This window comes from Trachinotus anak, unplaced genomic scaffold (assembly GCF_046630095.1).
Source record: "Trachinotus anak isolate AG129_WGS33_773 ecotype Australia unplaced genomic scaffold, CSIRO_AGI_Tana_v1 ptg000010l, whole genome shotgun sequence".
NCBI classification, from domain to species: domain Eukaryota; kingdom Metazoa; phylum Chordata; class Actinopteri; order Carangiformes; family Carangidae; genus Trachinotus; species Trachinotus anak.
Window position 1 is genome coordinate 23,778,098 of NW_027273861.1, and position 72,089 is coordinate 23,850,186.

General features: G+C 39.3%; 3 protein-coding genes and 1 long non-coding RNA gene across 6 annotated transcripts; 1 reads left to right on the forward strand and 3 right to left on the reverse strand.

The window, feature by feature from the left end:
- Positions 1-10,409: 10,409 nt before the first annotated feature.
- LOC139626114 (regulator of G-protein signaling 21-like) lies at positions 10,410-13,613 on the reverse strand. 2 transcript variants are annotated; one of them, XM_071486334.1, is made up of 5 exons: positions 13,400-13,610; positions 12,972-13,031; positions 12,577-12,641; positions 12,263-12,429; positions 10,410-12,069 (listed from the first exon to the last, which is right to left on the reverse strand). In XM_071486334.1, exons 1-5 carry the CDS (start codon positions 13,477-13,479, stop codon positions 11,881-11,883), a joined length of 561 nt encoding a protein of 186 aa, XP_071342435.1. In that variant the 5' UTR covers positions 13,480-13,610; the 3' UTR covers positions 10,410-11,880. The 2 variants fall into 2 exon arrangements, with proteins under 2 accessions (XP_071342435.1, XP_071342436.1); XM_071486335.1 differs by having other exon boundaries at positions 11,734-12,069; positions 12,577-12,638; positions 13,400-13,613.
- A 3,668-nt stretch (positions 13,614-17,281) lies between these two features.
- Positions 17,282-21,171, reverse strand: LOC139626116 (regulator of G-protein signaling 21). The gene is made up of 5 exons (XM_071486336.1): positions 20,988-21,171; positions 20,789-20,884; positions 20,647-20,702; positions 20,334-20,500; positions 17,282-18,857 (listed from the first exon to the last, which is right to left on the reverse strand). Exons 1-5 carry the CDS (start codon positions 21,062-21,064, stop codon positions 18,672-18,674), a joined length of 582 nt encoding a protein of 193 aa, XP_071342437.1. The 5' UTR covers positions 21,065-21,171; the 3' UTR covers positions 17,282-18,671.
- Positions 21,172-36,861: 15,690 nt separating this feature from the next.
- On the reverse strand, positions 36,862-43,500 carry LOC139626117 (regulator of G-protein signaling 1-like). 2 transcript variants are annotated; one of them, XM_071486338.1, is made up of 5 exons: positions 43,343-43,500; positions 40,332-40,424; positions 40,034-40,092; positions 37,800-37,963; positions 36,862-37,495 (listed from the first exon to the last, which is right to left on the reverse strand). In XM_071486338.1, coding segments are annotated over exons 2-5 (402 nt in total). In that variant the 5' UTR covers positions 40,334-40,424; positions 43,343-43,500; the 3' UTR covers positions 36,862-37,318. The 2 variants fall into 2 exon arrangements, with proteins under 2 accessions (XP_071342439.1, XP_071342438.1); XM_071486337.1 differs by having other exon boundaries at positions 37,800-37,966.
- Positions 37,909-40,016, forward strand: LOC139626118 (uncharacterized). The gene is made up of 3 exons (XR_011692117.1): positions 37,909-38,033; positions 38,719-38,799; positions 39,513-40,016. It is a non-coding gene; the product is annotated as an uncharacterized lncRNA (long non-coding RNA).
- Positions 43,501-72,089: the final 28,589 nt, after the last annotated feature.

The following is a 72,089-nucleotide window of genomic DNA, read 5'->3' on the forward strand; positions in this document are numbered from 1 at the left end:
GCATGTCGAGGTGTAACAGGGTGGTTCAAATATGATGGTGCAATATCCTGTTACCTTTATAGGCTGTTTCAAAAAAGAATGTGGGCACTGCTGAGTGTATTTGTTAATTCCTTTTATATTAATTTCACTTTATAAAAGCAACTAATTTTGTCATTGGTAGTTACATCCAGAGGTGATTTGTAGGTCAAAAGATTTCCATGCACCTAGGTAAAAAACTTTTAGAAGCGTTTCAAAAGCATTAAAGGACCATATATCAGATTACAGTGAGGACCCGCTTCACTTGAAATGTGGTTCAGTCAGTCGGAGACACTTCAATTATGAAATTGACCATTTATAGCAAAGGTTTGTACAGTCAGATTTAACGGATACGGCTCTGCTTTTTTTGAGGGAGCTCTTGAAGAATCAGCAATGAGGTGCTGCTAGGAGAGCTGATCCCCCTTCAACAAACACATGCGCCATAAGATCTTATTAAAGTCAACAATACCAAATTGTATTTGGAGGAGGTTGGAGGAGGCTAATGTAGCAGCTGCACTGGCATGAGCACATCAGCAGTCAGTGTGCAAATTTTTCAGGTTATCAAGGCCGATTGCACCACTGAATGGACGTCACCGGTCAGCTTGTAGCCAAGCAGCCGATGACTGATAAATGAGGCTGTAATAAAGCAGCAGATGCTGATAAGCTGATGCAAGCAGAAGATCAGCGCTCTGCCTGAAATCTGCCAGTCACTGATGAGCTGTTGAAAATGCAGTTTTGTACCCTGCTGTCAACCAATCCTAACTCTCATGTCTACGTTTTTTAGCCAAGTAGCTTAAGCAGCATTGATGTTTTTGTCCACTTGAGGCCTGAAGAACGTACATATTATCACCAACGCTCTTTGTGCTAACAAAGACACTGTGCAACGTTATGTTAGCCTAATATCTATTTGCTTTTTTAGCTTTGTTCTCGGTCTCTATCAACTCTTGAGAAGAATATATAATTTTTAGCTGGTCATCATTTGGCAGCTTTTTCTTTTCTGTGTTGGCCACGCAATCAATCGTTTTATCTGACCACTTTTTTTTTTTCTAAAAATAGCTACCCGCTGCTGGAGATGGATTCGATAAGATCACAATGTGTGACCCAGAAAACCAAAACAATGTGTCATAAGATTTATTACTACATGTGACGCCTTCCACTTTACATTTGATCTATTTCTAATAGAAAAGTACGTATTAAAAATTAGTAATTAATCAACCGAAATATGGGTAAAAATATAGATCATGCAGCTTTAACATAGCCTAAATCTATATAATGCTATATAATTATATAATTGTTACTAGGACGTGGTCTTTGGCAGCAAGTGTTTGCTACCCCAATCTGTCAGGAGTAAACTACATGTCAGCTGTCTATGATAATACATATTAGACAATTTCACACTGATTAAAGCACAGGGGATCAGCCTAACTCCTGAAACATGCCAGATGTCATGTACAGAACTGGTTATCGCTGTGCATGCACCACACTCTGTTGCTTTCCATTCATTTTTTTTTGCAAATGTAGCAGGGTGTCAAATGAATCAAATACGTAATCACTGGGCTAAACCTGCGGGTCCGGTTTTCATGCTCAGCGTGGTTGAGTAACTCATGCCATCTTCACTTGGCACCATCCATGCCATGTTTCCATTCTGGCATTGTTTGCATGCAAAGCTGTGGACGTGACAATATTTGTCATTCCGTTATAGGTACAATCTGACTGCATGACACATCATTGGAAAAAGTCAAGACAAAAAATAAACAATCAAATAAAACGGAGGGTGGGAGGATGATGTTTACATAAGTTAACTGCACAATAATAGTTAAATTTAAAAAGGTTAAATGTAAATGCAAAAAATGCATGCAACACACTTTGAATGCATGCTTTCTCTGGTCGAAGAATCAGCTAAAAACTGGATAACACTGAAAACACTGCCATAGAAAGTTACCATACAAGTTCAAGCACAGTGAAGTCCTTATTCCAGTAACAATGTGGGTTGACATCATCATATCCCAGAAACTGTAAAAGGGCAGAGGACAGAACACACAGATGTAAAGAAAACTCACGTTATGTCCTCGATTATCTGTGCTATAATGCATCTGCGTCACCTGCTGTGTTGTGTTGTGATTATCACTGGCCTCCCTCCCTCTGTTGCACCAGTTTGGAGATCTGCTGGGTGAAAACATGGTGTTCACCTCATGTGTTTATTATGATGTGCAGACTGTGTGTAAGCAGCCGTCTGTTTAGAAGTGGATAGAGAGCAGAGCCAAGTTTCCACTAAGACACGAGGTCCGTCCAGAGGGCCTTACGCAGAAGGTGATTCCCAGCACTGGGTAGCAGAGTTTGTCTTCTTTGTGTTTGGAAGTTTCGGTCTTCATGAAACCCAGCTGCACTCTTAACCTGTCTATAGGAGCATGTTGCTTTTAGCTCAAAAAAACCAAACCCAGCATAAAGCTTTAAGTGCTGAAAAAAAAGGACATTCACAGCAGCATGACAGATGTTAAAAACAGCCACCAGCATATGTGAAAGGCAGTGGAGTGGATAACCACACAGCTATTGTGTGTGTGTGTGTGTGTGTATATATATATATACCTGTCGGTCACATCATTAACACTCACTGGTTTCAGTGTTGTGGCTGAAAGTAGTAAGTATACTACAGAGGAGGAAGTACCCACATAAACCATTGTGGCTCCTGCACATACGCACTCAGCTCCAAAACAGTCAGGAGGTGAGAAGAAATTCAAGATAGCAATGGATGGTAGCTTCTCTGGATGTAACTTTCCATTTTGGCAGCAAAGTCTGTAACTCACGATTAAAGTTCAACTAATAAACGTGGGATAAAAACCAAACAGGACAGCTGCACTGGATCTCTGCACACACAGTCTGCAGACCAACAGTACCTCTTACCTTGAATCCAGGTCAGAGCTGTGTGGGCAGCTCTGACACACCTGGTTTAACTTGACTTGATCTATTAAAATCAACAGGGCGACAAATGAAATAACTGTAACCTAATTGTTATTTAATGTCCACCACAAATAAGATGTGTTTTTATTATTTATTTATAGAATTATATATCATTATATTATCATTTATAATAAATCAATGCAATTTATTTTATTTTTTATTTATTCATTCATTGTGGTGCTTTACCCTGCACTGGACATGGGGATGCACACAGTCTTGTGCTACATCACACCTGTTAGAGAAGGAAATGAGTTTTCTCAGTAGATGTCTCCCAATTCCATAATGCAATTCTAAGCATCTTTTAGGTGTGTAGTGACAAATGAGGAGGAGGAGGAGGAGAGGAAAGTTCTGCCACCACTTCATTAGCATGATTGCTGTTGTGTGTCAACTGCTGGCTGTGTGTGTTTGTGTGTGTGTGTGTTTTGGACTGGTCATGTGAGTGCTGATACCTTAATGACCTAAATGCTATTTCTTCCTGGCCTCCTGCTGTGTACATATACACTGAGACCAGCAGCGAAAGGTTGTGTTGTGATTTGACTGTGACCTGTCTTTCCTGTATTTCACAGCGTCGGGCAGGTTGACACAGGAACAGTAGATTGCCCCAGGCAATGATAGGTCCCAGGATGGCAACAGCATCTCCATGGTGATGGATACATGTTGTGTTGGTGTCACAGCAGACAGTACAGGTATCTGTCTTTTGCCATATTTGCTGTGTCCCCGCCCAGAGGAAAATTTTGCTGTCTTTTCTTTGTCTCACAGACATAAATCCGCTCTTATTTGGAGATGACCGAATTCTGACCTGTTTCTCCTAAACCCCTTTTAGGAGAAATAAGAAGCAAAAGGATAGATAAGATCTAAGAAATCAGTCCCGTCCAGTTTGAGAATGGCAGGAGAAACGCACGAAAAGCAGCAAATCTTATGCTCTGCTAAAAGGCCTTCATTTGATCACAGTCACAATTTGTGTTGTGTTTGTGTTGTGCAGGCTCTGATAAAAGACAAAATATAAAAATCAACTTTTCTTTAAGAGTTTGCTGTTATCTTAAGAGGTGATTATGTCAGACAAATAAAGATCTGAGCAGTGAGAGAAAAAATATCTTAGTATCTTAAGTTGAACTTAATTTGGACTGAGACGCAAGGAAGGCAATTTCTTAGGAGTTGAGATTAAGAAATATGAAAAAATGGTCAAAATATTATATTGATGTTAAATTGAGCTCAATTATGTCTAGAAAAGAAATAGGCCAGACAAAGAAAAGATCTTATTGTGAAATTTCCTTTCCTCTGGGCCAATTCAGAGGCCGCATCCTTCAAAGGACGTGAAAGCCGAACCGAAATGAGACGGTCTGAGGATTTCCACTTTGCGTCACAAGCTCTCCTACCATAGTGCCGCTCCTGTTGCCAGGCAACCTTGACAACACAGAACTTTCTTTAACAAAAACTGGAGGTTTTAAAGGCCCTTGGTTTTTCCACAGTTTCACCGTGAGCTATTCAACTCAGCCAAAACCTAATGCTTACTTTGTGTGAATCCTCAAACTCTCTGTCGCTGTTGTTGGCTGCCATATCAATTTCTTCACTGGTGTCTGGTGAATCTTGGGATAGGTTGGCCTATGAAGGATCGACCCATCGGAGCCTTTGCTACCCAGGGAAAGAAGGCTGCATTTGTAGGCTGTATTTGATGCCGCCTTCGAAATAGGACAGCCTTGTGGTGCCACTGTGATGCAATTGATGTTCAAATGTATCCTCCAAAGGATCCGGCCCCTGAATTGGGACACAGCAGTTGTGACACTATTTTATTAGAAGTAGAGCCCTCTAACCTTGTCACCATACATGAAGGTCCGAGTAACTATTCAGTTAGGAAATATGATTATTGCTTTCTTGCCAGTGGTTAGATGAGAAGATTGATGCCTCTTCAATTCCATTTTATATCTCTATCCTAAGCTTAGCTAATCATCTCCTGGCTTCAGCTTCATATTTACAGCACAGTCAGCGTAAATCTTCTCATCTAGAAAGGAATAAAGCAAATGTTTCCCAAAAAAGCCCATGACCAAATATTAATGCCAATCCTCCGCAGCTTACACAACCGTTCTAAAATAGATTATCTAGGTGGCAAACCAATCCTTCAGCAGCGCCATGACTATGCTTGGTGTGTCTTTACACACCTACGACACTCAAGTGCTACTCATCTCATCACCATCCTTTATTATCCTCTGGCCTTTGTGCCACCAGGTGTGACCTTCAAATATTTTAATATGTACCAAAAATAGCAGCTCACCTTTCTACTCTTTTTGTCTGTGCCTTTTGTCTTCAGTATTAGTTGATTAATTATAGTGGACATTTTTCATGAGTTGAAATGAAAGATTAAAGATTTTTTTTTTCTACACGCACAGAGGGTTTATTTCTCTTCAATTTTCCTTTTCACAAATGTGTTCACATCCATGTTAGTGAGCATTTCTCCTTGGCCAAGACAATCCATGTCACCTGACAGGCGTGGCATATCAAGCTGCTGATTACACAGCATGATTATTGCACAAGTGTGCCTTGGGTTGGCCACCAAAGGCCACTCTGAAAATCTGCAGTTTTATCACACAAAACAATTCCACAAATGTTGCACGTTTTGAGGTAGTGTGTATTTGGTGTACTGAGTGTCCACCAGAGCTGTTGGCCATGAAATGAACGGTCATTTCACAACCATAAGACGCCTCCAAAGTTGTCTCAGAGAGTGTGGCAATATATCCAACAAACCTGTCACTCACCAGAAAAAAAAAAAAAACTACTCATTTTAGGGTGGCCTTTTCTTGTTACCAGCGCAAGGCACACCTGTGCAATAATCATGATGTGTAATCAGCATCTGGATATGCCACACCTGTCAGGTGAATGGCTGATCTTGGCAAAGAAATGCGCTCTCATTCCTCAGCCAAGAATCCAGCCTTCCTTTAGTCTATACAGGGGTGTATGAGGGGCAGAGAGACAGCAAGGCCAGGAGGACCAATGATAAATTAATACATTTTTATATTTTGGTCACTTCATCATGACTGACTTGGGCATCTTCCATTTACTTCTGGCTTCGTAGAGACATTTGAAGTAGATGTTTATATTGTCAATATCATAACTGCCTGCTGTCAGGCATCTGTGTGCTTTGGGAGTGACAAGCACACTTCAGCAGATTTAAATAGAGGCATGAAGGAGCAATCGTCATGTGCTAAAGACAGTTGCTCATTTAGCTGAAAACACTCCTGGAGCCACCAAGTCTTCGGCCCCTGTCCTGGTGGTGGTTTCAGCCAGAGTCAAGGCATCAATTAGCAAATTCCTTCACATACAAAAACCATCAGCTGGTACAGTCACATTTAAATGGATGAACATTTTGAAAATAATCTGCATTATCCATACCTTTGGCTTTCCTGTCCACATGGCTGGTAGATTGATAGAGGCCAGGGAAGTCGACCAGACAGCCAACAATGACAAACAATTTGTAGGTAATATGGCCACAGTGAAAACCGTTCATAAGCTGTGGTGTGTTCCTGAAATCTAATTGGGGAGAGGAGGGGACGTGCCAACTAAGCTATCGAATTATCCGTCAAATGTTTCGTGTTGTGGTTTCTCTGAAAAAAAAAAGTTTCATTCTAAAAATCACTGTCAACTCAGTGATGGTTCATTTTTTTAAAAAATGTACGAACTTAAAGGGAAAAAACTACTTTTCAAAGCCAGTATTGTAGTTTCGTTCGCTTTATTCTTTGCATGGAGAACTGCTGCCAACATCTACCAGTTGTAATTTGGGCACAAAATGGATGGTGGGGCCATAATCCCACAAACATTTAAATTCCAAACCTGGAAGGGTGTGTGCTTGTACTGTATGTGGAGGTCTGCACAGAGAGTACATGTACAAACTGCAGAGGAACCTCCCTTTTAACAGATGCTGACATAAAAAAAATCCACAGCTCATGTAACTGATGGAGAGTAAGATTAAAACATATGAGGACTGGTTTATCTGGAAAGATGGAGGCTACACCCCACAAACGTGGAGCTAGAAGCACATACCCTGCATAACAATGTTTTTGCAGCATATTGGCCCCTAACAGGTGAGGTGCCCTACTGTGTTGTCTAACTGAGCCCTGTCCAATAATATATTTATTTAAAGAAGCGAGTAATTAAGATGACAAAATGTTAATGGGGGAGTAATTAAATAAATTACAGATTGGAGTAAATTACCTGGGATGGGTAATTTAAATCACCCATCTGTTATGGGCGGCATGTCACAAGTGCTGACGTGCAGGCAAACCCTAGTGCATGTGTTTGTGCAGACACGTTTCAGAGGACAAAAAAAATGAAGCTGTAGCTGATACTGTTGCTTGACAGAGCCAGCTACCTGCATGCTTATCTGCTGTTGTTTATTTTTCCTTTCCAAGTGTTATGTATGAAAAGAAATAACTGTTAAGCTGTGCAATGGAAGAGTCTCCAAAAACATTTCCAATCAATAATATTTTATGAGCTATTTGCATGAAAAATGACCTCTGTTTATGAGTGGTGCATTGCAAATGCAAAAAGGTTTAACTTTCCATATAGGCATGGGCAGGTATCCCGATCATGGAGCACTATGCAGCTCTACCAAGTGACAATCTTTCAACATTTGAAAGGTGTGGATATAGATAAGGGTTGTTAAAAGGTTTCAGGTTGGCATTAGAGCTGTGCAACCTGGTATTGACCAATACTGTAGCTTTTATCCACATAAGCTAATGTTGAGACAGTATAGTTAATGTCAGCTCTCCAGTGCATTGCTGTCAGCCATATCCAACAGTATACTCTCAGTATAGTGTCTTTACTGCTTGCTGTTTATTAGTCTGTAAAGGAATGAAATACCTCACCTTTGTCAGTATGTACTGTACTTGATGCAGGATTGGCTCATTCTCAGTAAAGGTAAGCAACTGATGTACAAACCTGTGCTGTCCCAGTTACATAACAACTGTTAAGCGTGGAACTTGTCTCTAAAATGTCAATAGAGAATTTACTAAAAAGGGAGCAAGAGGAATAATGTGGGATCAAAGCAGAAAGCCTCATATGCGCATTTCAGACATGAATAGTTTATTTTGCTTCTGGAGAACACAGTGCAGTGCTTTTAATTCCAAAAATCTGATTAATGAATGGCTCGGGCTTGTTCAGTAGCGTTCGATGTATCTAAATCTGTTCCAGCAGGATATTACATAACATCTATTCTGGATTGTTTGTGTGGGACCAAAGTGTATTCAGGAAAAAAAAAAAAAGTATTTTAACACTTGCAGCAATGAGAGTTACATTAATAATAGGCTGTTCTGTTGGACAGCATTCCAGTAAGGAACTGATAAAGCACATAGTCAGGCTCAGGGACTGACACAGACAGATTTATGGAGAAGAATTGACACAGAGAATGAGACCAAGCAGCATTTAACAAGCTCTCTTCATTTTTGTCTTGTGTAAGTGTTTCAGAAAATGGAGTCTGTCTCTTCCTGCCAGTGACACCACTCCAGTGTGCTGTACTGTTCAGCATCAACAGAAACAATGGAAAAGCAGAGTAAGACACTAATTGTGGCTTTATCAACACCACAGCTTTGGGTCATGTGCATTTGACTGATCACAACTTCAACATCTGCTTTTTTTTGCTTCTAAAGGCAGAGTGAGTCATAATGTAATTGATGGCAACGATTAATGTGAACTTCTCCCCTAGACTAATCAATTAATTGAACGGCTGTAAACAAAAAAAACAAATAGCAAAAGCAAAGCTTATCTTTACTTCTGTCGAACAGTACAGCGTTTCATTTATGCCATTTCAGAGAAAATCTCATTTCTCACAATGACTGATTTCATAAGAAACTGGAAGTTCAGGCCTTCCTGTTTTTAAAGCAGCGCACATTGCTTATGCACTTTATTTTCAAGTCAACAGATGCCTTTCAGTGATAAAAAACAGGATAACAGGAAACTGCAAGCACCCAGTATCCTTTGTCGGATATTACACGGATTGTTGTTACTTTGATGCAGTTTCCCGTAAAGTTAGAAAACTGAAACTGAAACTCAAAGCCACCGAGTTAGAGCTACTTCTGGATTTCCTTTTTGGTTTATTATCAAAGGTGAATTTTTTTTTGTAATCTCATTTACTGTATATCTGTGCTCAGTTCCTCAGCTTGAGGATCCACTTTCTTAATAATGGAAACTCAAACTTTGCACTTAAAGGTCCCATTAATTTGAAGCGTTTATATTAATAAGAAGATATATATTTCTTGGCTTTAAGAACCAAAAAACATCTCAATGTATTTTTACAAATCCGCTCTTAGGCTTCTCTCTGGAGCTCCAGTAACAACTACTCTGTTTTCTGAGTGACTGAATAAAAATATAGCAGGTTTCAGTTAAACACTCAGAGAAACCAAATCCTGCAAAACTGGACGGTGGGTCCAGGTGGGCTGGGCTCGGGGCAGGCTGAGAGCGGTGACTGCTTTGTTGTGACGTCACAAAGTTATGGAAGTCCTGACGGCTCATTTTAAGGCTCCCAATCTGACAACCCTTTACTGCCCCGACAGCGGGAGGCGTACCAGACCTTGGTTGTCATGGTTACACTAATAACCACCTTGGCTTGCTCAGGTTAAGGTACTAAAACCACTTGGTTAGGTTTAAGAAAAGATCATGGTTTGGGTTAAAATAAGTATTTTGACGGTCTTTGTTGTCATGGATACAACAAAAACAACTTGGTTACGTCAAACGGTCATGGATAGAAACAACTTTCGCTCTATATACAACGTCACCGCATTTTTCCCTTTGCTCCTGTAATAATTAATGTAACCACGAGATGTTGCATAACAAAACGTAATGATGGTTCATAATAACTTGCTTTTTACACGAGGACAGTCTCGTTTCTGAATACAGACCGTGTGCATTTCTCTGTGGACTGAGCCCTCTGATACTTTCAGTGCTAATATAGAACCTAGACCTGCTTTATAATCAAAAAAGACATGGAAATCTCACTTTAAACAATATGGGACCTTTAAAATGAAAAAAAAATGTTTGAATATGAGACACCAGGAGCACTCTTTATGAAAAGAAAACAACAAAAATATTCTGTATATATTCTGTCACTTAGTAGGATGGAGTGAAAAGTCTGGCCAACAACTGCACTGTAGCTGCTTCAGTGAAGATAAGTTGTCAGCCCACTAGAACTTGGCACAGCCTTTATGTTTCCATCCTAATGTGGTGGAGTATTGCTTTAAACATATAACAGACAGTCATTATGCAAACATCCCATTAATTTTCTAATGCAATGTTTTAGGATCTATTTCACTGGAAGTGTGTTGTTGTCTTCTTTAAAACAGACCACAACACTGAAATCAGAGCGCAAAGTCACTAAAAAGCTGCAGCGTGAAACTAAACTCTAGTGTGGTGTGTGCTAAAAAAAAAAAAAAAAAAAAAGTTACTTCCACGTATGCAATTTAAATAATTTAATGTCATTCAAATCACTAACATTTTGAACAAGCACGTCAACACAGCAACAAACTTTGTACTCAAGTGGTGACAAGTAACAAATAATACAGTTACAGTAATAAATAATGCAATGTTTAACTTTTAAGTTAACTTAACTATTACCTCCCTAAGAATACATTCAAACAGCATGGTTCGGAAAAGCAGTAATAAGGCCTACTCTCAGGGTATACAAGGAGTTTTAACCTCCTCTCATGCAATGTGAAACATACTATTTCTATTACATTTCCACTCAAATAGTTTATTACATAAAATCAAAACTGTTGACACTTCAGTGCTGTAAGAGTTTGATTTAGGCTTTGGCCAGCAGTCGTGTGCTGGGGCATTAAAATTAGACATCACCGGCCCTTAAATGGATTGATGTTAGTTTCTCTAATGCAAAATTTGGGTCAGATTTCACACAAAAATGTACACAATTATGTCTTGTTAAAAAATATAATTATCCTACTGACTTTTACTGTAGTAGTTTGTAATCAACCTTAAAATTTAAATATTTGCGCAAAGCATCACCCACAGGGAGCCTAAATCTAAAAAAAAAAAAAAAAGTACCAGTATCAGTTTTTAAAACCCCACATCGGTCAAATCTAGGGTAAAACAAAAAAAAAAAAAAAAAAGAAAGAGAAAAATCTCCTTTTAAAGTGTCCCAGAACGCCTCTTGCAGAACTGAGTGGCCTTCTGTTACCCTTTACTAAGGATGGCATGTGACTATTGAGTCCTCTGTGTGCTATGGATCTTTTGTCTTCCTTAGTGCCGTCATTAGATAATTGGCCAGCTCTTTTTGTGACAGCTTATTATGTGTCAGTGGCAGTTAAAGGCTACTACTAAATACACACCCTCTCCCAGACACACACGCACACACACACACATACACACGTGTGCGCACACGCACGCACACACACACTTAATCAAGTGTGACAGTTGATTCTTACATCCTCTATCTCAATCTGCACAGGAAACACCTCCGCAAAGAAGGCCAAAGGAGGTCCGTTGCGTGGTTTGCTTACGCAGCTCCACGGTCAGAGCGAGCGTCAGGAGCCCCGCTGATTCATTCATTGTCAAAGCGCTCAATTCACCTGCGCACACAAACTTATCATCCAGTGCAAATGCACACTACAGGGTCATTATCATTAAGGCCGGTCATGTTTATTCTTCTTCTTGTGTAAAAGTCCTCGGGAGTGTGGTGCTCAGTGTGGGGATCCTGCCATACTTAGACTAAGGCACAGTTGGCTTCTGGATCTAGTGATGATAGCGATGGTGGTGATGGCAGCGGCGGCGAGAGGCCTTTGTATGTGTCCGTGTGCCACGCAGGCCGACTCTTCCTTCTTTGTTGTCAGTCCCTTCCCTCGAAGAAGTCAAACATTCCAGTTATGGGTTTTATGTCCTTCCTCTCTCTCTCTCTTCCCCCTGACAGCGCTCTCATCCCTTCGTGGCGTCGGCGGCGAGGTTTTCCAGGAGAGTTCTATAAATGTCCGAGCGGAGGAACCGCGGGTACGAGTCTCTTTCCATCAACCCATAAACTATCTTCTGAGCATCGTCAAAGCAGTGCATGGTGGGAGTCTTGACGTTCCTTTTGATCTGCTCTCGGGTGTGATAGTCAATGTTGATCTGGAATGAGGCACACAGAGAGGAATGAAGGGATCTGAGCCAAGAGCCAGAGATTTGAGCAGACACTTCCCTGTGATACTCTGTCAGTGCTCAATCTGTATCATCATTATTCAGTCTGATATACGATTTCAGATAATGTTAGAAAGACAGAGCATCTGTGTATGAATGTTAAACCTTTTCTGAGCTGAATTACCTCTTTAGGAGATTCTGCTTTGATGAACTGCTCGTAAATCTTCTTGGCTCTTGAGGACATTCTGAATGAAGACTTGATCTTCTTGTAGTCCTCGCAGGTGAGCCAGAATTCAATATTCTCATCGCTGTATTCGGATTTTAGAAAGTTGCGAAAGGTAGCCAGTCCATCTGAGGAAAGCACAGAAACGACGCCAAACATGAAACATAGATAACTCCCCCCTTTTTTAGTTTGTTTTTGAAAAACAAATTTTCCCTTTAATCTTTTATTCTCATTTAGTATCAAGTATTCTTGTCCTCAGGGAAAATGCAACCTACATTTAGACTCCAGAAGCCTTTCCAGTGACTGTGACCATTGTTGGGTATCTTCTAAACTTAGCCTGCTGGGAGAGAATGCAAGTTGGATTACTCAACCAGAATCAAATTTGGGTAAAATCAAGCTGGGCGAACTGTGGAGGGGCTGCAAGGACACAGAAGCAGTCTAATCAAGGAAGCATAGCAGATGTCCTTATCAAATTTGTGCAAAGAAAAAAAAAAAGAAGAAAAATATCAAAACCATGGGATATGTTGGTGTGCATGCATGCTGTGCCAAAGCAAACATGGTGTCTCTAGTTTGTTTGAATCCTTTCATGATGCCATAGATGGAAATGATAGGAGCAGGCTGGCTATTTTAAAACTGAAATGTATGCAAAACACTCCATAAGTCTCCTTACCTCTCAGAGCTTGACGAGTGTGAGAACATGCACTGGAGTCGGCACATAAAGTTCTTTCCACTGTGTAGAGATAAGAAATACATTAATATATATCCCTGTTGGATTTACTGCTGTTTAATTAGTTTCAAGTGAGTCTGTCAAAGCACATTGGGTATGTTTGCGAATAGAAAAAAGACAATGTGGTGTGGTAAAGTTAGATGGCGTTATTAATTTCAAACTATTTTTAGGAGATACCATGAAGCATCTGTAATATTCCTATGCGTGCTTTTATGTCTGAAAGGATTGATGCGTTAACCCAAAATCCCTTTGCAAATGCATCACCTAGTAATAAATAGATACATTAACTGTAAAACAGTTTTTCATCAAGCATCAAATCGGTGCATTGACTGGAAACCCCTGCTCGGTGTTAAAGTAAAAGTTTCACTCACATGTTCTTGTTTCTCTTCCTGTCATCTCTGTCCATGATGAAGTGCTGTGTGTTGAGTGGTTCGACAATTAGGCTGGGCATTGTTTTGTTAAGTCCACGCTCTCAGGCTCTCGGTCCTGGTCATGCTGCAGCTGAGACACACTTAGGAGGGTTCCCCCTGCGATGCGGCTTTATATACCAAGGTTTCCTGTTGCTACGGACTGGGGCTGCTGGGATACATCAGCAGCTCAGCCCAGACCGAAGAGGAAGCACCCCTTCCTCCTCCTCCTCCTGTTCCTCCTCTCCTCCTACCTCACTGTTAGAGACAACACATACTCACACTGTACTGAATGTATGCCTCCCTCCTCTTGATGCCTTACTCCCTATTATGTCCCTCTGCCCTCTTTTCTTTCAATCTGCCGTTGCAGATCCTTCCCTCCTCCTGAGTGGATGAGCCAAACAGACAGCGGTCTCTGTGGCTGAAAGCATGCTGTGTTCACATTATTTTTAGTCTGGCAGCACAGATGCAAATGACAGTGACTGTGATAGGCAAATCATGACCTTCACCCGTTGTGTGTTTGTTTTGGTGGCCCTCTGGATTAAAGAGTTAATCCTGTTGAAAATGGAAGGAGTGTCTCCTGCCTTTCTGCGAGAAAACATCAACTTAAACCTTTATCGATCCCACAAAGGGAAACTCAGTACAGTTTGGTATGAATTCATGTAAATGGAAGCTACAGCTATATGTGAAAAGAGGAAACAGCAAATTGATTGCAACAGAGAGACTCTGCAAGGCGACAGGAAGTTAGAAAGATTGTCAGAACCTCATGTCATGATCATTCTCTTGTTTCATCTGCAAAGTGATTGCTTTATTGTGGAAACCTTCCAACAAGGTCAAACTGTAGACTGAAATCCTTACATGGAGGGTAGGAAATACAAATCCATCTTGTATTTTATAATGCTACAAGGCTAATTCACCTCAAAATGAAGAGGTTGTAACATCAAATTTCTTAAGGGAGAGATAACATAAGAAGGTCAAGCACCACAATAATGAACATTGAAACCAATGCCAATGTCAACACTGACTCATACACATTTGACGGAATACAGCCTTTTACATTTGAGCTTGTTAGTCATTTAAGGGACTGGGAACAGGCAGGGGTGAAAAGGTAACAAGTGCATTTGGCCAGAAGTCGAGTTGTGGTGTGAGAACTTGTAGTGAACTGGACAGAGCACTGGCAAAGGACTAGCATTTGCTGAAATTAGTAGTGCTGACCCTTGACATTTCATGCTTCTTTCCAGTCGTCGCTGCTCTATGACAAATGTTTAGGCTGGCACTGAAGTAAGGGTCTCTGCAGATGATTGGAGTTGCAGGAATTTGCCAGCTTCAACATCAACTCATATGGAGTGGGGTATCAAACACTGTTTAACAATCCAGCAAACACTTAGTATAGATAGAAGTATACTGATGGCTTACAGGTGTGATTTGTATGTTTTCTCTGCTGTCGAAAGTGGTTTCTCGCTGGGAGAGGTTGGTGGTGATTGTGGATTGACAAGAGCTTCATTCATTGTTGCGTTTATATAACAAGAGGTTATAGTACAGGGCAGATTGGAGGCTACAGTGAGTTGCTATCGGAAAGTGAGGCTAGCTGATTAGCGGGCCAACTTAGAAGAAAGTAAGAAAATAGTAGAAGAGAAGAAGTGTTAGAGACAAGAGTCAACACTCACAGCTCATTGCGAGTAAAGGAATGAAGTTTGATGCGGAAGTAGAAAGCTAACACAAGCTGAGTAACAATAGTAAAATTTACAAATAGCTACTTTAAGGGCCAGTTTGTCAGAAATAATTCATAAGACATGTTCGACCACATCTGAAATGCAAAGTGTTTACCGGGGTTCCACACTGGGAGACAGAGTGAAAAGCCAGTCATCACAGAGAGAGGGGAGATGTGATATCATATCTTCAGGAGGACATTCCAAGTGTTGCACTCACTTGCTGACATGGAGGGTGTCACAGATAGCTGAGGAACAAATGAAAAAAAAAGAGAAGGGAGAGATAAGTTCAGTCCTTGGCTCCTTTCTCACCTCTGCACAGCTGGCCAATCACAGCGTGAATATTGGAAAACGTCTCTTATGCGTTACCATAAATGTGTGGAGGTTGGGGGTTCAGAAGCTATCCGACCATCTGACAGGCAAGAGTTCAGAGGCAGTATGAAGCCTGTCCCAGCCAGAAATATAGTCCCTTTTGCCTAAAATGACGGGTGTTTTTTTTTTTTTTTGGTCTAAACAGCAGCAGTCATATTTTGTCTCCTTGCAACATAAAAATGACCCACAAAGGACAACCACAATAGTAGTGCTATTAGCCTGTTGTTAAGTCCTCCAAGTGTGACTGTTGTGCTAATGAAGTTCTGCTCTCAATACAATTCTAAACCTCCACAGGACTGAAGCTACAACCCATGGCCTTCTGATGGTGAGGCCACAATTATACTGACAACTACTGAGGCGCCATGGCACCCAACAAACAAGCCATCTTCATCCAAAAGCAATTATGTTAGAAATGCTAGCGCTGGTCACAAATGTCAGTTATATTGTGGAAAAATCTTGATGGTTTATATTTATTTTATTTGATATTGAATCCAGACTCCCAGGCTGGGTTTTTTGTTTCCTTCTACACAGAAGTATCACAACATACCAATCCAGCTGAAGTACTTTCAATAAATTTATAAAAATCATAAATAAAACAGGACAGAGTCACACCATCTGCTTCTGACTTCTGACGCTGCCTCTGATGCATTTTAAGATGAGATTCTGTTGCAGTACTCTGCTCATACTTGGCCACTTGACACAACCATTTATATAAATTTTTCCTAAATTAATTTCAGTCAATAACAATATCTTTAGATTGACAACACAGGGAACTGTGTAGGTAGAAAAACCAGATAAGAATGGTGTCACTACATGAAACTGGTGGGTCGTACTTGCTATTGTTGGTACAATTAGAACATTGATTCAGATGAGGTATGCAGATCCAATGCAAATGTAACTCACGCTCAGTCAGTTTCTAGGTCAATGCTCTGTCAGATCTTAGGATATTTACTTTTTAGTAGATCTGAGTGAGACTGTAGAAATATACTTCGTTCGGAATACGATGCAGCAAAAATTATATTACCCTTCAATCGAATACAAAAAGCTACATGACTTGACAGAATAAGAGTTGTAAATATGATTTAGCAGCACCAGCACCACTGGCACTGATAAATGTTGTAGGTTGACAGAAGAGGAAAAAGATTCATAAAGTAATCAAAACTCACAGGAGTGCTGTAATAAAAGAAACCTGACTGACTGTATCTATTTTTCAGTGTTTCTGTTAGAGTCACTCTTGCTCACCACCTGATGCCACAGGTGCCCTGTTACAATCTGCCCTCGGGCTTCACTGATGCTGCTCTCCCTCTTTTGCCCAAACACGGTTACAAGTGCTGAGGCGTTGCGAAGAGTCACCAAACACTGAGAGCTGGAGGTTGTCCGTCATGCTGCACATCAGTGTGTTTTTGACACTACCTTTATTTTATTCTGCTGTGAAAAATAATATATATATATATATATATATATATATAACAGTTTATATAGAGCAACATACAATAGATTAGCTTCTAGCATCCAGATCTGGTAGTCAAGTTCCCCAAGTATGAATAGTCTTGACTAATACTGACAGTACTCACTTCCTTTTCGCTACCATGGTAACAGTGCTGGGGTATGAGAAAACAGTGACAGATTGTGTGTGAAGAGTAGTGCTTTGTGATGCAGGAGATGTGAGACCTGTGTCTTTTTTCAGGAACAACCCCCCCCCCACCCGCGACACCCCAGTGTGCCTCGAGTTACTGACGTCTGGCACTGAAATTGATCAGCATAATCAAAAGCCACAAAAGCTGTTTATTGTGATACTTAGGCCAAAAAAAAAGACCTTTACGTACTTTAAATACATTTTGTAAGAAATATTACGACGCTCAGATTTTTTTGTTAACATACAGTAATGAAAATCATCTGCCAAGGCACAACATGTTCAGAGACTATATATATGCAAATTACAGTTTCCACAGGATAAGGCCCAATGTAGCTCAACAACCTGTATAACAAATCTTTACTAAGGTGAAATATAAAAAGCTAATTCTCCACACTTCATTTGAGGGAAAGACGTTGTAATCTTTTCCCAAATATACGCTCTTTTCAGGTCATTTCTCTGAGTAAAGCACTTGTGCATCTCTGCCATCAGTGTCTGTGGGTGATGAGATTATTACCCTAACAAGGCAGCACATTCGGCCTGATCTGTTACGCATCAGGTTGTCTGATGACTCCAGTGTTGTCGTTTAAGCCCCTGGGTTATTATTAGCTGCCTCACTATTCCTTTTTAAGGCACAATTTTCAGAAATAAGGCCATTTACAGAGGAGAGCAGGATCAAGGGTTACCACGGGGTTACTTTTTTCCAGTTTGGTAAACCCTATTGATGGTGTGTGGAGTCATCCCTGCACCTAATTAGAGGATATATCAGACATGTGACCAAAAACAGAATCTCCTTGCAGGTCGAGCTGTGGAAACTTCTCTTTTTCTTCTCTTTTCTTTTTCTTTTTTTTAAACACACTCATGCCCACCCCCACGCCTGCAGTTAGTCAGTCAATCAGAAAAATAGAAACCTGTCTCAGAGTTCTGACTATGTGGAAAAAGTCTGAATATTGAGAACAGTTGTTGATGATGAGCAGCAGTCACAGCAATCATCTGTTGAACTGCAGTCAAGAGGTAATCATTTTGTAAAGTTGACAATTTAATGCCCATTTTTAGAACTCTTAATGAAAACTAGGTCATTTTACTCTTCATATCAGAAACCATTTATTTATTATTCCTTGCCATTTATCGCCACTTTAACTTACTAAGACTTTCAGTTAACACACACACAGCCTTTATAAATCACATAATCATCATCAACAGCTTTCTGTCTGCCCTACGTACACGAACCTTTTCACTCACATTACTTTTCTCTTCTTTTGGTGTTTTTCCTGCTTTATTACTGTCCACAACATTTCATCATCTTACCACCGTAAAAAAAAGACATTGTTTCAGTCTGGGTTTAGAGAATGAGAGAGATGCTCTGCCTTGAAAAGAAAACTGTTTTGATCATCTCATACACTGTGAAATAACTTTTCAGTTCAGCCAAACAGGAAAAGAAAAAAAAAAGATGAAATGTGAGGTTTAAGAAAAAGAAAGCTGTGTTGACACACTATGCGTTTTGATAGCCTTCCTTCTAAAGCTAAATGTACCACAAACTTCTGGATTTGCGCTTTAGACTCAGGTAGGCATCAGAGTGCAGGAATCTAGGGCAAGAGTCTCTTTCCATCAGCAGGTAAACGTGTTTCTGAGCCTCGTCGAAGCAAGAGAGGCTCGGCTCCTCCAAGGACTTCTTGACCTTCTCTCTGATGTGGTGGTCAACATTGATCTAGAGGAAACAAGTAGAAAACTTTATACATGGTGTAGAATGGGGTGGAATTTATGCCAAATATTCCCACATTGGTTCAGTTTGTTTGGTCATTTATTCACCAAATAAATGCAATGAGATGCTTGAAAATGTGACTGTTCCTTCTCTGTGTTAGAACCCAAACAATCTAAAAACAAGACCCTCAAAACACAAGACTTAAAGCCTGTAAGGAGATATATTTTGGCATCTAATAATGATGCTAAAATCAAGCTATTCCTTCTCTTAAATTGTAAAGCTCATCTAAAACTTTTCTACCTTTTCTTTGACATCATGCAAACCCAATATGTGCAAAAGTATCGAAGTGGCAACAACCTTTCTAGCAGAAACAGACATTATCAAAGCGGTCCTTAAAAAAAATGATTATGGTTGAAAATGTTAGCTTTTTAGGTCCCTGAAATTAGCGGAGAGAAGCTAAAAAAAAAAAAAAAAAAAAAAACCTAGATTCAGAATAGACAACCTTTTCTTCATGAGCAACACAAACGGAAAGTGTGTATAAAGACATTGTATACAGCAAGGCTTATCTGACCTGCATATGGTTGCTAATCATACACATACACACAACCATGTGAGCAACACACATATTGCAGAGCTAGTACAAAATGGCAACAGGAAATTCCATGTAAAAATGCTGAATTGTGACTTTAGAGTCACAGCACATTTTTGTGTGTTAGCCATAAAAAAAAGATGTGCCATATGATAATGTACAAAACATTCAGGTAGCCATTTAGCTCGAGAGCACATATTTAATATGCCTGGGAAAACTTGAGTATAAGAATGTGCTGGAAGTTTAAATGCCAATCTCTGAGTTTAAACTCTGAAATATTAAAAAGGTACCATATTGTATTATGTGAGATTTCCATGTCTTTTTTGATTATAAAGCAGGTCTAGGTTCTATATCAATATTGTGAAAGTGTCAAAGTGCTCAGTCCACAGAAAAATGCACACAGCCTGTAGCTTTACAACAAAGTACACCCATCCCCCAAGCCCGGGCCACCTTGACACTGAGACTACACTGAGATGGTTTTTGGTACTTAAAACCACAAATATATGTTATGATTGATATCAAGGCTTCAAATTTGATGAGCAGAATCTCTACTAGATTCTGATTGGAAAAATATATTCGAACCCCACCCTATTCTAAGAGGATGCCATTTCCCCTCAGGGTACCAATACTGAAAAATATACAGCATGTAGCAATATAGGAGGTGGAAGTTGTCATCAACATTGCTTCACATACTTTTACTTATTCTTCTTGCTAATATGAGTTGTCAGTACTTGTGCTGATGCAGTAATGCGGTTCTGTAGTTTTAATTTGGAAAAATGTGACTCACATATAGGACCATGTCTAGCATACTAAAGCATACTAAATGGTAAAGGAAGTCAGAGTGTATCTGAGCTGTCTGCTGGCTATTTGTCAAGATATACTGACAGACTGACCTCTCTGCAGGCCATGGGCTGGATGAACTCCGTGTAGATCTCCTCTGCCTTCCAGCGAAGGGTGTCTGGTGAGGCGGTCGACTTAAAGTCTTCACATGCGAGCCAGAACTCGATGTTTTCTTCACTGAACTCAGACTGCAGGAAAGTGTGGAACGCTGCTAAATACTCTGAGGGAAAGATTAAAAAGGGTATTTCATTATTCATTCAGAGGTTACTGGAGTTAATTCTACCCAGAATTGGATATAAATATGATTTTTAACAGATTTTATATCAGAAAACAAACAACATATTTTAAAGAAGTAACATTTCTTACTTTTATCCTGTAACACTTTTTCCAGAGTTGGGTGGAGTTTATGTTCAGTCTGCCAACTGTATCAAAGAGATATGAGTATTAATTTTCAGCCTAATGGTATATAATTACACTGAGACATCTAAAATAGTGCAACATAAACTACCTGAGTTTTGAAGGAGATGGCTCATCATTTATTTTTTGCACCATGAGGCCCTGGATGTCCTTCTTAAGCCTCTTTCGATTAAGAACAATATCAATCCTGCAAAACAAATGAAGTAAAACTTAGTGTTGGTTAATGTAAAGCTTTTTAAAGCTTATATTAACTGTTTAAGAAAGCAAACCATTTAGACTGTCTGGCTTACCTTCTGGGCCGCTTCACATTTTGCATCAGATCCCTAATTTCATAAAACCGCATCTTTGAAAACAAAAGTTTTGGCATTTTAACATCTCTGTAAATGTCCTCTGGACAGTCACAGTGCTCTGTGTCTGTAAACAGTAGCACCACCTCCTATGCTCACCTTTAACCAGGCTATAGAGGTGTAATAGCTATGACGCTGAGGGCCTGCTGGTACAGGTATCTAAATGCCATTTGGATAAGCATACAGAGAGCTGCTGTTTAGTCTTACTTACTGTTGTCACTGACTCACTGCTGTAAAATTCCATTGGAAAGACATGTATTTGTCTGATTCTTGGAAAATGATCATTTGTCTTGACTTGTGACCTGTGCTATGCATGTTATGTTTATGGACATGTGTATTTTAAGGTGTCGCATAGGGGTGCTGAAAGGAAGGTGAAATACTGGATGGTTCATGGAGCCAGGGCTGGGCATTAATCAAGGCTGGGCCATATGATGATATAGGCTAGAACATGGAGAAGACAGACATTAGTCAGTTGTCAGTACCTATTTATACTATTGCATCATTTCTAGTCTGGTATTTATTAACATCTGTGGGTGTGTTAGATAGGGATAGTGACTTTCGTATCAGTGTTAAAAAGCAGGTTTTTGTTGGATTAGCAAAATTGTTACTTCATTGATTTGTGATGATAACTTGTTTGGCATTTCTTCTTTTATTCAGGTGATGACATTCAGCAAAGGGCCCAAGTCAGATTTGAACCTGGGCTGCTGCACTCAGGCCTCATTCAGAATAACCCAGCGGTGTACCCCATAAGACCACACTTATAAGTGAAAAACAAAGCTAAAAGTGAAAGCAAGAAACCATTAGGAAAATGTTTTTGCCTAAAAGTCAGGTTTTGTTAGTGATTCAGAGGGGATGTTGTAATTTTTCTCTGCCGCTGAACATAGTTTCTTGACGGGAGAGGGTGATGGTGATTGTCACTTGACAAGAGCTTCAGAGATAGAGTCGGAAAGTGACAAGATAGGCCAGGGCTAGCTGGCTAGTTTGCTAACTTCAGTCGAAGAAAAATTGTGCTCGAGACTAGAGTTACCATCCCGTCCACCGCTGAAGACAGTTCTTAGCAAGTAAAGGAAAGAAGTTTGATGCTGAACTTGCAACATTTCTTCTAGACTGGTAAGTAAACAGCTGTTAATGTTGGCTACGTTGCACTAGCACAACTTACAAATAGTTATTTTCAAAAGGAGAGGTCAAATGATATTCTGTTTGTGTTTGCTTGTGTGATCAAAGTCTGATATATGTAGCTTATTCCTTCATACCACAGACCTCTATTCTTGTCAATTCCGCCTCTTCAGTTTATTTTGAGCCAATTCCAATTACAACATCCTGAGGCTGTAAATACAACCTGCCACAACAAGTCGAAGCCTGAAAACAGTCTCCAGCAAACACTCAATTTACTGCTCTTTGGCTAATGCTTGTTAAAACCACTGTATCTAGCTGTTTCAAAAAAATGAATGTATATATTTGTGATCCATTTTAAAAGATCTTAGGACTGAATGGGCTTGGAGCTGAGAGTCACAGACAGGGTAGGGAAGTTGGAAATTACTGAGACTGACTAATGTGTTGGTTTCAGTAAGAACAAGAGGGATGTGGTCTTATTTCCTCGAGTTTGTTTGTTAAAAAACAAGCAACAACATTTTGGATGAACTTGAGGAGAAGCAACTGAACTAGGCTGGACTATTTTTCAAGGTCTGAAAGTATTAAAAATTATTTACAATGTTATATTCTCTTCAGCTGAATGAAGCAAATGTACCACCCTGGAGACCCAGTGTCAAATATAACCCACAGATTGTGGGCAAACAGCTTTACATTAGACGACAGACAACCAAGTTAGGATTGAAAACTGTCGGGGAATAGGAGCCGAGTAAAAAACCTTCACACGCTGACTGATTCAGTCTTTTAAGTGTCAGGCTAAATTTGCAGTGTCACCAAGTGTAAGGCGAACTATCAAAAACAGAAAAAGAAAAACTCATGAACAACATTTTTTTTATCTATAAAAAGGCCAGGAAACATGCACCCAGAAACTGAAATATGCCTTGAGTCATATGAGGACAGTGTGTGTAGCAGCAGCATTAAACGAGACAGGAAGTTAGTTGGGAAGTTTCAATAAGTACCAAGCAAGTGACCCAGATAGTTCTCAGAACAGCCCCTGTAACAAGAATGTTGTGTCTTTCCTGTCAGAAATTTTTGATGCTCATATGCATTAATGCACTCGTGAACTCATGCCCTCTTTTAACCCTATGTTTTTAAATGACTATGCCATAGTTCCTCTTGTTGCTCTGACACCTTTTTAAGATGCTCCATGACACAGATTGAAATGGAAATTTTAAAATCATGCTTAGTGCTCATGTTTGAGTGGGTGGAGGTGTTTATGTGGGTGTGAGAGGTGCTTTACAGGAGTCCCTCAGGGGTCTTACTGTTATGTGTAGTGGTATGTTTGTGGTTAAGAGAATGATGAAGTGGGTTTATTTCAAACTTTCCCTGCCTGAATTATTGGAGCTGTAGAAGATGCACGTGCAAGGTTAGGGAGTTGACACCCTTAATATTGCATGCTTGATCGACCAGTACTTTCATCAGGGACGTGAGAAAGTTCAGAGTGTGCAAAAACACCATAGGTAACTTAACGTTCACAGTGTCATCATGATCAGTCCACTGAGCTTGTGAAACGGCAGTGTTGGTAAACATGCTCATAATTTTACAAAGAATAATGGATGAAACTGTATGTCTATCATTTAACATAATATTTGCATGCTTGGCTTGCTAGCTTACTGCCTGTTTTATCCACTTGTCCACTCACTTACTCACCTAGTATATAGTGTTTGTATTTGTAATTATTATCTGTCACATTTAACACCAGAGCATCGCAGAACACAAGAGGCCAAATACATACATACATGCTATCTTACAAGAAATGCAATTCTTATGCATCTTTCGTGTATTATATTTGTTTTAATTTGTGCCTACAGAGCAATTTACTGTCAGTTCTTACTGTTTTGTCAGTCTTTGTTGTTTTCAAATACAGTCCTGAAAGGTATTTTATCAATAATTTATGAAATCCTGCTGCTCAGGCAAAGGATGAGATGGACAGCTGCACAGTCAAGACATCAGAGGGGTATTATGCTCGTCAGGCACACGTAATAAAATCCCACTAGCTAGTGGCTAATGTTAGCACCCAGCCAGTTAGCGAGATGATTTCTTCTTCTGCAGCACTTTTACAAGACAGGGTACAATGCATGATGGTCTAGATTTATAGATGTACACTACATTTTGGTGTGCCTCGTGACAGTTTTGTAGTGCACTATATAGTGGATAAAATTTACAGTTGAAAAAGGGCCCGAGTGTTACTTCCAAGGCCAAGGGGCTTATTATTAGCTACAGTGGCTAGCTACATTTTGTGGGGGCACAAGTAACATTAAAAAGGTTTTCAGTAGCATATCCATTATGTAGTGTTCCCCCATTTTATTGAAGCAAAAAAAAAAAAAAAACCCAGCTAATCAAAATTAAAAAGTCAGCCACACCAGGTCATGGAGCTACTTTTGGCTTCTCAAGCTACAGCTGCCATTTCAGATGGCAAAACTGATGGTCACCATCTTGAAGTAAGAAGGCTTCATTTGTCTACTTCTGTCAGCACTCAAGGAGCTATTGTGGAGCTATTGCAGGTGACAGGTGTAGCAACAAGGCCAACTGAGCTTTATTGGTTTTTGGGACCAGCCTATTGGTTGTCCCAACAGTTAGAACAAAACACTGCCAAGCAGAATTTTGTTATCATGAAACGCTGACCTGGAATAACCTCCTAGTTGATATTAGACAAGCCCCAACTAAGTCAAAATTTAAAAATGTTCCTATTTTACACCGATTACTCTACAAAGTAATGGCTAAAACTTATCTGCTTAGCTTAGATTTTAAATAGCTTTCATTTAATTTATGTTTTACATTGTTTTTCCATTTTTAATTTAATCAAATTGTGCATCGATGTGACAGTATTTGATCAGTCCACATATTTAAGTTTTTTCATGTTCAATTGATTTGAACTACACTTACTTTCAAAATGTGTATCCTCTGTATCACTTTCGACCTTTTCAGTTGTAGATTTTTAACTTTGAGTTGCCCTTGTGTATGAAATGTGCTATACAAATAAAGTTGCCTTGCCTTGCTTGTCAAGTGTATTTTCTCACTGACTTTATTTAAGAACTAAAACATGTTGAGTAGATTTTGCTACATGAGAGGCTCTCAAAGAAGAATCCCTAACTTTTTGTAACATCTTACTATTTTGTTATTGTATGTATAAGAATGCATACGAGGTTTGAAGCTTATATAAGATGATGCATGGGTTCTGCACACATATAAATACATTGTCTGTGCAGTAATTTAGCTTTCTGTGCAGGTGTGTGAGCACACCTAGGAGGCTGATGGGTTCATGAGAAACACCTTGTGCTCCTCACCTGTCTTCCTCTGATTGAGCTAGTCTGACAGCCTTTTTAAGCCTCTAGAGCTGCATGGTCTGTAAGTTGTGATGACAATGGTCCTTTGACTGAACCATTACTGGTTTTCTCCCCCATCATTTTCACTTTTTACACATGAAAAAAATGCACTCTTTCAGCATCTTTTAGAGCCCCCTACTTTTTTGTCACTGTCTGGGAAGTTTTTTCTGTGAGTGAGGCTGAAAAATGCTCACAGTGAGGCATGTGGACTATCCTGAATAATTGGAATGCTTCCAAGAAAGACAAGTTTTTGTATTTACTCCCATTGTTTGTGAAAGCTCTTGATGAACCTGCGGTCATACCGATATAGCTGAACAAACGACAGTATGCATTTCTTAATCCAGTCAGAATTGTCTGGGGTGCGCCTAAACTGCACAAAGGTGTATTTGTAGTCTTGTTAATAATAGTGGCAGTGTTCCTAAAAAACATTTTGCAAGTGCACCGACCACCTGCCTTATGAAATAAACTATTTTTTCTTTATTTTAATGTTTCCTAAACTGGAGCCTTAGGTGAACTACATGTTGTTGTTTCTCAATGAAAATGAAATGCAAATGATAACAGACCACAGACAGCATATAGACGCAAAATATGTTAGTCAACCAGCTTATCATTCATCAATATCTGCTGAATCAGACTGTGTTGCATATGACGCTGTTTACGTCATGTGTTCACTTAAATTCTAGACACAAATGATTTCCTTACATTAGCGGTCTGAATATTGTTTTTGGTTTGTGACCCTCATGACACCACAACACAGATTGCATATATCTATGAGCCAAGAACAGTTCCCCTCTTAAGATTGGTTCATTTTACAAGTCCTGTGAATAAAAAAAACTGAAAAAATAAATTATTTTTTTCTTCCCCACACGATTTGGTGCCTCCTAATGTTTGGCAGTTTGTTTTAGTACATGTCCTGAGAGAAATTATGTTTCATGTGAGTGCCATAATACAAAAATTGAATTGGATACATCCCTGGTGGTTTTTATGCAGATGACAGTACAAATTTAACTTGAACTAAAACTATCACCAACAAGCAGAAATGTTCAGTCAATCAAGCTGGACATTTAAGGAGCTGAGGCTTCAATCACAGCTGGTTAAGGATCGGACACTTCAACCTCAGTGGTTGGCAGTGACACTTTCAGATCATTGCAGCTACATGGCTATTTGAGTCGGTGAGAAAACCTTACCTAAACGAACAGACACTTGAATCAACAAAGAATGGCTGAGTCATCACCTCTGAACACACAATGGTTTGATTTCCTCTTCTGTGGTGGTTGGCAGAGTAGTGGAAAAAAAAAAAGTTGGTTATTACTGATAGCAGATCACTGAGAGCAGAACAAGTATCGCTGAGAGCAGAACAAGTATCACTTAACCGAACAGTGTGCTTGCAGTACTGCAATTGTTTTTCTGTCATATGACACTTATGTGAACTTGGCCTACCACTGAGAACAACAGTAATTTAATGGTCACAGTTCGACTGAACAACAAGCCTACGCACTATAAACAGTTCACTGAGATACTCTGAGCAAAACAGTAAGTTATTAGCCATTTTATTTGAACATTTTCCCTTAGAAATGATTTACAATTTTTTTCCCCCCTTAACTCTTGTCACATCCTGTCTATCTATAAATGTCGTCATCATCATTAGAGCTCTTATGTACCCGTCTAGTGATTTTCGTGATAGTGAAACTTTTCATGATTTATATAATGAAAACTTAAAAAAAACTAATAGATAGAATATCTGTTCTAACTTGGTTTTCTATCGATCTGAAATACCTGTGTATCTTTACTCAGTAATTAAAACACTGCCATGTCAACACTGTAGCTTTAACACAATGGCGAAGTAACTCAGTAAATTCATCATCTAAGAATCTGAACATCCCTGCAGTGTTTTTTGTCATGTAAATAAGATTTAAAAGTTGGCAGTCCATTACACTTTTGCGTCAAAAAGTTTCTATTATTCAAAACTGATATTTCTTTGGTCCCACTTCCAGTTTATCTCAGCTGGTATAAAAGAAATGCCCTGACCACATTTTTCAGCACTGTTTCAGTCCATTGCAATTCATAAAAAAATGGAGGTACAGTATGAATGTGGACTCTGTGGTGACAGCAGGGAGAAGATGAAACCAAATGAGTCATCTCAGCAGCAACAAATAAGAAAATATTCCACTGACACATTGTGGTTTTGAAAAAAAAAAGATGTCTTTAGACAAGTTGAAAAGAAACTGAACCTCTTAACAAACATACATTAAAGCATGAAGAGGTATTTTTAGCCACATTTTGTGATCATGTTGTACATTTTCTTATCTCTAACCTCTTACCCTCTTCCCTGCTCCTCTGATTTACACTTAGTTTCACTTAAATTTTCATTTTAAGAAGACACGTCAAGGATGATAATACATACCTACCTATGCCTGACAAGACAATATATATGTTGAAATATAAATCATTATATTTCAATATTTTTTTTTTTTTTTCAAGATTTCTGTTCCATCATGGTGAAGATGGAGCTGAGCTGGAAGGCAAAGCTTTTGATTTACCAATCGATCTTTGCTCCGACCCTCACTTATGGTCATAAGCTTCTGATCGTGACTGAGAGAATCAGATTGGATACGAGCAAACTGAGATGCATTTCCTCTGCAGGGTGGCTGGACTCAGCCTTAGAGAGAGAAAGAAAGAAGCTCTGCCATCCAGAGGGAGCTTGGGATAGAGCTGCTGCTCCTTTGCGTCAAAAGGAACCAGTTGAGGTGGTTTGGGCATCAGGTTAGGATGCCTCCCAGCCATTTAAGGTCTTCCGCATATGGCCAACTGGTAGGAGGCCTCAGGGTAGATCCAGAACATGCTAGAAATATTAGATCTCATCTGGTGTGGGAACACCTTGAAGAACTCAAGAGATGGAAAATATTACTAGGAGAGGGACGTCTGGACTACTTTGCTTTAACTTCTGCCACCATGACTCGACCTTGGATAAGCAGGAGAAACTGGATGGATGGATGGAAGATTTTCCCATGTTAGCTTCCAGTAGCATAAGGCTTCACCTATTCAGAGTGAGAAATAGGTTGTTATATATGTCACTCGCTTTTGACTGTATGACAGTGTTGTGATTAGCAGATGAAATTGTCTTAAAACTGTAGAGGTTTCTGTTATACAAGTAATCCATGCTGGCTTTATCTGTTGATGAAGACTGATGTGACACAGTCAAAAGCTCTGAAACAAGCCAGTAAGTGGACCTTAACTGGAAACTATTTGGTCAACTGCTTCCAAGAACAAGAATTATCAGTAATTTTTCTCCTCCTTTTGAACCAGAGGTCAAATCTTTTCCTTCTCATTTTGCTGTGAGAACAAACACTGACATATCCAACTACCTTTTTCACTTTAAAAATCCTGTGGCTGCCTTTTGTTAGAATCACAATTTCAACAAAAAAAAAAAGAAGCATTATCCATTTCGTATGATTTCTCAGTGTTCACAACATCAGATTTCCCCTTATTGTCTGCAATATCCCCCTTTCATAAGGGTACTGTATATAACGCCATCTCTTAGACATTGTCAAAGGGACTATTGTGACATTAACCTTACATAATAATGGAAAATCATGAAATATTTCACCAGACTGATTGACAGGAAGTGTGTCTTTAGTGAGATATGACTGCAATGATATATTGCAAGGCCACTGTAGAGAAGTATGGCACTTTCACTTTAGTTTGGTTTATGGACTGCTTAGCTCCACCACAGGAACACATTATTCCCACAGAATAAAACACAGTATGTTCTCCTTCTGAAAGGCATAACTAAAAGTATTGCCTACCAAGTACTGTACACTGTGTCGTGTATCTGTATGCGTGTGTCGGTGCATGTGTGTCTAGACATGTGAATGGAGGCAGGACCTTAAGCCTTCTGAGTCATCAAACACACAATCTTATAAGGAAGCGTCCATTTCAGGGGGGGAAAAAAAAAGCCACATGATATACACTAGGTAGTACTTTCACTGTTGGAATGAAACTTAACTGTTGTTAGTGATGTCTGTGTTTGTTTATGGAAATGACTTCTCACAAACAGATGAATACTGATAACCCAGAACAGATGTGGTCCTGGAGATAATGAAGCAACTGACATCTCATCGTTCTCACGCTCGTGCATGAAAGTGCTTGCAGTTGGCAGTCAGAGGTGAAACAGGAAACAGGGCAATTTGTGTTGCTGAGGTTTCACAAGGAATACTAGCTCCAGTAACTGCTCCTGTGTGGTCACGCCTGCATCCCTCTGTTGTCTGAAATTAGCTTTTCCATCACGCTGGACATGGTTAGACATCCTGATGAGTGACCAGCTGAGGAGGAGGAAAAGGAAGCAGGGACTTCCAGTACTTCTTTCTACATCATGGCACTAACTACTTTTGTAGTTGCTTTTTCACACAGACAAATGCAGTTTTGTGGGTGATGCACTGTAGTGCAGAATATGTGGAAAAGTGTCAGTGTTAGAAGTATTTTGTTATCACATGGGTTAGGACCATTCAACCCCTTTCCCCCCGTCCTTTTGTCCTCTCCTTTCGATCACTGAAAATAGACTTTTGCAAAACTCTGGCCAGGGTTAAGGCTTTTGAGAAACTAATTTTTCAGTGTTATGTAGACAGAGAAAATTGAGTTTTTGGCTAGTAAAGTCATTGTCTGCCTTCAGGAACCACTAACCCCTTTTTAGGCTTCTGATTTGTGTTTCCATTTTCTGATTGTTTTCATGACACAAAAGTGTCACAAAAGCAGAAGCTATTCACCTTTACAGACTTTGTGAACTGCTGCATGTTGAACCCATTGCCCTCAAAACAGCACCATCTTGAAAGATGCATCATCCATGCTTTTTCTTTGCTCAGAAGTGATTCTCTTAGCGTGCTGCCCCTCCAATCCGTCATCCATTGTTGCGGTTGAAGAGAACCACCACAGACTGTCCCCACAGTCCGGCAGGGTGGGGAATCAGTGTCGCAAGTGTTTCGCCAGAAGACTGTGTGGAAGTGAAACAGCTTTCAGCAGGCGATGTACATGACGCCGAAGCAAATTCAGGGGGAAGTCAGACTGACAGGTTCCTATTATGTTGTCCACTGTCCACAGACAGAAGTCCCTGCAAAGCTTCACTTCAATTCCTGATGCGTTTGACTTCAGTCAGCAGGAATCCTTAGCACGTTGCATTGACCGCATTTTCCTCTTTTTAGTGTAATAAATGATGGAATTTCTCAATTTGTCAATGTTGATTCATAAAACAGTATGAATATGGAGGAAAAGCTGTAGTGAACATCCTGTATCCAGTGCTCAACTTGTTCTTGCAGTGTTATTGACTAATTCACACAGCATAAATAGTTAGTTGACTTAGGCTATAATTATAGGGATTACAGTACATGCTGATATAAGTCACAATAAGGTGTAAACGTGGCAAAGATACAAAAATTAAATGTTAATCCTGTAAAATATGGTTCCCTATGTCATTTTCATTTTAAACATTGATACCAACACCTGTAGTTAAATGTCCATCACAGCTATGCTGCTTGTCAAATGAGGCTGTTATTGTACAATTGACAACACCAGGCATTTGTCTCCATCTAGTGGTAACATGCACACATTAATTTATAGAGATCATGCACAGTAAAAGGTGAGTGGCTCCTGAGGCCCTGTGACGTACACAAGGCCTGTGTCGAAATCTAGGCGAAATTAATTTTATTTTATAGTGTGCCTATATGGTGCAGAGACTTTCACACTTTTGATTTCTCAGGCTTTTTGCAAAGTGGGCATGTTTTTATCTGAAACTCTGTTCATAAAAGGCGTAAAAACAGATGTATTAAGATTATATCTGCAACCAATTATTCTTACTTGATTAGTCTCTTATTTTTTTTATTTTTTTTTATTTTATTTTTTTAATTCTGCAATTGATTTAGTCTTCAAATACCTTGTTTTGTACAACCAACAGTCTGGAACCAGCATGTCTTCAATTTACCATGATATAAAGCAGCAACGAGCAGTCAATCCTAACATTTAAGACGCAGGAATCAGCAAATATTTAGTATTTTAGCTTGATAAATGAGATAAAAATTTCTCTGATCGTTGAAAAAAACTAAATCTGGTCAAATAATTGCTTTCTGCTGTGTGTAGTTTTGGAGTTTTTGTTTCTGTTTAAAAAAAAAAAAAAAAAAAAAGTGCACCAGCTGGCGGACTTTTTCCTTGCTTTGTTTGGCGCATTGTGTTGTCTCTTGCATATAGCTGCCATTGACTGTTAATTAGTGGAACTGCGTGAAACTGATGGCAGTAATGTGCATCACAGAGTGCATGTGCGTCCACATGCACATACCATACAAGCATACTCATAAAACAAAGCACTACACAGGAAACCTACAATGGAAGCTACAATAATAATCAGGACATATCTTTACATATTTTCAGTGTTTAAGCTTTGACTTAAATGATGAAAACAATGCAAAATATTTATAAAAGAGTAATACAGCTGGGTTGCAAGGTCCCTCTCTGTTTCCCACACAAATATACACACAAACATACTCACAGCAGGTTAGCTGGTAGGAAGCTGGAAGAGAAATGCTGTTGGGTCCTTAGATTATAAGATAGTAGAGGAAAAAAGTCACTCTTTCATCACTCCTCACACCTTTTAAAGCCCAGTATTGAGGCACTGGAAGTCTGCCACAGGAGGAGTTAATCTTTTGGAGTTTCTGTGTTGAAACAGTGTAAAGTTTCCTCCTCCCCAGTCAGGAAGAAAGAACAGTTTGTGGTAGTCAGCAGAGACTCCGTTACCTTATCTCCCACCCACTGCGAACTCTGCCACTCGTGTCTCTGCAAACCCAAAGTCGTGGGGCTTTATCTCTGCCTCCTCTGTTCACATTACGTCGACCTGCTGGGGCTTTGCTGCCTCCAATGCCCTCTTGCTTCCCACTTGTTCATCCATCCTTCCTTCCTTCCTTCCTTCCTTCCTTCCTTCCTTCCTTCCTTCCTGCTGTGTTTTTTTCCTTCAATCGTGTCCTGCTTCCCTCCTTGCCTCGCATCCTCCCCCTCTGTCCTCTCCAACCTTTCCGCCAGTGCTTGTGCTCTGACTTAATTTCTTTAGTCATTCATTTCTTTCCTTTCCTTTCTGTCTCTCCTAATACCCTCACCTCCCTCACCCTTCATCTTGTACCATCTCATTGTCTCGGCCTACAAATCCTTCGTTTTCTCATTACTGACTCCCTGCTTTTCTTCTCCCCACTCCTAATACTTTTACCCTCCTTGCTTTTATTTGTCCACTTTTTCCTTCTTTCTGGTTCTCTCCATCCAGCCTCTGCACTCCTTTGTCTAATTGTAGATTCCTTATACTCTTTCCTTCTTTTACTACCTTTTGACCTTATCTGTCAAACCCTTTTCTTCCTATGCCATCCTATCCTATCCTATCCTATCCTATCCCTCCTGAGTATTAAGCCCATACTGAGTTCCAGCAGGGCCAGAAATACAATCAGATAATGCTGGACCTCCAGTCAGACTTGCAGGAGTTAGTTCTCTGCAGATTGGCTTGCACAGTAGGACTCTGCAGATGCACACACACAACTCACGGTGTGTAAGGTCCACAACCAGTTTCATGCATTCAATCAAGCGAGAAACATGCATACTTACATACTTTTTATGTAAAGACATCATAAAGAATGTGCATGCTCTAATTGTTGTGTCGTTGTGTAGTTTGACATTTAAGGAATTGCGCTCATTTGCTTTTTTGCCAATAGATGAGAAAATCAATACTACTCTCATACAGTAAATCATCCATAGAGTAGGAATCTACAGCCAGCTGGTCATTAGCTTAGCTTAACAGAAATACCAGAAATTGTTGTTTTACACTTTGGTTTCTCATTTAAGCTGTAGAGTGTATTGGTAGCCAGATACTGTTACCTTGGTCAGAACCACACAGGGTGTTTTTGTCCCTTTAGTCCTTATACACAGCTAATTGAAGCTAATCTGCTGCTAGCTGCTTGAGAGAGTGGTATCAATCTAATCTAACTTTTGGCAAGATAACAAATAAGCATATTACCCAAAGCGGACTATTCCTCTAATTCCCAGGCTTAATGTCATTCTCAGCCTGTAGGCATCAACCTTGAAAATGGCTTCGAAAAACAGGGAAGAAAATGCTAAATAACAGGAAGTAAGCAAAGTGCTAAAATAAGACCATGTAGGGATGATGTTTGTAGTTGCTCTTGATCTAATCTTTATGCCTTTTAATGTTTCTTGATAACCTCAGTTTACTTTATTCCCACTGGAAACTTGTACTTTGTGAGCCAACAAAAATGAATAAAAGACTTCCCAGTGTTGTCGGGTACACTGGTGGGATGTCTAAATTGTCAGCAATCTACTGATATTTAAAGATCCCTACAGCTGTAGATGGGAAGTCATACTGATTAATGAAAGCCTTCAGTCAGTTTTGCTTTCCCCTTAGAAAATGTTATTAACAAACATTATATTATACTAAGCTGGGACTCCTTGCTGGGACCTTTTTTTAAGCAAAACAAAAGAAAAAAGCCCATGGAGTCTCTTTGTATATATTTTTTTGTAATTAGCACAATTTGCAATGATTAGAAGATGGTTTAGGAGCTGAATCAAATAATTCTCAATCTCGTCCAGCAATGTTATAAAGAATGATTTTAAAATGTGATTTCAGTGAAACTGTGAATGATCTAATACGTTATCAGTGTTCAGAGGAGATTAAAGTGTAAAGACTAGGTTGAGTTGGATGTGGGCCCCAAAAGCCAACTGTATAGATTTGGGGTATTGGAATAAAAGCAAAGTTCAATACACCATTGTTAACTGTTTCATTCATGGCGGTCAGAAGAGGCAAAGTCGTCCACAGGAGATAGACAGATGGTCAAAATCTAAAAGGCAACTATGCTAGTTCACTGTCAAAGCTTACCGGGACAAATGTAAACAATAGAGCCATCATTAAGGTTATTTGTAACACCTATGGGCCTATAGATGAACTGGCAAAGTACTGGGGCTAGTGATGATGCAGCTACTGAGGGAATGAGTAGCATGAAGTAGGGAGCAGACCAGGGTCACTACTGGACTGGGAGGGAATGGCAGAGTCTGACAGGTTAATGGCCAGTTCAGAAAAACCAGAGCAGGAAGTCTATGAACTGACTATTGTCATGACAGTTTTTTTTTTTTTTGTTAGGGACATTTCTCCTGTCACATTTTGCTTGCTTAAAGCTTGACATTGTTTTTCAGTTGCCTGCCTATTTTTTTGCATTGTGCTACCCTCCCTTAGACTCCTTCAGTCCCATGTCAACATGAGTCTGACTCAGCTGAAGTTTTGCTTAGTTAACATAATAGTCTATCATCACATGTTTGGATAAAGATCCCAGTTTAGATTATGAAGTTCTTAAAAACAAACGTTCTTATTCTCTTGCTGTGTTCCCGCAGTTTGAATGACAGGTGGAAAGTTACACCCTGTGATCATTAATTTCTCTTTAGGGACGACTACTGTACAAAATGCCTTCCTTCTGTTAGATCAGTTAACGTCTCACAGCTCATGGGTCTAATGTTCGGCTCAGATACTTTGTTGTGCTGCATTTCCCTCATGAGGGTGCTTAAGGTGCAGCTGAAGTCTGCAAACCGGATCGAGCCACAGATGCTGCTGGTATCCTGGTCTATCCGCATCGCTTCCTAAAACTTAACCTTCCCCCAAACTTCATTCAGGGCTGTAGCCACAGTACCAGTGAGCACATAAAGGTTATGTCCTCTTTGAATTGTCTCTGAATTCAGTGGGTTGGGGAGGTTTGAAATCTCCAAGCCACAATTACACAAAGCACACATAGTGGGTTTTGGAGGCTTATTCTATCTTTTAGAATAAATATCTTTTTAAAGAAAAATCCTTGACCTTATTCTAGTACTAATCTAAACTCTAAGCACTGGGGAACTTTTGCTGATTTTTCTCATATTGCTTGGACATTTTTGAATTCTCATAAATTACAACACTTGTGCAGCATTTGCAGACACACATGCTCATACATACAACCATTTGTTAATCATCATAATCAGCCACAGCAGCTGCTACACTGATCCAACTAAATAACAACACAGCACAGTTTTTAAAAAATGACTTACATTCTGGTCTTATGTTCAAATAGAGATTGAGAAATTTCTTGGCACTGGAACAGTAATGGATCCAAAATTATGTATTCCTGGCGTTGGCGCCTTGTTTGGTCAAAAAGGTAAAACTGTTACGCATCATGTTGTATGCTGCATGCCTTTCATTCCTGCATGGTTGTCTTGATTCTTATCCACCTACGTCAGCAGTGTGGCATTCTTCTTTATGTAAGGTTATCCACTGTGAAGGAGTGGTCCCCACTCAGTACATATTTTGGTTGTGAGTGGCCGGCTATAACTTGTATCAGAGTAGACTGAGCTTAATTTGTTCATTTTTTTTTGTGGGTTGTTTTTATTGGTTGTCTGTTTATCTGCTATGTTGTTACAAAATAAAGGAAAACAAAGAGGGCCAAAAGAAAAAAACTTTATAGAGCAGGGAGCATTAAATGTTTTAAAGCTCCTATCATTATACTGTGATGTTGCCATATATGTGACCCATAAGGGGATATATTATTATCACATATGCACATCCTCTGGATATACAAGGATTTAAGTTTCTAATAAATGAAATATCTGTAGGAAAATGTGTACATGTGAATGTATTAAAAATACCATATGGATTTTTATGCTATAATATGTAAGCACATACAGTATGTTAACAATAATTTAATTTATAAATATGTGTTTATTAAAACAACAAACAGTGTATATTGTATATGTTTATATGTTTTGCTTATTCATTGTAAACACATATAACTTCCCATTCTGGGAAAATGGTCTCAAACTTTTGGAACCCACTGTCTATAATATCAACATAACAAATAACATGTCTACAATCACTATATATGTATATATACATTAACATACATATTCCTATGGGCTAGGCATATATGTCAATATATCTAATTGTTCCAATTTCCAAAAGGTTTTACATATGTTTTTATTTTATATGTACATGTATTTCATGTAGGGAAATTCAGTATAAGTACATAGGCTACATTACATTTATGTATGGGATACATCTAGTAAAAACAAAATTACACGTGAAGTGGATCACAGACTAAATACATGGCAACACTGGTAACAGGTTATTAGAAATGCAATGGAATGACAGGTTTTTGGATTTTATATCAGCAAACACCAAGTTATCTGTGTGTGTGTGTGTGTGTGTGTGTGTGTGTGTGTGTGTGTGTGTGTGTGTGTCTGTGTGTTTGTTTTTTTATTTGGTCTGTTTGATATATTACTCATTAGACAGTTGACAGTTTTCATACATATGTTTTATTCGTTTCTGTGCTTGTTAAACAGGACACAATGTTCTGAAAATGTTTCAGAAACTAAATATATCACATTCTGAATAATTTGAGGGTACACCATTTTACAACATTTTACCCATGATACTTGTCTATCTAAAATAAATGTCAACCTTTCAAAGATTTGTCTGAAGTACAGGCCTGAAAACCAACTTCAAAAGCTGCTTAAATACATTATTTAGATAATGTCTGGCTTTTAGATCCTGTCAGTATCCACACCCATAGCCCTGTATCTCCTTTCACGTCTGCTTCCTGTGACAGACAGACAAGGCTTTTTTTTTTTTTTTTTTTTTTTTTTTTTTTTTTTTTTGTTGAAACTGAAATTCTGAGCAGAGTCAGCTGAAGTGCAGAACCCATCATTCGGGGGGTAGGCGTCGGCTGAGCTTTTATTTCTTCACGTGTGCTTTCATTGCTGTTCAGCCTGTTCCAGGAGAGCTTGGTAGATTTCTGATTTCAGAAATCGTGGATAACAGTCGTTTTCCATCAAACCGTATATCAGTCTCTGCGCCCTGTCGAAGCAATTTGGCCCCGGCTGAGAGATATTTTCACTGATTTCTCCTCTCGTCACACAGTCAATGTTTATCTGTGTTCAGGAAAACAGCAACTTTTATTTCACCCATGAGTTCTTTCTGTTTGGAGATGTTTGCTTTTACATTATGACGTGTGCTGAGAATTTACATTGGAATAATAAATGAAAAACTGAATTACTGAGGGAAGAAAGGGAAGGTGGTCTATAAGCAATAACAAATTTCACAGTAAAAATGAGTGAAATGGTGCAGGAAGGGCCGGAACAACAACAGGCAAGCCAGCAATGGAGGCTGATTTTGAAATTACACAGGTGTTACTATATTCACCTCTCACTCTTTAAAGCTCTTTTAAAGCCATACCTGTCTCAGGGCATCAACTTGGACAAACTCTGCGTAGATCCTTTTGGCAGCAGCCATCCTCTCTGTCTCACAGGTAATTTTCTTGTAGCCCTCACAGGCCTGCCAAAACAGAAGGTTCTCCTCGCTGTATTCTGTCCGCAGGAAGTCCTCGAACACGAGCTGGCCTGCTGCACAGAGAGAACAGAGACACTTTGAAACTGGGACAGTTTCATTTCAAACAATCAACAGAAGGAGGTAAGTTGACGCTTTTAAGGACCTGGTTAATTTGCCATAATCCTCATTTTTCTACTATAATTACAGGGCATCCAGCCAACGTTAGAATACGCAGAATTTATTACAGCGGAAACATAGGCTGAATGGTTTCACCAGCATATCCACTATACACATACACTATATATAGTTGTGCTTGTTCTTACTTTAATTTTTTTTCTTTTCAACTGTAAAAATAGAAAAGTTCAGAACCTCTCCTAAAAGATTATATTTTTTAATTACATTATTATCTTCAAACATCAAGATATTAACTTGTCCAAAGGAGAAATTAGATCTATCTTGTGTGAACAAGATAATAAGATCATTTATGCATGCAGGTAATTATCTTTAGCGCACAGGATAAAAAAAAAAAAGTGAGGACAAAAATGTGGGTGAACGTTGGATTAAATAAATGCTGTTAAAAATATGACACAAAATCACAACTTCAGGTCCACTTACTTGTTTTTCTGATCTTTCAAATGCATTTTACACCTTATGGGTGAAAGCCCTGAAAAAGTTGAGGCTATTTTGTCAGATATAAAGCGTGAACTTCCCATGTTCAAGATTCTTTTTAAGTCAGTGGGGAATCAACGGTTCACAGGTGCTTTCTCCCCATTTTGTCTCCAATATATTTTTTACCAGGAGAATTTCTGACCTGTGCTTGTTGCAGGAGGACTTTGGTAACTGTAATCTGCTGTGGTCAGGGTCTTCTTGCACAACTACTTTTGAAGCCATGGGGACACAAAGTTGGGTAAGTTTAAATGGATCTTCTCCTTTAAAAAAAAAAAATAAAAATTCTAGGTGCTTTAGCTGAAAATTACAAGAGCAATGAGCCTTAGCTAAAGGTTACACCACTGTTATCTTTCACTCACATTCTTCCTTCCTCAACACAGTCCTTGTTAGCTCAAAGAAGTCGGTGAACAAAGAGACGATGCAGCAAACTGCCAGGTATTGTGGTGAATGTCTGGAGGCCCCTTTTTTGACTTCAAAACCTTCAAAAACCAAACCCTGCATCCTGATGTGCACTGCCTCAGCATCGTATAATTACACACAGTTATATTTCTTATCTCCTTCTCACACTCCTTACCTTTGTTACAGGCGCATTCATCGAGTCGGGAGTCTAACGCAGGTGTAAAATACTTAGCTGTTTGTTTGTGCTCCCAGAAGACGTGCTAACAGCGAGCGCTAACAGTTATTCACACAAATTACTTCACATAAATCACAGCTGCCGCTCTGACAGTAATTGACAGGAAACAAAATATGTCCAGAGGCCGCTTGTTCCCACCTACAAATCACTCTGGCTCCATATCTGAGCCTTCAATCATAACAGAGTCGACTGTTTAAAAGTCACACGAGATGTAAAGGTATATTAATGCCAGCAGATTGCATCGGCCACATGCACAACTATTTGTTTTTTGCTACTGTTTACCTATTTGTCATATGTGTCACTGCCTTTCTTCAAAGGGAAATGGAGCAACTGGGGTGTGAGACAAAATTCATCATCCGGAGGACAGTTAATCTTGACGCAGGAGACAACAGGCTGAAATACTACAGATCAGCTGAATTCATTCCAGTAAAGTAATGAGAGAAGAAAGACAGCAGGAAGAGAGAGAGAAAGAACCCATCTGCCCCTTTTTAGTCTTCAAAATAGAGGCAGGGATATGGTCAGGTGAAAGCTGTGAGCGAGCGCCAGCTTTATAAATGAATAAGAGCTGGCTGGAATCCTCGCATCTACTCCGGCAGCTCAGATTAGTCCTCCTATCTCTGCCAGTGTCACCCTCCTTAAATATATCTCCAAATGGATTTGATGAACTTGAAGGAAGAATATATTCTCAAGCCTCCTAAGGAAGCCTGAGGGCAATTCAAGAAGATATGCGGGGCTGAGCGGCGGAAACATGCAAGGGTCAAAAAGAAAATGACTGAGAGAACTGAGAGAGCAGCATTTGAGAAGAGGGTGAGAGGAGTAAATCCACGGGCAGGCTTACTTTCACACTCCAGAAGCTGGTCCAGTGACTCTCCCCATGCCACAACGTCAACAGGAGCCCTGCAGAGAAAGGCATCATGAAGTTCACACTGTGTGCATCCCTGTCAGATAGATGTCTTTAAAAATGACAGTCATTATTAAAATCCAAATCTGTATCCACTTATTACATCAGATTAATTGATAATTGATGGTTTATCTCCTAAAGTTTTAGTCATATTGGGAGGTGATTAAAGAATTTGATATGCCGCCTCAATTTGTCATTTTCCCAATTCTAGAGGATGAAGTTAATGACAACTCACATCTTTGCTGATATTGGCTCTTAATTGATACCAGGTATCAGATCAGTCAACGTTGTCCTCCAGAAGTGAATCTTCTCCTGACCACAGTCGCACCTAAACAGAGCATGAAAATGGCAGTTACTAGCATCATAACTGCTGGAAGAAGTAATTAGATACTATACAATATTTCCTTCAATAATTAATATGGCAACTAATTAATAGTGTAATAGTCTAATTAATTGTAGATATCAACTTCATGAGGTGATAATGCATGTGTTATGTATATAGCTTGTTCTGTTGCTCCAAGTTGCGAAAAAAAGAACTCCTGCAACTATAATTGTATAAGTGTAATAAGCGTAATTGGCAATACTACAAAAAATAAAGCAAAAGTACAGACATATAATCTGTAACATGTCACAACATGTCGTTGAATTTCAAAACTAAAAACCCTCATTATGCTGGATTTCTTTTTTTCTGCAGGGTTTCCTTTTTGCAGTACTTTATTGAATGTAATATTATTGGGTTCTTACTTTTGACACATTAATATTTAGGCAATGTTGATTGAAGTGGAGTTACTTTTTAAGCACCTTCTATACTGCTTGATAATTTTATCCATCAATCAAAATACCATTATGGTTTCCTTGTAAAATATAATATGTTTAGTATGTAAACTCTTAATCTGTAAAGTAGGAGGTAATTATAGCCCTCAAACTGAAACTGTGTCATTTGGTGAGAAGTTGAAAATCTCACATTTTGTTACATGAGTAAAAGTACTTGGCCACTTTCTACAGTTGCAGGTAGTTAAACATATGTCTGTGTTTCACTGAGCCCTTGATGTTCTACTTTGGTGGTTTTGATACAATTAATATTCTGGGAATCACTGAAACCACTGTGGGGATTTGGGTTCACTAACCTACCCTCAAAGTCCTATTTCTGTAAGTCTAATTGTAGCTTGTCTACAAAGAGTTAGATTTATGTAAGCATGGCAGCTACCAGCCCAACTGGCTGCATCCTCTTGTCATTAGTTTACTTGTTCGGAAATCCTAAATTAGATGAAATTTTAATGATCCCTGTGGGTAAATTGGGCTGTTGGAGCAGCAGCAGCAGCAGCAGAAAATCAGATAAGAGCAAGTCAGAGCAGTGAATGTACTACAAGGAATTACATGCTGAAAAAGTGGAGCAAATAAATGGAGGACGTCTGTGCCGGCAGACGCTCAGGCTCAAGTACATGTGCAAGAGCTATTCACATTATATGAGGAATAGAATGAGAAAGAGCTACTGCTCATAATATGTCTGTGTGTAGATTCTGTGCGTAGAAAAAAATGTGTCATTTTTATCTCTAAGTTGTGGAAACACAAATTTCTGCATATGGATGAATTTCATGTTGACCAGATGCTAGCAAAATTAAAGGCAACATATTGTACATTCCCAACAGACCTTAGCACCTATAGCTGTCGGGCTGGAGGTGTAGTCACAAGAAAGTCAAAGACTACGGCTGTTCTCTGTACTGCCAGGCCAAACCCAGTTGTGAGGAGGCTGAGAGTGCAGCACAGCACCATTTGACAATAAGAAAGTAAAAAGTAGCTTATGTTTCAGCATGCTTTTTAAGCCTTTATCTTAGGTAGCAGAACTCCTCTTTGGTAAGAAGTTGTCAGCTTATAAAATTCCTGCACCACATACTGTACATTGTGTAAGGCTACCAAAAAATTACCTGGTTTTGACATAGGATTTGTTTTTCTTTTTGGCTTGTCATAGAGCCAGCAGCACTGGGCTGACCTCCCCAACTAGTCATCAGCACCAGTGTCTGGAAACAGACTGCTCCAGGCTGCACAGTCCACCAAACCAGCACCACAGTGTTGCATGCTTCTTTTCTGCTGAGTCAGCTGTCCGACTGACTGAGAGGAACTTGTGTGTGTGTGTGGCTACACCTCAATGAACAAATCTCAGCAGAGTTTACAGAGACAAACATCGGCTGCATCAACAGATTTCTAACTGTTTTCCAGAGTACCATTCACTTATGTGTAATACTGTTGCTTGAAATGTTGAGAGATAAAGATGGGAAGGAATTAGCTTACTAGCTAGTGTGCAAGTATTTCTGCAAAATAAATTATGTTTGCAAGACTTAAGATGGATCACTGCTAAATCAGGCTGATGTGGCTACTATCGATGCCTACAATAGTGGGTACTCAAGTCGCAGCGATGCTATCTTGCGAGGCCTAAACCTGCACAAAGTTTGCAATTATGATGCCGGAAACAGTTTTAAGGATGCATCATAATAATTTAATCAAACTCTCTGTAGCTGCACAGAATCGTTGTCAGTTTTTTTCTTTATTGGCTTGAACAGGGATGTAGCCGTCTGCTCTAAATTAAGTATATGTGAGAATTCCTAAAAATGTTTAATGTCCCTTTTGACAGCAAAAATTGAATTGCTCAAAAGTACGTCTGGATAAAAATGTGGATACCCCTTTAAAAAAAGTTCTGAAAGCTTTGACAGAGCAGCTTCGAACTGTAGTTTTATGCCATCTGTTATCGAAAACTCCCTTGAAAGCAAGGGACAAGGCATCAGAAGAGAGACTATATTCTAATGCAGCCACTCTGGTTTTTTCATATGCAGCATGCAGCTCAAAGAATTCTCTTTCCTCTTTGGACGTTTCGCATTCTTTCTCAGGGAGTGACGGAAGGAAGGGAAAGAGAGCTGGAGGCATCTCAGTGAGAAGCATAGAGAAACACAGAGGGAGAAACTTCCAATGAAAAACCGCACAGATCACAGGAGTCTGATCACAAACACTTGCTCACAACCTCGGAAGATGGGATAGAACCATCTGGTAAAACACATCCCAGCTTTATTTTAGCAACATGCTTTGTGGCTGGGCGAGATCAGAGAAAGTCAGTCAATACCGAAAACAAGGCAGACAGGAGGGGAAGTGATACAGTACATACACAAGTGCTCAACATTATCATAATGCTCAGTGCCAGACTACTACATCTTCCAAAATCTTCAAGCGTGAAGCCAATTTGGAGCTCATACTTACAACATGTGTTTCCTGGTGCCAGAAAAGACTGAAGTATGTTTTCTTAACTTCAAGTTGTTGTGGGAATATGTGCTCAACAACACACCGATCCTTAGCTGCTCCTTACCTCTCCTGCCTCTCTTTACCTGACTTACCCTGCAAGTACAAGCCCCTGCATGTTATGTTGTAGCACAGGCAGGCCCAGGGTTTACTGAATTGTCAGCTTTCGCTCTTGAAGTTTTTAACCTCAAACTCCCATAACAAAATAGTTTTAAGCCGGAAAAACCCTCATTTGGTTGTGTTTTCTGATGCCAGGCACCACATAATCATTATTGGTGTAAAAAAAACAAAAAACAAAACAAGAATTTAAAGTAGATCGTTTGTTTACAATGCAAAGTTAATGGAGACAGACAGGAACAGCTGTGACTAACCCTGCCCTGATAATGCTGCTGTAGGCCTGAATGTAAGTTCGGCTTGGGTTTGGATCTTGGCTCTTGAAGAAAATCCATGTATCTCCTTTGAGAAGTGCAGTTGTTTGTTCAAAGTGTGCATTTGACAGTGACGTTTTTTTTTAGTTATGAACACCTTTGATCTTTTTAATGCCCCATAATATATTGTCACTGATTACAATCAATCACTCAGGAGTTGCTTCAGCACAATATATCTGGCTTTCTTAAATACTTAATTGTTGAGTACAATCTTGGTTTTCAAGTAAGAAATCAATGGTTTTTGGTTATCTCAGACTTGTCTCAGTCTTGATCCTGTGGGCTACTTGACCAATCCTAATGTTAGACAACAACATCAACATTGGTTGATTCCTTTATCTACACATGGTGACTATGGTATGGTTAATTTTTTTTTTTGTTTTTTTTATGACAAACTAGAATTACCCCCTCGCGGTTGTATGCCACTGCCACTCAGACTAGTTTCAGATTACATCCCTGTTTATCCAGAATCATATAAAACATTAACCACCTGCGTGTATGTTTTGTCATAAGTGTGAAGTCCTGAGTTATGGCTATAAAGTGTTTTGTGCAGTCACACTGACCTTGGCTGTCGACCTTTGACCACCAAAATCCAAGTGAATGTTTGTGCCAAATTTGAAGAAATTCCCTCGAGGCGTTTCTGAGATATTACATTCACGAGAATGGGAGAGAGACGGACAACACAAAAACATAAAGCCCCCAGCCCCGGCTGTTGCTGCTGTGGAGGCATGAAAAATTAAAAAGGTAGGGTAAGGAAACTAAAAGACTCTGCTAAGGTTAGAGTTAGGGTTATGGTTGGGGTTCATATGATGGTCAATGTTTATTACAGGTCTCTAATGGGTTAGGGTTCCTCTGCATGCAATTCAGATATGTACCATGGTCATCCACCTCTCAGACCTCCACATCATTAGTACATAGTCAGACCACTTCTGGCATTGGCAAAGCATGTTGAAATTGAGTGTACTTCCAGAATCCACCAACATAGACTTAATTCCTGGGAATACTGTGCTGAATCATAGTTTATCAAGTTTTCCCACAAGTGTCACTAAATAGACATCTTAACTGTGGGAGATTGGATCGTCTATACTGTCACAACCTTTTTTTTGTGATTTAGGCAGATCACGTTGGTGTAGCCTACTCCTGCCTTGTATACCTCTAAATGTATCTCACATCTTGTCATTAGCACATACTGAAGGATCCTTGAGCAATTCACGGTTGCACTACTCACCCCTGGTTATGACACAGTATTTCCTCCAATATGTTATTGGAACCTATTTCCTTTGCATGAACCACACATCTGTACAGGCAATAGGAGGCTCTTTGACCCAGTTCACACAGAACCCCCATAAGCATCAAACTCTCTAGAGACAAACGGATGGCAGAGAAAAGCAGATGCTCAGCTATCAGACAGAGGTGGGGTGCTATGTCCTCATCTAACACAGAGAGAGAGGGAGAGATGGCAAGAGGGATGGGGCAATGAAAATGACTGATGGGAGCACAAATGGCAAAGCTGTGATGGGGAGGAAAGAGGAGGGAGGGATGGTGGTGAAAGGAGACGAGGACAACACTGACAGCCGAGCGGGCATACTTGTCCGCCCACCTCTCGTTTTCTGTCTTGATTTGCAAGTCCTCGACGGGACACTTGCCGGGGCCGGCCTGGAAAACAAGAGCAGGTGTCATAAAATACAGCTGCGACTGGGATTTGCATCTGTAATGGCCCCACTGGAGATGCTGAGAGTATGATGTTTGCAACAAAAACCTGTCAGATACGCACTTGGAGTGGTATTCATCACCAACTCAGCTGCAGTGTACCTGCTGTCCTATCACTTAACGATGATGGAAAACGGCTGGAAAACTGCTTTTTTTGTCTTCCCAACACAATAATGTGTTGTTTACCAAAGAAAAATTAGTGTTACATGTTTAATGACTTTAAAAAGCAATTTTATATGGAACCGCTGGTTAATACACTGGACAGACGTAGCTGGAAAAGATTTCACAAGTGTAAGAGGTTTAAAAATTCAATCAATATCAGACTGATCGACTCACATCTGGGCTGCCTTGATACCATCAAGCATGTTTCATATTTATGATGGGGCAGAAACCTGCAAGGTACTGAACAAGCCCCTTGGTGTGGCGGAGATCACAGATTGAAATCGGGATCAGGAGGATTAGCCAATGAAAGCCCAGGTAACAGTGAGACGAAGTGGAATAGTTACACTTATCAGTTACAGGCACACTGCACATAGCCACAGCTCTGTTTTTAAATGTGCAATAACCTGCAGCACATATTATCACTGACATCCCAAGGTGGCAGAACTAATTTCAAGCTGAGCTTCGGTCAGTATACGAATGAAGTGACCTCCAACTCATTTGAATGCTTGTGCGTGACCACTCCTGCAGTAATACGTCTGGCACTGTCCTTGTGTTATATTGTTTGCCATTTGTGGGTGACATCAGAAGATAAGCTCCTCTGCAGTGAATGTGGTGCTGCTAGTTCTCTCTTTCTTATTCGTAGTTAATGGCCTCATTTTAATTCCCAACATTTGTCCATTTTATTATTGATAAATCTCAGTATATCCCTTGCTGGTGTGATATTCCTTTATTATTCAAGCGATTCCAGATTCTTTATTTGTCACGTACACGGTTATACAAGTACAACATGAAATGTGCCCTGAATCGAGAGATCAATGAGACTGTACAATTAAGTGTACAAATAGCCTTTTCACATTTCCTTTTAATTGAATTTAATCTAAGACTAAGGTAATAAAAAATATATAGAAAAAATATATTATATATTTGAAATAAACATTGCAATTATGGGCAAAAAGTGAACAGTGTGCAAATGTAATAGAATAGAATATATATGTACTGTGTGTTGTAAAGTGCAGTGTGCTAGTTTGCTGGTTGATGTAAATAGACTCAATGACATGACATTATTATACTCTGGCCACTGGAAATTGATAGGTGTCCAATAAATAACAGGACACATCAAACATAGTTGCAGTTCATCCACCGCTCAAAATCAAGGCAAATGAAACTGCAGGCCACCACAGCAATAGCACTTCTACTTAATAATACCTTACCTCTCACTGTTGAACAGGCCAGCCATTAGGAAATTATGAACAGCAGGTGCAAAATTTTCCAAATTGGGGCCCACACTCACATTCACTCCCACTGCAGCACCACCAACAGTCACAGGGGGAATAGCACCCAAGTACACTGTGATAAATAAATGAATAACTGAACAATATGCAGCTCTATCTTTGTGCTTGCTGTCAATCTCACCTGTTGCTTCTCCCACAGCAGCATGCTTCCTGCTGTCCTCCTCCTCCTCCTCCTCTTCCTCCTCCTCCTCTTCCTCTAGCACATCTCTCTCTTCATTAGCTGCTATCCCTTCCTGACCCTCTCCTGCTGCCTCAGCTGCCACAGCAGCACTGGTTTGAGCCTGGGAATATTGAAAACAAATTAATTGGACAACTAATCACACTTGTTAAACTGTTCAGCTTCCCCGTGTGTGTTTTCTTAAGTTTCTAGGTATGAGTCTTTGAAAATATGTTTTAATATTCATCTGGTTTGAGGGAGAGAAAAATTCAGCATCAGAGTTAAAAGAGGAACATCAACTATCCACTCGCACAAGCCGTCAATATTGACTAGTTGCTATACTAGCTGTCTTCTCTGTGAAGAAAAGACAACAATTCGTCCTTCCATCCTTCACATGATCATGATTCAGAGTGAGGACAGAGGGGAGGAGCTGTTCACAGACTGTCCTGTCAACGTGTTGGTGTGTGTGTGTGTGTGTGTGTGTGTGTGTGTGTGTGTGTGTGTGTGTGTGTGTGAGAGAGAGACATCTGACTGGCCAAGCGTTTCAACTGCACCATTTTCAAAACAGCGGGGGATGGAGTATAAGATGAAAAACTTGAAAAGTATTTTCAACAAATATGTTACCATTGACATATTTATATTATAAATACCTATAAATTGTATTGGGATGTTAGTCAGTAAGCAAATTACTTGAGCCCACTTAAGGGTCAGCTGGATGGGCCCACTTTGACCTTGGGCTGGTGTCTTCTGTAACCTTTGACACCCCCCCCACCCACCAATGCTGGTGAAGCAGACCTAATTGTGGTTTAAATGGACAAGAAACAAATCATGTCTGACGTCATAATGTTGCCTCCAAAAGAATGCTAATGTTAGTGTTTGTCTGGTGAATGCTTGAATAGGCAACTGTCTGCAAACATGGTCATCATTGCAACACAAAAAATATGTCAATATGATTAACAGCTTGTGCCACTGTGACTAAATGATCAATCAACACAACCTTAAAGTCCAGACATTGATGCAAATTGCAGATAATGACAGTCAAGAAGAGAAACTCAAACTATATTCTAAGGCCAAGTCAAGCTAACAGTGGCTGACCCTGGGTTAAGTGAATGCATCAGGGCAGCTAAGAGAAATGCAGCTACAATAAAATGTGGTACATTATTGAACATTTCACCTTTCAGATACAGCCAAGGACTTTAAATGTGTTTTTTCTTTTTTGTTGTTTGGATATTTCAGTTGTTCAGATGCCCTCCATTCACACTGCATTCAGATTAGAGTTTCCCCTGTGTGTATGAGTAGCTGAAGGACATTTCTCCTCTACACTGCACAATGGGAATATGATACAATCAGTGTGGATGGGGAGAACATCTGTTTAGAGAGTGTACATCAAGGTCTGTCTTGAATAACCCACCATTGCTTATGATTCATTGTGATTAAACTGCCCATACAAATGTTCATGTACATAAACCAATAATGTAAGATGGTAGTAAGTTGGTCGGTAAAGGCCACTGGAGTGCCAAACACAGCATAATGACGTCCATTCCCAGCAAGCTACCCGTAAAAGCAGTTTCACCTCATTATTTATTCAGGTAGAGTAGGTACTGACAATGTGAATGCAACTAGCTTTGCGTTCTCATAATTGCATTGCTGTATGTTCATTTTTAATTCAGTTAAATTCATAGGTGCTTTATTGGCATGGATGTTTCAAAAACAATGTTGCCAAAGCATCAAAAATATTGATTGGTTGATTTTTCATTGTGTAATCTAAATAAGAACACATGCCATTTTATTTATTTTTTTAAAATCAATTTTATTATGATGTCTATACATGATATATAAATGCAAAGTAAAATCATGTGTCAGCTGTTCTACATTACAAGCTATCTTATGTAATAACACCGGTGACCTTACGTTCCCTCAAGAGAAAAAAAAAAAAAAAAAGGTCTACTGTATGAATTAGAAAATCCCCATTTTCAAATATTTGAAATGGCAATGGAGACCCTCAGAAACAGGTTAGCTTACTGCATTTTCACCATGGGCAGTGCATATTTGAATAGTGCCAGTGCAGCTCATGCATACTTAGTAGATGATTGACCATTGTCAGACATTGGTCTGACTTTGTTCATCCTATCTGTGGGATTGAATGCACACTTTCACATATAACAGACCCGTGGGGACTGCTACAGAGCTTGTGCTAACTCATAGTATTCAAAGGGGCAATATGTGAATATTTAAGTTTAATGCAATCAAAAAGATTATCAACAGAATGTAAAGAAATAACAGTTGTGATATCAAAGACATTTTTGTATTGTTTTGCAGGGATATCTACAGAAGTTTGCATGCTAGCCTATTAGCCCAGGCCAGTCCCATCTTGTAATTCCACTTTATACCACAGGAGGTGATAGTGAGTTACTGTAGCGTTCCTGTTTGGGCAGACTGGGTGTCAAATTGGTTATTGTTAGACTGACGATGACAAAGAAAACAACCTACCACGTTTTTAATCAAAATGCAAGATGATCCTGTGTGGAAAAATTATTCCCCCCATTCCATGCAGGTTTGGCAACATGTCAACAGCTGCCTCATACTGAGCTTAAAATACATCAAATGGTAACATTTATGCTTAATATTCTACAAGGCCCCTTCCAAATAAAGTGAGGGGACTTAATAGCCAATAAAGGCATGGTCATCATTTTAATAACGTACTAACATACACATAATGTTGTGCTGTGGCTGTAAAGACTATAATTACCTATTGCAATTATGATGCACATTTCCTCATTTGGCAGTTAACAGTTCAGTCAACATAAATCTTAATATTACATCATACAGTTACAGACAATAGCGTGCCTCCATCTTTGTGGCAACAGTTTGTGGAAGAACCTTTTCTGTTTCAAGATGACATTGCAGCAGTGCACAACTGGAACCCGGGCTGGGAGCCAGGTCTTATCGCCAAACATCAGCAGCTGACTTCACTAATGCAGCCAGGTTCCAAACTCTGGAAAGCCTCCTTAAGAGTACGGAGTGTGTAATGCTTGTGTGTCCACATACTTGTGGCCATGCTGTGCATCATGTGTGCCTCATGTACTCGCACATTTACTTTTGGTAAAGTTTGCTCATAGAAGTCAAGGAGAGGGAAAAACGGTTGCGGAGACAGGGGGAAATTAAGGCAAAATTTAAATAAAATGATCAATTTAATTGTAATTAACTTCTCTTAGCACATATTTGGTCTGGGATTTCAATTTCTAATCAATTTAATCTCCCTCTCTCTGTGCGTGTTTCTCTCTTGCTGTCCCCCTGATTACAGATGGAGAGTGACTCAGAGAGTTGATTAGCCTTTCTCATCCCTGTTTGGCTGTCGACCCTATTCTCTAATTACATTACGTTTGGCAGAAAGCTCACAGGGCATGCCCTATTCGCAGCTGAATTGCAAATACACCACCCACATGCACACAGCCTTTGATTTGACATAAAAAAGTCAAGACAATAACAAAAAACAGGAAGCAATACACTTATTTAAAAAAAGTCTAATTTAATAATGTACTTTTTGGGGGAGATCCTGATGCCGCAGGCTCTGAAGGTGCAACTTGAGACTCGCACATATCCGACAAAGCTCTTTTTTTCTGTGAGTTGTAATGCAATTCTGTTGTCACGCAATAAACTGAACGAGAGCAGCTGCTGCGAGGAGCCGGAGTGAAAATATGAAATGCAGGTAGCATAAATGTGTTGAAGCTTTTACATCTCTTTTTTTTAATGTCCCCAGTTGTGTTTGCAGACTGTGCATTGCAGCTCCACTGTGGGGAGCTGTGTCTCTGTGTCTGCCCTGTCTCTCTCCAGCTCCCATTCCTTTCTTTCTTCCTGTCTCCCTCCCTGTCTGTCTTTCTCTCTCTGGCACATGGAATCATGTGCAGTGGCTGTGGGCCGTTGTTGCTCATGTTAAAAGCTCAGCTGGGAAGTCAGAATCCCTTGGACTGATGCTCTGTGGCCCCAGTGTTTCACAGCTCTGTAGCTTGGACCGACCATCTGGGTTAGGGTTAGGGGAGGGGATGTGTGTGTGTGTGTGTGTGTGTGTGTGTATATGTGTGGCGAGGAGGTGTGTGTGTGTGTGTGTGTATATGTGTGGCGAGGAGGTGTGTGTGAGTGACAGGGCGTAAGCGGTGGGCAGGGAGGCGGGCGTGTGTTCGCGCATCTATTTACATGTCCGTTCATGTGCGTGCATGTGTGTTAATTCTTTAATTCCCATTCATCACGCAGAGTGGTAAGACAGCCATCAGAGTGAGTCTGCACTGTACAGGTGTGTATGGTGGTAGCTGCTCTGTGTACTGGGATGAAAAAGGTGCTGTAACTCAAAAAGCATTTTGGTCTAGTTTACGAAGATAAATTACCAATTCAAAGTACTAGGTCAACAATTATAGTATCTAATTTTCAGACGCACCTCGATCTGGGGTCAATGGAAATGAGTCTTGGACTTTATTGACTTATCCTTGACATTTTTGGGATTTAACAGCCTCATAAAACAGCAGGTATATCCATATGAAAACAAAAAATCTTTTCTTAGCCTCAATTCTTAAAAATGAATAAAAATAAATCTTCCAAAACACATGAATGAAAATCATAACAAACTAAGATACATGTTAAGACTGATTTAGACATATAAAGCAGGGCGTTCTCTACATTCTTTGAAAATTCCAGATTTTGATTTCAAGTTTTACATTTTTGAAAACACTTTCTGATGGAATTTCTGATGGAAAACTCAAGTGTCCAGGTTTTTCTTCACATTACTCACAGAATGAAGCGTAACGGCTCAAAGATCCCATTTTTATTTTTCACATCAATCATGGTGTCAAAAATGCACCAATCTAATTCAAACAACTTGATTTAACGATTTATCTTTTACTGAAGTTTTAGATTCGCATATAACCAACCGACTTGTTTATAACTGTGTGAATGGGATGGGATGATTTTTATATAAATTTGTGAACAGGCAAAAAATAAAATGTTATTACTAGTTCGGAAATTGCATTTTGAAATTATCTACTGGGCAGTTAAAACAAGGGGATTCAAACTATAAATTTAGATAAATGGTTTTCAAAATAAACTTCAATTTCAATGCAATATATTTCAACACTAAGCATTCAGCGATGATTAAAGTTTGCAACTAGGTATTCAGTTGCCTATAAAATAGAAATTCTCTTTGGTTCTTGAGGAGATTTCTATAGAAACAAAGAGAACCTACTGATGCTGTATATCGACATCAATACTTCCAATAGATAGATATGTGTATATATATATATATATATATATATATATATATACGCATACATATTTTTGAAATTGTTGGCAGTAACATACATATGCATTGATACTCAGTTATTCAGTCTCTTCACACACACATCTCACACACATTACAATATTCCTCTCCAGTGCTCCTCTCATTATGTCGTCTCAGCAGCTAACGATCTGCACTTCCTATACCCCACAAAGACGAATGCCAACCTGCAGACAAAGTCTTACAGGCTACAACACAAGACAAAAGCATTGACTTTGTTGTGCAGTTGCCTTTCTTTTCCCACACACACAAAAAAAGATGTGAAAGACAGAAAGAAAAAAAAAAAATGGGCCAACAGTAATTAAAAAGCCAAATTTCAGGGTTTGTTCATGGGAGACCAGGGGAGGGAAAATGAGGCAGACCTCTTGTTCTTTAGTCAAAGAACAAAGACTCCCCACCCTCTTTTGATTTTATTTATTTTATAATTTATTTAGCATTTCTCCAGCCTGTAGATGCAGATCAACACTAGGTAATTATCCTCTGATTGAGTATTCATAAACGATTACGCTATTCTTTTTCCTTTAATGATGCAAATTACAACTAATTACCTCACGTTAATGGATACCGTGAGTCTTTATGAGCTGTGGAATAGTGCAATTAGGCGAATGTTTATCTAACAGTACCACATGTAAATATTAGTTGTAGGTGTCTGTTTATGGTTAATGTAAGCATCCATTTGTCTTACTCTTCATACGTGAGTTTGATGGATGTCTAAGAAGAAAAAAAAAGGCCTGATGCTGCGTTACGGGAACTAATTCCATTAGCAGGCACATGAATAATACAGCAGCACAAACAGAGGAAATGCTCATGGAGGTTTTGTACATTTAAAGAAGTTAAGGTTTTGAGTTCTCAAGGACTCTTAAATTTTACAAAATCCCACTGGAATCATTAAAGGCATAAATTAAGTTGCATCAGAGTTTATTTAATAAGTTGCCAGCATCATTTTATTTTTTTCCTCCTTCCCTCCCAGTACAAAATCTGTTGCCTGACTTGAATCAGTCTATTCCCTCTTTTATTCTTCTGCTGGTTGTCTCATCTGTCATAAAGCCTCTTGTAGACTCCAGTGAATCATGTCGCAATTTGCTGCTGGCACTTTCATCATTAAAACTTTTGCACCACCATACCATCCTACAACTTTCCCCTGATAAGACTTTTTTGAGTGTGTATGAATAGAAAATTAGTTCAGTAACAACTGAACAGGGAGAGGAGACAAGGCAGGGCTATTACTTTGAAAGCTACAGCCAAACATGAACCTCTTGCTAGAATACATAAGTCTCTCAGAGTGGACAGACATTTGATGAGGATATTTTAGCCAAATTAATTAATGATGCAATCAGAATTAGCCCTTTGCTAATCTGTTTCTGCCATGTAAACTTTATGAATTTCCTGGGGATGCAAGATGATTTCTGGTAGTATCATCTTTCATTTCCTGCTTTCATTTCAGCCAATCACAAGGCAAGACTGTAAGAAGAAAAAATGAAACCAGACAGAAACCCAAAACAAATCCACTTTTCTTTAATGAAATTTAGAGAAATTCATTCACTGTTGGAACCAAAACATCCATCAGTGGGGATGTATGGCACAACTAAAATATTCTTAAAAGAACCTGTGGGCATTAATGCATTTATCATTGTTTTCTGTTGCCAGTTTTACTCTTGATATATTTATTCTCCCTCTGGGTACAAAGAGTTTGTATGGCTGTTCAAACACTCCTACCCTAAAATAACTGAGTAGGTGTAAGGAATTGTCGAGTTTTCACCAATGGCCTGTTATTTAGCAAAGCTTGTGAAATCACTCTCTAAATCCTGGCTCCCTGAGTGAAAGGCAAAAGTACAATTTTCCATTTGTGCTCATTACAATACAGTAAAGTCCTCCCTGGTAATGGAGGTCACACAGAAGAATGAAGAGCTCAGAACTGTTTACTGTATTGAAATTCCTGACCGCCTCATTAAAAATAGATAAATGTATGTCCACATATTGTGGACTGTTTTGTTCAGTTCAATTTGGAGTTCAATGTCTCTAACTGCTTGTATTAACAAGGAAAAATAATGTACAATAAATAGAGTCTATTGTTATTTTTGAATTGATGTCTCATTATGTTTATTTCAGTAGCTGAGTCAATTTGCATCCAGTAAGAATGTAAGTTTTAATGTTGTGGTTCATATAGACTAAGTATAGCCGACAGACATACACAGAATATTCTCCCCATTATTTTCTTCACTTTCTATTATCAGAAGCAAAGTGTGAACAGGACGACCTGGTTTACTTTAACTGTGCCTTCCTGCTGCAGGAAACACTAAACTGTTGTGTATATGTGAGGAGACGGTGCAAATTATTAAATTTAATTTTAAAGCTACTTAAAAAGCTACTTCGAAATAATGTAACACTTTTGAATAATAATCTTTTTTTCTTCATGAAAAGAAGTGTTTGAATTTAGGAGGAACAAAGGGGGGTTTAATTCACCCAAAAGAGACCTGAGCTCCCCCAGCCACAACAAAATGTGGAGTGTGGAGTAGGGGTGATTTAGAAAAACTGATCAGAACCATTAACATCTATAATGCTAAGACATGATAGACTTTATCTCCTGTCAGTATTGTCTATAGCATGATTGATCGCGACACAGGCACAAAATTATTGTGCATTTTGCAGATTTGTGCACTAACCGCACTCAGTTCTGCTGATTTTGTTTCTGTTGCGCATTAGCATTATTCTGTCTTTCAACATGCAGTAAAGACTTGTTGTTGTGTTGTTCGTGAACAGTTGGTTCAAAAGAACAAATGTGTGGGTGAACAAACTGAACTAAAACACCCAAACGATCAGTTTAGTTTAGCTCACGGTCAGTCAAGAGCGAACATTTGTGAATGGCAATGACTTGAATCCTTCACAAGGAGGTCGTTCTTTTCTCCGAGCTAACAGCTAATGTAGCTGGGGAGTGAACACAAGATCATCAATGGCCTAATTCCTCACATGGTTACCACTTACCACATGAAAGCAAATGCACAAGCTCGTGTTTTCCATTGTTTTAACAGACTTGACCATTAAACATGAACTTAAAATGATAGGCTGGCCTGTATGAGAGGAGAGTGTCGGGACTCCCTGGTGCTGCTGCAGCTGCAAAGAGAGAGTCAGTGGCTCAAACTGACAGAATGAGGCCCAACAAGTTCAAGAGTAATGCCAAACTATAGATCAGTTAGAGAGATTCAAAAGTCAATAAAAACCAGTGTTTACCTATGATATTTAGCGAGTAAACTTAAAATATCAGGAATTCTAAACAGTTTGGTGTGTCAAAGCAACAGCACCTCTGTTTCTGGAAGCCTGAGATCATGAGGAGCATACAGCATTCAACTGTCTGTCACTTCAGTGAGTGGGATTATGCAATTCATCAAAAACTATTTGGTGAATGAATCATTTTAAAGAAATGATTCTAGTGATTCAGGACACTGAATAGAATAGTCACTATTCTCTTTTTTGCAGAATAAATCTAGATGTGAAAACTTGTCCCATAGCTATGATTCAGTGACAAAAGAGTTAAGGAATAAACTAACATGAGTGCAGCCCTCCACCATGGCCAATGTAAAAGAAAAAAAAACATACACCAGACTTCACAGAAAAAAATTCAAATTCATAGTAAATGATTCAGATCTGCCCCAAACTTTCATGGCTTCTTCCCAGGCCCATGCTCTATCCCTCTACCAAGTTCGGTGCAAATCGGTTCTCTACTATTTGCGTAATCCTGCTCACAATTAGACAGACATAGGTGAAAATAACCTCTTTTGTGAAGGTATTTAGTTGTAAAACTAGAAACAAGCCTAAATTTGTCACCAAGGAGTGAGCTGTTTATTTTTTCATGCTAAAGCATTAGTATTGCACAGTGTTAGCATGGCAGCCAATGTAGCAATCCCTCTTCCCCATCTTAGGCAGCACTGCAATATTGGACTAATGAATTTATAGTGTTTTGTATCAATGTGATGAAGTACTTTGATTTATCAAGTATTCAATCCTCTTTATGAGTGCATGCCTGCACCCTAATTCTGCCACAAAATGTTCTTAAATTGTTTTGGACTCCTAACAGCAGCTCCATGCATTGGCCCTGTGCACACGTAACAACCAGACAGACTCTTGTCAATTGCATGCTCAGATAACCATGACAATGATATCCACGATATCCTTGCATACAGAAGAAAGTGAAATCTTTGTTTTCACATGTTGAACGACTTCCTCTGGTTCTTATTCTTACAGTAATTGTGGGCTGTCCATGAATAAGTAGGGAGCTCTATTTTTCTCGTGCAGCTGTTTCAGAGTGAGCAGTGCACTCGCAGCAGCTGTCTCATAGGATGAAAATGTGAGGGTGAGCAGTCCCTTCCACATCTCTTGGCGCTCCACTCGGGCTAAATTACGTGTCATTGCAGCCCAATTTCATCACAGCCACTTGTTTTGTCTTTTGATTTGTTTATTTGCCAGGGTGTTACGGCCTTACACAAGACAGTATGAATTTTGCAGACGGGCCACGTTGCTTCCAATGCTTCACCACAACATTTTCGTTTTAGCGACTGAAGACCATCTTTTTTTTCTTCAAGGGCATAGCATCCTTCTGCAGCTATTTATAGCCAAAGTGTGTACGCCATAGGGAGAAGTAACTCTGTGTCTACATGTGAGAGTGTGTGCATGAGTGTGTGCTTTGGGGGCTAATTTAATATTTGAACTGATGGGTCACTTAATGAAGAAAAAATAATGGAGAGGAGGAATGAAAAGAGGCCAGTAATTTTCCATGCTAAATATGCATATAACTCCCTGTTGTGTCTGGTTGTGCATGGCATACGTGCAGTGAGTCATCCAGCTTTCACCTTGCTATTGTAGTAAACACTGGTATCATTCATAGATAGATCAAATTAGCTGTTTGCTGCTGATGGTGGACCTGCATAAGTTCTCCATCAAACTTTACCCTCTGTGAATTGCAAACACAGCTCGGTCTCTCGCATGTTGAGCGCTTGTTTGTCCTTATTATCCTTCCAGAATGCCATCCTGCAGGTTGGCCCTCATTTGCACTGCACTGTTTGGTGTCTTTTTCTCAAAAGCTGCATGTGTTAGTTGAAGAATGTGACACATGGCGCCTAATAGCATGCATCAATGACACGCCAGCAGGAGCGCGAGAGGCTTCCTTCCTTCCTTGCCAAGCCTTGCTATCAAGTTGGGAGTCTCACCCCAAACAACAGACCAGAATAAGTCCTCAGATAGGGATTAGTATGAGAGTGAACCACAACGGGGGAAAAAAACGCAAATAAACAAACACTGTCTGCTGGATTTGGTTTAGACTATGTTGGACACGCAGGCAAAAAAAACACATGCAAATACTGTATCCATGCATGCATGATCACATTCATGCACAGAACACGGGCAGACAATTATATGCACTGAAGCTGAAACTCATGTTTATGAATGTGCAGGATTTATGTATTTCCATTGTTTTGTTTGTGAAATTGGTAAATTGGCCAACCTTTTAGCCGTTCGCTGTGATCTGCAGGCTATATAATCAAATGCAGACGGCTCAACATTTTCCTCTACATAATCGTTGTGGAAAATAGTGCCTGCTTGATTGACAGAGCTTTTTAAATGGCTCTTATTTTTCCAATCAGCAAAGTAATTATAAAGGGAGCCTCTTGGGTTCCCCCCCATGTAATCTGGTCACAGTGGCTAGATCACCCCCTGATAGGAGAATGATTGCCGAACTCCCTCAGAAATGTGTCCTGTAAGCTTTCTAACTCTCGCCCTGCTGTCTTCATTAATGAAAATATCCCAGATGTTCCAAGAGATGTTCTTACAGTCATTTTCATATACATCACGGCTCGTTTTCTGTGTAGCAAATCTACTCACAGGCTACAGGAGGCAGAAAAATAATGTAACATCTTATGGGACATGATGTACTGTAAAACTCAAGGTAATGAAATCATAATTATCAGTGGTGCTATACAGGAAGACTTTGATTTGTAATTTCAAACAAAGGGATGTTACCTTACAAGTTTTTTAAATAATACTATCAGTGTTATTATCATGTAAGTGTGTTTGGAGGGAAAACAGAGGGTATAATGAGACTGATATAATCTCGCACTGGGTTTATCAGATATTAAACTTGCAGATAAAGTGGTAAAATAAAAAAAAAAAAATTCTACTGTATCTAGTGCTGTATTGCTTTGAGACAGGCAAGAAATTCATCAGTTAGTGTTGAAAAATCCCCAAGCTTTGTGCAGCTAAAGGTTATAATAACAGGAGAGATGTATCTGTCTCCAAAGGAAATAGATATAAATATTTGCTGCTGTCACATTTCATACCGGTTGCATAGGCCTGAATGAGCTAGCTTGTGTTGTTTTGCAATGGCCACTTAGGAGACAGGAAATGTATAACATTTCATAACACTGGTACTGCATCTTTGTTATGGAGTATCTTTGTCCTAACACAAATATCAAGTGGTCAATATTCCATCATTAATCCCAACAATGCACTTTCTACGTTGCACAGCGATTGCAACGGCTGCTCTAGCCGGCTGTGCCAACCGGCTAGAGCTTGGGCTCTGCAACTTCTTAAATGCTAAAAACATTCAGGCCACAGCAAATCCGCCGCCGATCATAATGCATTGTGGAAACCTGCTTTTTAAACCAGCTGTCAAAAGGCACCACAATCAGATCTTAGTGTGTTTTTGAAGGCTCAAGGTGTCTGACAGCCAGGGAAGTCAGATGTGTTTTTAATTGGATGTAATATGGCAGCTTTCTTCCTGACTCAGGATGTGACCAAATGGATGAATACTGCGTTTTGTTCTGAAGCTGCTCAGTATGCTGAGAGAGACTTGCTTTAAAAGCGTTTTAAAAGGCTATTGTGTCACCTCCGTGCTCGTCTTCTCATCATTGATGGAGTACCGATGATGCATTGAGAGCGTAAGCCCCCCTTAAGCTGCAGAGATTGGACCTATCATGCTCTGCCAAATACATGAGGTGGTTCCCATAATACTAATCTTAGTCACCACCTTTAATGACACCACTCACTTTGCCACAGGTCTGTTGTCGAAACTACGTCGCCGCTCTGGGAATGAAAAAAACATTGATTTCCTCTGTCTTTTAAATTGGACAAAATCCCACAAAACACACTGACACAATTCACTTGCTGTCTCGCTGTTGACCCGGCAAGTGGCGGAGGCAGACAAATGAGGCCACGGTTATCCATTGTGCATGCTGAGTTCAGAGGGAAGAAACAACAGTGAGCCCGTGCGATATTAATGCTTGCGTCACGGCGATGGGAGAGACCACAACGATAAACATTGAAATTCCCTCAGATACATCAAAGCTGGTGTGTAATGAACCTCTGTGTCTTTAGGGCATGGAGACAAGCTGTATGCCTCTAATGTGATATTTCCCATTTTCAGCGTGAGCATTCAAATCATATTTCATCCACAACACCTCCATTCTGCCCGAGTCCGGCCGACTCCCAGGGGCCAATGTTTGCACAGCGGCAGTCCTCATCAAGAACCGGTGACAACATGGGTTGGTGTGCTCGACATTATAAGGCACACCCACCCCCCTCCTACCACCACACACACGCATAAAACCTCAGCGCTCATGCTGTACTTAGGGCGACCATTTTGATCCCTTCAGGATGTATAAAAATTAAAGAGGTTCATAGGTTGTTGTAGCAATTACCGAGGACCTACAGTTTTTGTTTTCTTTTTTTCAAGTGGTTTCCAAGTAGCGAGATGAATTCTAAATGTGCTGGCCTTTCTCCACACTCACCGGCCTATGGTAAATTATGGCCCAAGGAAGTGTTTTAATAACAGATTTTTGCCGAATTTACACCATGATGCATAAGAAGCAGCGAAATGAATAAGTGCCTCACCACCTGGGTTCTGGGTCATTCTGGTTAATAGGGTGTGATATAGTCGCTGTATGATGACTGCAGTATGGGTTCTGGTGGGAGGGGAGCCAGGTTACTGATTACCCCCCCAAACGTGTCAGCTGTTTTCATTATTCAAGTGTAGACGCTCTCAGGAATACGATGCAAAGATCTCCCAAATCTACAAAAAGACTTTAAATTAGGCATGTTAAATTCTAAAATGTATTTAGATAGATCTTAAACATTATTAATGTACATTTTTTACAAGTGTTATTTCCTGTACTTCCATCCACCAATGGTCATATTTTTGTTTTTTTTGTGTTTTTTATGTAATCTGATTACCTATTTTTATGAACTGTCAATATATTACGCTTTGGCTTTTTAATTTTTTCTCAGATCAAATTTTCTATATTTCATCTGTGAGAAAGCATAATCTTTAATGATTTGGTGAGTAAATAAAGTGCAGCATTTATTCAAAAGAAATACATTAAATCTCTGTTATCACACAGCTTAACAATTAACATTTCAACAATGCTGTTAATGTGACAAAAACCCACAATGATGGCAGTAATAGGGCAATTTATATTTATATATAAATAAATATATATATATATATATATATATATATATATATATTATATATATGTGTGTGTGTGTGTGTGTGTGTGTGTGTGTGTGTGTGTGTCACTTTAATTTTTTTTTAAAGTTCAGTTTAACACCTGTTGAAACGCTGCATTCATTAGTCTTCTTTCGTTTTCACACTTTCCTCTCTCATAGATCAGGAATAATCCACTAAGTGCCTCCATCTTTTGTCTCCATTAGGTTGTTATGTACATAAAACATCCCTGTATTATTTCGATTTTTTTTTACATACTCCCCCTGCTGTCATTTCTGCTGGGGGGGTGGGCTATGGCGTTGACTGAGCGGTAACTCATTGTATAAGTTCTCAAAATGATAACCATCAAGTATCTTCCTATGATGCATTAAATCCCCGCTGCTCCTATGGTTGTATTTTGTTTTATAGCATTATGTTATCGTGACTGCCAACAGCCAGGAATAGTACAATCAATTTGTTTTGCTCCCGGGGAGGGCAGAAGAGGCATTCTGTTTTCCTTGGTCTCTCTCTTTCTGTTTTTCTCTCTTTTTGCTTCTTCAAAATTGAAGTGAGATGAGCTTTGGGTTGTACAGTTGTTGAATATATGAAAATATGGATTCCTAATCAATTTTCAGCCATGTCAACACTCTGCTGCAAATCGTCGTATCGTCTCAGCGGGATCCTTCAGCTTCAGGAGGCAACGTTTGGCAACTTATCACAGCAATTTCCACATCCGAAAACTGACTATAATGAGAGAATAATTACTTTCCTCTGATAACTTCTCATCATGTACGACTTGCATGTCTGCGCTTGTTTAACGATATCAAACAGACACGTCTCTGCTCTATATCCATTGATATTTTCACACTGTTGGTGGGAAACCAGTGAGAAGTCTTTAATATGTTTTATCAGAATGACAAGTTACAGTGTACAAGTCTTCAAGTGACTCTACAGGAGGCACAGAAGATTTCCTGACTGTCTGTTTATATTATGAGAAGCAAATTTGCAAAAGCTCAATAATTACTAGTATAAACACTAAGGCATAGACAAAGACAAGACAAATATTTGTCTTATTACTTTATTACGATTGCTACAGTTGTTCAGCTCCATGGAACATAGGCTCATCTATTGCTGATGTCATTTAATATATTTTTCATAAGGATTTCTTTATCATAATATCCACCACTGTAAATGCTGTGGGGGAAAATATCATTGTCATCACAACATGTGGTTGACTATGTAAATATTCTTTTAAATAAAATAACACAAGATCAGTAGAAGCTTAATGCCCATGTCTGCTACAGGAGGTCTGACTGTATTAAAGTTGTGAATTGTACCTTACTGCAAATCAATGTTGAATCCAAAATGAGTAATCAAAAATATATTGTATGTCTGTTTTGATTTACTATATTTAGTATGTGACATGAGATAGCCTCACTGAACAATTAACACAATGATGCAGCTTAAACGCAAGCTAGCAAGCTACAAAATTTAGCCAGTTAGCAATAGTACCAGCAATGCTAAAGTAGCCAAGTAGGTGACCTCACAAAAAGGCCGCACACGTGACCTGTCTGGCCACCTAACTAGCTTAAAGTGCATCAAAGTGTATCGCTAACCTTAGCAGTGTTAGCTAGCTCCTGTTGGTGAGATCAGCCACATAAAAAATAAATATGCCGTGATCACATCAGACCATAATACTACACATGATCATGTCAGGAAAATATCAGCTTTAATAATCAGCCAACAATTTGATTTCAGAGAATTTTTGATAGCTGTCATATTTACTGGTTTGTGAAAAGAAGTATCAACAACCAATAAGTGGATGGTTGTTTCTGTCTGGTTTCACAAACCACTCCGAAAGAAGTAGCTATTTCAAACTATTTAAATCATCGTACTGCGACACCTTGGAATAATAATCATTCCAAAGTTGAAAGAATAGGACCTTCCTGTCCTTCCTCTCTCAGAATTTAAATATCGTCGCTCACATATATATTCTTAATATGTGGACGCTCTAGGGGAAGGAAGCTCTATGCTTTGGACACATACTTAGTTATGAGATTAATTAGATTCATTTATTGTCTTTTCATTAGATTTGATGGAAATAAGTGACATTTGGAACATTACCGTGCAGACAGAGTTACCCACCCACTGTGTGTGTTGCATTTGGCCATATGCCAGCAGATGCAGGATATTGTGTGTATGTGTGTGTTTGTTGAGCAAAATGTGGAATTCTTGGTTGTATCACCTCTGTCAGTCATCAGTAAAATAACCATGTTTTTGCTGACAGGAGTCTTTTGAAAGGACATCAACTAAAACCCACTGTTACCTACTGTCAGACTGAAGAACCACTGGAGCACAACTGGATACACAGTTTGTGGACGGCACTACTGGAGGAGATGATGCTCAGGTTAAAAAGGCCTGGTGATTCAATCTCGCACATCACTTTCTGCACATTTGCATTTGTACATTTTTCAATTCCCTTACTGTGTATTTATTATTATTACTATTTATAATGTTTTTTCTTCTTTACTTACTTACTTCCTATTTCCTAACTGTGTGTTGTGCAATTGTAACAAAGCAGTTTCCTTGCGGGCATCATTAAAGTTATTCTGATTCCAGTAACTTTCATTTAAAAACACAATATAAAAGGAAATCATGTGAAAAAGTATAAATGAAATTAAAAACATAAAATATTAATAGACAAAAAAAATAGCAATTGTACAATTTCAGTGCAATTATAAATAATTAGGTTAAAAAAAGAGAAAAAAAAAAAAAGGGCACCAGCAAAAATTAATCAAACAAAGGCACGAAAACAAGAGTTTTTAATTTAAATTTGAAATATGAGATGAAAACATGATGAGATATGTAATGTAGTTAAACTTATCAACAGGATAGCTTTCTGAGAAAAGGTTGTATGTATCAAGGTCAATTTATAATGTTCCTATATGACAATAAAACACATGCTCTTTGTGTAAGAGTCCAAACTGTTGATGTCACTACACGGTGCTTCACTTTGATGAGGGTCACTGAAGCCATTTCCTTCTTCTGTACTTAATACCCATCACTGAATCATTGATTACTCCTTGGCTTCCATGAATTTCAGTTTCATTGAACCGAGCATCTGATAATGTTGTGGACAGTGAAATGGCCTTGTCCTTCGGCTTTCATATTCTCTCTCAAATATTTGATAATTTTTCTGTTTGCCAAGAGATTTTCTGCGAGTCACAGCCCAGAAGAAACCTTTTGACATTTGCCAGGTTTGCCAGATGGCCTGTGCATGAACATGAATCATTAGGGTGTGTGTGTGTGTGTGTGTGTGTGTGTGTGTGTGTGCGGGGGGGGGGTCTACATCATCCAAAATGCATGCACAAATCACATGAACAAATTATTAAGGGACGTATTAATCAAAAACCTCAGGAATATGTTGAATGCTATTGGTGGAAATTACATTTGACATGTGATGATGCCTTTTTTAGAGAAGGATGTGTTTTTGTGGGAAAATATTTGTTTATATGCACATGTTGGTCTGTGGGGTGAGGATTCATCTAATATATTATTAGAGATTTCTTAGTTTGTTAACAAGTAAAAATGAAAAAAAAAAGCATTTAATTTGTCTGACTCAGTCTGCTTTCTCTCTGAAGGAGCTGCCACCACAAAGTCAAGGTTTTACCAGAGCAGATGACAGACAGCAACACAGCGGATGTCACAATACAAAGGATGCTAAAAAAAAAAAAATCAAAAATCAAAAGAATACCTGACAGTGTTATAAAATAGCTGATACTCAGACCCACAGTGCTTCAAGTACACAGGGTAGAGCAGTGAAAAGCCTAAACTTCCCAACACAATTCTTGTTCAACTGTCCAATAGCTTCTGTTAATCTCTGTTGTATTGCTTGGAGGCCTGAACTGCCAGTCACAGAGAAGAAGATGGAATTCACGCCAGGAAGTAAAGGATAGATCCTGAAGAACTGGAATGGAGCTACAGTGCAGCTACGATGGCATGATCCTTTGTAAGCTGTGTCTCATTTTTCATTTCAAAGGAAAATGGGGATCTGCATTATTTTACATTTTTCTACCTATATCATCCCACTTTTTTAGCTTCTGTTTAATTTACATCCTTTAACCTCTGTAAACTGAATGTTCTGACGTCCTGATTTCATGATCATATGAGAGAAGAGAGAGAAGGTGATGTGTTCATATTGCACTGAGCAACGTGCAGCGAGCAATACGTGCAGCTTTAGGGGCATCAGAGAGCACTGAGATGACCTCTGTCCTCTCAGGCTGCAGCAACAATCCACACCACGCACAAATTTTAAGCAGGTTTGAATATGCAGCGTCTTGTTCTTGTGTCTGCATGCATACTAAAAATTGAACTAAAACTTGATTTTTGAGTGTGCTGTTGATGAACACTATTGTCCCATAATTCAATGCACAATGGAAGTGGATGAGATGATCACAGTTTGGAAAAAAAAACACAATAAATCTAATTGTAGTGAAACAGCTACAGGGAAAAAAAACCCAACAGAAAACATTTTGCTCTTTCATTTTCTGTTAGTATAGAATGGATAACACACTTATTTCCTGTGCGCTAACTGCAAAAACATCATGCTATAAATATAAATGTATAGTAGTGCACACAATAAGTATGTAGTATGGAACTGGAACACAGCACGTGATTGTTGGAGCGTGTTGGGCTACTATAATCGTCTATGTTGGTTAACAGGTGACAGGGTGTAATTTAAATATTCTCCAACCAAAGATAAGGATGTTCAAGTACAACTATATTGCTTTTTTTTTTTTTTTTGCTTGACTTCATGGTGAAAAAACAAACCTGGGCCCTTGTAAAGCAGAGTATTCAGAAAGTGTTACGACCCATTTGACTTCTTCACTCTTTGTTATGCTGCAAGCTTGTGCTAAAACTTCTGGAAGTTTCTTCAATATCCACACAGGATCTCTGAAGCTCAGCCAGAGTGACCACCAGGTTCATGGTCACCTGTCTTACACAGGCCCTCCTCCCTCGGTAGTTCATTTTGGCCAGGTAGCCAGCTCTGATTGTGCCAAACTTCTTCCGTGAAAGAATGACAGAGGCCCCTGTGCCCTTGGTAACCTTCAATGCAGAATGCATTTTTTTTTTGTAGCCTGTGCCTCAACATAATCCTGTCTCTAAATTCTGCAAGCAGCTCCGTCCTCCTCATGTCTTGGTTTTCGCTCTGATATGCACTGTCAGCTGTGAGACCTCATATCGACAGGTGTGAGCCTTTTCAAATCATGTCCAATCAGCTGAATTCACCACAGGTGGACTCCAGTCAGAAATATCTCAAAAATAATCAATAAGAATGGGAGGAACCTGAGCTGAATTGTCATGGTAAAGGCTCTGAATATGTCTGTCAATGTGATATTTCAGTTTTTTCCTTTTTAATAAATTTGCAAACATTTCTAAAATTCTGTTTTCACTTTGTCATTCTGGGGCACTGAATATAGATGATGAGGGAAATAAGATTTTTTTAATTTTAGCATAAGACTGCCACACTTTCTGAGTGCACTGTATGGAACTTGGTCCAGACCTGTCAAGTCCAGACAACAACACCTTTCTAAGGTCAATAACCACATCCTGTGTCACATCGTGTGAGAACATTATCAATGTCTGGACAATGACGACATTTGTTGTCCTGTAATAAAATAATCAAAATATCAGTTCATGAATAATTTTAAATAATAAATTTAAAATGTGGCTTAAAAAAACAACAGAAAAGATAAAATGAAAAGATGTGTCACATGTGAGCATGTCCTTTTTATTCTCCATACAGGGCAGAACAGATCCCACAGCGGCGTTTTGTTATCGCTGGATTTATTATATTGTGTAGATTATGAGATTGATGAGAATATGGACTTTTGGTGACAGGGGTTTTTCATTTGATTGTGTTTGATTCATACCGGTTGCGTGCTTCTTTTTTCCCACTGTCACTGTCGTTTCAGGGGGCCCTGACAGATTTCGCCTCGATAAGCCACTGCTGTGAGAGATTTCCCTCTGACATGTGCCCATATCTCATCAGACAGCCTTTGATGTGCACTTTATCGAAAATTGCCACGAACTGATGTCAGTTTGATGATGTGCACTGAAGCCCTTAAAGCTATATGAAGGTAAAATACAGCCTTGACACATTCCTCAGGTGAAATGCACATTTTACCCTCTCACACAGCGATACACGCTGATACACTTCTAGTAAAATGCTATCCCACAATATTAAACACCCACAACAAGCAACTCAGCTCAGTAAAGACTGTGATTATTTCAAATCGATTGTGTACTGTCGCCAAGCAGAATACACACTCACCTTATGATGACAAGCATGAAGCCCATTTTGTGTTATCTTTCACTCATATTCTTCCCAAATTGTAAAGTGAAGGGAGACCCACAGATAGCAGCACAGGGGGGAAGAAGCACAACACAACAAAATGCCAGTGTATTTTGTGTTGTGTGCTTTGCATGTTTGGTGGCAACGCTGGCTGCCGAAAACAAACCCCGCTTTTAGATGTACACTGCCTCCAACTAGGAGGCAAATTGCAGGATGCCAATTGTGTTTTTTTTTTTTTTTTGTTTTGTTTTTCCTCTTTGCAAAAAAAAATAATTACACATTCATATAAAACTGATTTGGGATGGTTTTAAGGGGGGATTTTAAGGGGGGAGAGACAGAGACAGAGGGAGAGGGAGAGAAGTGCTTGGCATGATTGCACATTATTTGGCGTAATTACGCTTTCACTGTGTTTTCGTTTAGATTTAAAAAAAATGGCTTTGTCACCTCTGTGAATAAAAGCACACATCTATTCTCCATTGAAAAGCTAACATTATCGCACATTTAACTCTTAAAGTGACAGTGCTTGTTTAATGTTTCTCTGTCTGCTAACAAGGCTGATGCAATATGTGTGATTTTTTTTTTTTTTTTATGTCAACAACAATGTTTGCTGATTACTAATGAGGTTGCTGAGCATTTTTTGCAGCACGCTTGGAGCAAAAATCATTAAGATTCAATGAAATCTGCGTTAGAGACAGTGGCTTTTCCTTTTCTTGTTTCCTTTCTTTACAATGTCTGTCCATCAGTTGTTCTTAAAGGCGACAAAATCCACGAAATCAAATTCTCCCCGCTGCAAGGGAAGTAGTTCTCTTTTATCATGACCACAATGTCAAATCCAACAACCCCTTCTTTTGGATCTACCAAGAGCCAGTTAAGTCTGCACCTTTCAAGTCCGAAAATCACAGCGGGAGAGCTGTCCAGCAGCAGAGGCGGGTCAGACGTAATGCACAGTGAAGGGGACATTGCTGTGTGAGAATGGATTGTTTCCCCAGCATTAAAAGCTTAATGGACACAGAAAAACTACCTTTGATGCTGCAGCTGTGAAATGAAGATGAAAAATAGGCCTGGGCAGGGAGAGTGAATTGGAAATTCACTGGGGTGAGTGGCATGCAAAGACACTGCAGAGGACAAGCTGTGAATGTCTGAGGAGAGTGGTTTCTGTTTTTAAGAAAGTGAGTTCAAAAAAAAAAAAAAAAAAAAAAAATTCATAGTCCAAATGCATGAGTCTGTTTAAAATCAGATGAAGTATTCATGAGCCAGATAAAGAACGATTTGGGAACAAAATGGTGATGAAAATTCAAATATTACTTGTAATCTTACAGTAAAACACTGGTAGGTAACCGCATGAACAATTTAGGGTTTCAGCTATAAGACTTAATCCTTAGGTCACAGTGGTGTGTGCAGGCAGTTTGGATCACACTGAAGCAATGGTGGCACCAACACACTGTTTGGATTCCCAAACCAAACCAAGCAGAATAATTAGCAGGAAGTGGCAGCCATTCTCAAAAAGCTCTTTGATGGATAAATCCATTTAGTTTCTCTTTTTTTTTTTAACCCATTATCTATTAAAAATGTGAACAGACTGCTGTTTGACAGGCACTTTGACATTTAAATAAAAGCAATTACAGAGAAATTCTCCTTAAAAATTACATTAAAAAATGTGTTTTGACAAAGTCAGTGAGTGGGACTGTAAAGATGGACGTTGCCTCAGAGTGGGCTCCGCCATGACTGTCTTGGCCGTGCTTTACTCTGCCTCATCCAAAAATGTGCAAGGAGGAGAAGCGTGTGTGGAGCAGGAGATGAGTTTGTGGCAAGCATACGTTCACCCATCTGTCACTCAAAGTGGCCACGCCTTCAATTATGCATAATTTTAAGCCCTTATTAAAATCTAAATGGGTGAGTTATTCAAAAATTCACCATCATACAGCTGTCATGAAGGAGGGAATTAGCTATAGAGACCAGAACTGTTTCTTGTGCCAGGCTGTGAACATGTTTATTTCTGCTGTAAAGGTGGGCATTGTAACATGAGGGTCTATGAGCCTGACTCGCTTTTGGAGCCAGCCTCAAGTGGCTACTGGAGGAACTGCAGTTTCTGTGTTGGCTTCATTTTTCAGCCACCACCAGAATCTCAAGAAGTCATTTGCCACTTGTTACTGGGACACATCATTCTTGATTTTCATGGCCTTTCAAACAAATAACATGATGTCTGGGAAAAAAAAGATAAGGCTCTTATGCAGGACTGTGACAGGTAAAAAAATTTGTTGACCATACAGTCTTTATAGTTGTTGCTCAAATACAACATGAATATGCATAATAATGAATATAATGACTACTGTGAATATGGCACTGTCATTTGGTCATTTGAGTAATATACTGCCCATTATACTCTTTGAGCACCTTCAGTGAATCTGGGCCTCTGTGTTCAGTACAAACACAGTCAGTGAGGCAGATGCACAACTCGCGACCATCTGCGTATGTTAAAAGTTTTTAAAAGTACAGACTCCTGATGCAGGTTGAAAAACTGGACTGACCCTAGATATGAGAATAAATCACTTATGCTGATGCTGAACAGAGAGGCCCCAGAGGATTTTGCTCAATGACGCTTAGTCTCAACAATGTGCATATTTGTGCTGACAAAGTAGTGCAGCAGTTTTTACCTCGAAAGGCAAAACACATCTCATTAGACAAATGAAACGTTTTTTAAATGAATGCACAAGCTATGTTTTATTAACATTACATAACATTTTTACATTTTTTGTTTGCATTTCATCCCCTGAGATAAGCCTTACATCAACGGATGTTTGACAGTGTGACCGATTTGCTTTTTAAAAATACATAACCAAGGCTACATGTCCTACATGTACACCCCAGCACATCGAAGTGGGTGACAATTTAAAGGGCCACACAAAAACTGTTCAATTCTAGTAAACAGTGATATCTAAAAACATTTTGAAAACGATGTAATTTTCCTTTTACCCCACAATGAAATTTGATGGGCAGCGTATAGAACATGACAACACATTTCCTTCTACATCAAACTGTCAACAATAGAGAATATTTAGCTTGAGGCCAATGGAATGAGTATTTTTTTCATGAATACAAAACTTATCCAGTCATGCATGTAAAGGCACATTTTCACACTGATTTATTCCGAAAACAACATGAATGATTTATAGAGTGGACACAAAAGGCACCCTGCAGGAAAACAGAATTCTGTCCGAGACTGCTTCTTCAAAATTGTATCTTTTTAAGACACACTCTGAGTTCTCTGTTCAATATTCCTCAGATTGTCTGAAAAGCTCAAATCTGATCAGCCGACTCTGAAAGTTTGGATGGCACTTGCAGATGGTTGATTGGTAGCACTTTGAAAATAATTTGACATTAAGAGTATTTCCAAAGCGTTTCTAAATTTCTGTTTCCCTGAAATCATTTAGGCGATCTAAAGAAGCGCATACTGTACTTCAGCTGCAGCTCACTGCATTACAACCCGAGGAAGCTGGTCCTTGGAGACAGACAAGGGGGGAGACTTCTTCAATAGTTTTAGAGATGATGAAAAGGGAAACCTTTAGTAGGAATTAGTTCTGAAATGAAAGGCTGACATTAATATATTAATTTTCTTTTACTTCTCTTCGTAATTACATCACGTCAATGACCATAGAAGTCAGTAAACAGCAAGAATAAACACTAGTGACCACTACATGGGTACTCAGACTACACACATATTTGAACTCTGCCTTCATTTTGATCGCAACTCCACACCTGTAAAGTTTCTGACTGTGACTTGTACATTTGTGATGCTATAGTGTGACGGCCCTCTGGCTCTGCCATGGCCTCTGTCTTGTCCTTACAGCTGCTACTGTATCTTGTGTCCCCCTCAGGTCCTGGTGGGCAGAGTTTGCATTAGTGTAACTGGGTGCAACTGGCCAGTCCATCCAGAATGCATTAAAGGTCCCATATTGTATAAAGTGAGATTACACTGTCTTTTTTGATTATAAAGCAGATCTTGCTTCTATATTACAGGTAATACTGTAAAAGCATCAAAGAGCTCAGTCGACAGAGAAATGCTCACAGCCTGTATTCAGAAACTGAGCCTTAATACGAGCCTTCAGGACTTCTGTAACTTTGTGATGTCGCAACAAAACAGCCACTGTTCTCAGCCATGTCCCAAGCAAAGCCCAACTGGTTCCACCATCGAACCTGGATTAGGTTTTTCTGAGTATTTACATGAAAGCTGCTATATTTTTATTTGAGCTCTCAGAAAACAGTCAATCAGAGGAGAGGCTCAGAGCCTTTCTTCATGCTCAACGTCATGTTGTTACTAAAGCTCAAAGAGAAGCCTGATAGAGAAATGGTTTGTGTTATCCTTAAACCCACAAATATATATTCTTATGAATATCAATATTTTAAATAAAACACTGGAAAAGTGTAAAATATGTGACCCTTAAGATCAGCCATCCCCATTTTTCTCTCACTTGCCATCACTGAATCGGTCATTTAGTTGTTTTTCGCCATACAACAACACATTCACTCACTAACAATACTGATCTATTGACTGCTCATTTCATACATTATGTTGGTGTATTCATTTACAGTGTTACAGGAGGTGTCTCCAGGACCACATGCAGTACATGCAGACTCACAAGGTGAAAACAATCCCAGCCATGCTGTTGCTGCAGGTAAAATATGTCTGATATTTGAAGTGCACATTTGTACATACGAGATGATTGCAATGACACAAAGTGGAAAAAGTGTTGCACACAAAGACAAACCGGTTCAAGTGACACCTCCACCCCCCCCCAGCTGACAGAGGGCCG

Bases quoted from the DNA above. Each gene is read 5' to 3' on its own strand.
- LOC139626116 (XM_071486336.1), bottom strand. From the start codon at position 21,064: ATGCCAAAACTTTTGTTTTCAAAGATGCGGTTTTATGAAATTAGGGAT. The intron at 20,501-20,646 runs GTAAGAAATGTT...TCTTTCCCTCAG, and splicing joins AAAAGTGTTACAGGATAAAA to AGTATTTAGCAGCGTTCCAC. The intron at 18,858-20,333 runs GTCAGTCTGTCA...TGTTTCCTCTAG, and splicing joins AGCCCATGGCCTGCAGAGAG to ATCAATGTTGACCACCACAT.
- LOC139626114 (XM_071486334.1), bottom strand. From the start codon at position 13,479: ATGCCCAGCCTAATTGTCGAACCACTCAACACACAGCACTTCATCATG. The intron at 13,032-13,399 runs GTGAGTGAAACT...ATCTCTACACAG, and splicing joins AGGAAGAGAAACAAGAACAT to TGGAAAGAACTTTATGTGCC. The intron at 12,642-12,971 runs GTAAGGAGACTT...ATTCTCTCCCAG, and splicing joins CACTCGTCAAGCTCTGAGAG to CAGGCTAAGTTTAGAAGATA.
- LOC139626117 (XM_071486337.1), bottom strand. The intron at 37,967-40,033 runs GTAAGCCTGCCC...CTCTCTGTGCAG, and splicing joins CCAGCTTCTGGAGTGTGAAA to CAGGCCAGCTCGTGTTCGAG. The intron at 37,496-37,799 runs GTATGGCTTTAA...TCCTGAACACAG, and splicing joins AAGTTGATGCCCTGAGACAG to ATAAACATTGACTGTGTGAC.